The sequence below is a fragment of the Calonectris borealis genome, chromosome 1 (assembly GCF_964195595.1).
Source record: "Calonectris borealis chromosome 1, bCalBor7.hap1.2, whole genome shotgun sequence".
Classification (NCBI taxonomy): domain Eukaryota; kingdom Metazoa; phylum Chordata; class Aves; order Procellariiformes; family Procellariidae; genus Calonectris; species Calonectris borealis.
In genome coordinates, this window is record NC_134312.1 from 209327502 (window position 1) to 209388449 (window position 60948).

Genomic DNA, 60948 nt, shown 5'->3' on the forward strand with positions numbered 1-60948 from the left:
CAAGATAGTTCCCTTCCTGATGAAGAGTGGAGATATTTCCCTTAGGTATTTTGGGAACCATTCTTTTTTCTTCCTTGGAGAGCTGACATTTTATTGAATTATGTGTGAACTCCTTCACAGATCAGCTCTACCCACCACTGACATCTGGGTTAAATTTATTAAGCTTTTAGCCTGAGTTGTGTTTCTCAACCTTGGGAATTGTTTCTCTTTTGGATGTGACTCTTCAGCTTGAGGTGTCTGCATTCCTGGAGACTACAGACTTCTAAATGGTCTGCAAAAGCAAGCCAGTTCTCAGTTAGCTTGGTTGGTTTTGTAGGGCTCCATGATTTTGTTGGAAAATGTTTTAGAGTTTTGAGGTTCTTTCGTGAGAAAAAGACAGAAAACCCACTGACATGCTTTAAATTACATTAGACATTATTATTATTGTCAATTTTAATTAATTTTAGTTATTTAATCACTTTAAATCATCGGCTTATTAAATGTAGCTGCTGTACTGCTAGGTGTTTGCATTAAAGATGTTTTTGTGAAATGAAGCTAACAAACTTCTTATTATCTGAACTGCTTTCTCCAAGGAAAGTAGTGATTTAGGAATATGGAGGAAGTCGAAAACACCATGTGAAACAGACCCTTAGTTTGGAGAGATGTAGAGACCACTCTCAGAACTAACTAGTCCATGGCCTATAGAGTTACTGATCACTTTCCAAATCTCCACGGCCCACTACAACACAGCAGTGTAAATTGGAGGTGCTTTTTGGTGTCAGTCTTTCATTATTGATGTTGCAAAACTACATTAATGTTGCTAATTAATGAAAGTCATTCTTTCATCATTAATGTTGCAAAGCTTTAAAATCCTAAACATTTCCATTGATTTTTGCATGTCAACTGACTTAGCTTGATTCCTTGCTAGATCCCCCGCAGAAAATCCTCCTCATTCTGGGGGTGAGCAGCCCCTCTGAATCAGCCAGGGAGAGGCAACAGGGAGAGCTGCCCACGCCTCTGCACACAGTATGATTCAGATCTGTGTGGGAGTGTCTCTAAATGCTGTGTAAAAGGCTCTTGCCTCCATCCCGATGACATAATACAGGGTTTTAACTTACCTACTGTGGATGTGCTGTATTCGTTTCCAAACAAATAGTGAACAGACTGCGGATGCTATAAATATCCTATGTAGTTACTTAATAAACCCAAATGGCTGTGGATAAAAAGGACCTTTCTGAATTAGTGAGTAAAAAATAATTGGTCAAAGCTTTTTTGCAGACCTCAATTACAACTGCACAGTATGTCAGAAAACATTTAATTACCTTCCAGAGGGCTCTGTAATTCTGCTTATAATGACTGCACCTCCCTATTACTCCTGTGTAAAAATTACTCCTCTGATGAGTTTTTGTTTTGGTTTTGTTGCTGTTTTTGATTAAAGGAAACAAACAACTCTGGGGGGTCTTGCTGCCTGTCCATCAGTCCCTCTTGCCCACTAGAAAATTTGCTGTTGTTTGGGCTTAACTCCTTGTTTTCAGGGCTGGGCGTGGTGCTGACACTTTGGTGGGATCAGATCTGACATCAGCTGAAGTAACTAGTGATAGGGTTCAGTTCTAAAGTAAGACATCAGAATGAAAATTTTCATATATGATCCAAGTGTCTAAGCTCACATCTGTGAGAGATCCACTCATAAACCTCACGAAGCACTGAAACCAAATCAGATGACCAGCCACAATGGGTCTGATTGACCAACTTACGCAAAGGTGTTTTAAATGATCTGAAATGCCCAAAGGTTTCTCCAGAAATGTACACACTTCCCACAGGTCCTTTGTCATACATGCCTTGGAATATAATCTCAGATATCTCATGTTATTCAAAACAACATTAAATACCTATTTTTAAGCCACTGGGTGATATCTTGGTCATCTACTGTAGGGTGAGCTGGTGTACAGATTCCTCTGTGTAATAAGACATTGGACACCCAGATCACATGCAGATATCTACATAAAACCCCCTAAACCGAGATGTCTTAAGACTGATATCTTATCCTTTCCATAGAGAGTAATAATTTTGCTTCAGGCCCTTGTAGCTAGAAAGGCTATGAAACCAGGATGAGAAGCAAATCAGGTTATACATGGGTTTAGCTCATTTCAGTTGGACTTGTCCATCAGCACATAAGTCGCTGAAAAATACCAGGAGTCTTACTTTGAATAATCACCCTAACTGTTGTCTGACGATGTATCTCATAGTGAGTGTGTGTGGTGACAGAGGCTGTGCCGTACAGGGGTTGATTTCCAAGTCTTGTGGTATTGGAACAGGTTGACTTCAATGCTGAGCTCTTGGGAGTCACCCTTTAGGCTTCACAGGGGCTTGTAGAGAGGATTTCTCTCCCAGGTGGTGTGAGTGCAGGCCTCCTCTAGAAAGGATTTTTATGGAACTAATTGCAAAGGGCAGGAGAGCATGGCCTATAGCAAACTGCACCTATGTCTGACAGAAATGAAGGAACCTATGAGCGACTAAGTAGGTGCTTTGGTAAGTATGGGTTCAGCTCTCTTTCCTGATGATAGTAAATAGTACTTTAATCTGAAATGAAACCCAGTCACCTTCATGAAACTGATACATCATTTAGCCTGTGAAATACCCTCAGTTCAAGATTAAAAATGAGTATATATGTCCATGAGTTCAAAAACTGAAAATTAGGATGAAAAAAAGGAAGAAACAGGTTTGATCCTACTGGATTGGTAGTGTTTATTTATTATGAATTTCTACCAACATGATTCTAGAATTATCTATTTCCCTGGAGTTTCTACTCATCTATGGAGGAAGTCTGGACCTGATGTTTCATATCAGGAGCTTGTTAAGATGAAGGAGAGTAGGTGAACCAAAATCAAGCTAAAACCAGTGAACCTACTCACTGCACCTTGAAGACTGTCTAGAAACTCATCACGCATCTTACAAATGTGGCCTTGTGGCAACCAGGAGGTGCCACCAGGAAATCTATAGGATTCTACATGCCTTGGTGTGCTTGGTGGCTTAATATGCCCGACAGGTGGGTTAATCCACGAGCAAAAAGACATTAATGTGCTGTCTGATGGACGTTCATATGACAGCCTTATGCATAGGAATCAGGCAAATCTATTGTGCTCATGGATGCTCCAGAATCCAGTCTTTTGTATGAAGTGTGTGTAGTAAGTATAAGGATTGTGCCCCTGTAGCTGAGCCCTGAATATAGGGAGAAATGCAGAGTGTAGCTAGATCTTCCATACATCTCCTACCGTTTGTTTCTGTTTCAGGAAAAGAGAGATGAAATTTTGTGGATGCACTGATTGAAGTAAAATAGGAAGGAAATAACGGAAGGAATTGGCAGCTGATTTTTTTTTATATTGTCTTTGAGCACCTGAATATTTTTACTTGATTCTACTCTGGTCAAAAGACCTCCTTTGCATTTTACCATGACAGGATGAAATCCCAGGATGGTTTTGCTTGCCCTTTATTTACTTAGCACATATACTTGCAGCAGATCAGTTGCCATATAGTAGCCATGTATGATTAATGCTACCCTACTGAAAAATGAAATCTGTAGTGTGGAGACTCCCTCCTACATCAAAAGGCAGCATCACTGTATTACCAGTACCATTGGCAGTTTGGACTTACCTGGGTCTAGAAACTGTACACGTCTTGCATAAATACATCAACTATACTGATAGATTGCTATTATTTATACAGCATGGGACAAAGCTTCTACCTTGTTTTGTGGCTGCATGGGGGATTTAAATGGTCTTTTCCAAGTGCCTTTCATAAACACTAAATGCAACCTGAGAATGACTGACCTCTAGTCAGTTAACAACTCAGCTGCGACCACAAGTATATTTTCTTCTGCTGAAACCCTTGTATTCCTCTTTTCTCTATGTAACTATACAGACTTCTTTCTGTATAATATAAAGGAAATGTCATTCCAATGTGAAAACCTTCATTGTGAAGTCTGGAAATCATGCAGCAGTTTGGAAGTTTGAAGTTTAGAAAATAACACATTAACATTTAAATGAAGTGTAAAAATAATAGACTGCTGCTGAAGTTCAAAGTTGAGGATGTAAATTTTTTACAAAGGGCACTTGCATCATCTTCAAAGAATGAATCATGGGTTTTTGAAACTCATAAGGTAAATCTTGCAGCCTATGCCAATCCAGTAAATACAAATGAAAAGGTCTATGATGAAGAATTACAGGGGCTCCATAACAAGCTATGCAATAGTTACCTGGAATGAGGGCATCTGAAAAAGGTTTCTTAGGCTTAGTTTACTCATTCTTTCAAAATAAACTAGTTTAACACTTGGTTGGCCAGAGGATCCTCAGTCAAATCTGAAGCATTTGTCTCTGCATGAAGCGATAGCCGTTATCCTTCCAGCTGCTAATATCTCTGAAGAACCATAGGAAATGATTCAGCCCTCATTGCTGTCAGATCTCATACAGCAGAGAAGAAATATGAACATTAAAAATAATATTTTATCCTACTTTCCTAAACAGGACTTCGGTGCCGGTTTCTTTTTTTCCTGATGCTTCACACTGCAGATGATGAGGTCTATCAGCATGTCTAAAGGCAAAAGAAGCCATAAGTATGAAGTGATAAAGAACCTGCTTGCCAAATGTTTTCTTTTAAGAGATTTTAAAAAATAATTTTTCTTAATTTTTAAATACTATGTGTTACCCAATTAGCACTATGAAGAAACTGCTTAAATGCAACAGACAAGTGAGCTGTCAGCCACTTGGAAACAAAGAACGTGTTAACTACTTATGGCCTGATGAAAGAAGATTATGCTAACCCTCCAAAAGCACACACACCTTTTATAATACAGAACTCCTAAAGAAATAACTAATTTTTTAATACAAAAAGCCCTATAAAATTTAAGGCACATATTGTTAATACCTACACTGTTTTTTGAAATATAAATAGGCAGTGATGTTTGGGGGAAGAATAAAAGAAACTTCGTTTTTTACCTTTATGAAATGAGCACATGAGGGAGAATTGGTCAGGCTGAAAAGGGCACAGGACAAAAGTCTTGTTGTAACAAAGCTGTGGTCTTCTGCAGTGGAGTGGGGGGGACACAGAACTAAATGCACCAGTAGCACATCAAATTCTTTCAAATAACACCATTTTTGATTCATAGGTTTCAGTTTGATCCATGCAATTTTTTTTTTTTTTGCATAGGAAAAATTAAGATGGTGGAAGAAGCTTTCAACAAGCAAATGTATCTTGAAAAATAGCTAGAGAATGAGATGGAACATAAAACTCCAGGATCTGTATACTTTTCCCCCCAAAGAAATAGTACTTGAGGCTGTCCAGTTCCTTGCATGTAATGCATTTGAAATATGGTCTCTATATATGGGGCATTGTCATATTGTGTTTGTTTTTTTTTAAATTGTTCTCCACACAAACGAATCTGGGAAAAAACCCATATGCAGAATGTGCTTTAATACGGACGGCCTGAATGTCATATCAGTTTATGATACACACCAGAGAGAGCTATTAGAGCCATTGTATTCACTTTTTGTATCCCAGCTGAAAGCTGGGCATTGTAACCAATGGCCCAAAAGTATCCAGATCAATCACTGTGGTAGTTTTTGATATTTCATATCTGTTAATTATATAAAATACTCTAAAATACTAAATGTCTGCTTGAAATTTAGCAGCAGAACAGGCTTTCATGGTGTTGCAGTGACATCTAATTTAAGATTAGTGTTACTTCTGAGCAAAGGGAAAAAATCTTTTAATGCGCTATGTTTAACAACGTAATGTTGCTTGAAATTCCCATTTCCTGCTGTGCTATTGTGTAAAGTGCTGGATTAAGACTAATTAACCCTTGCAGGAATCTAGTCCTATGAAGACAAAATTTGCATTGATTTCCAATGACATAGCAATTAAAGCATGACAAAAAGGCTTCAGTTGATTAAAGACTAAATTAGGGCTTACTATTTGAAAAGCATTGGGATCACTAGCTCTTGGCTTTATGAATTATCAATACATAAACTAAGGAAAGTGGGAGTGGTGAATACATTACAACATGGAAAATCTATCTTGTATTTTTAAAATTATATGTATTGCATATGAATATTTCTGGTTCCTTACCTTTTAAACAAAGTGAATGATAAAGGAAATAAATAGAAAAAAGTTTTGCAGCAGTCACTCTGGCTAAGATCAACTTTTGACAAAGATGCTTTACATTAAGAGACACACAACTGCTTGAACCAGGCTGATGAAATGGGCTTTCAGTGAAGTTCTGCTTGAGAGTAATGAAAAGTGCAGGATATGATAATAACATTTTCAATGTCAAAAATACCTTTTAGAAGTCCCTATATTCAGTCCCTACTGAAATATGAAAGGAAAAAACTCCAAAGCCTGATCTTTCTTTTTGATTGACTGATTCCTTCACAGAAAGATTTACTTCTCAACACACTCTAGCATTTGATCAAAATGTCATTGTCAAGGAATATTAGATGACTTACCAATACAATATCTCTCCTACTGGGTTATGCATTCAGTTTGGATCATCAAGAATATCCTGTGCCACCTAACCTTTCTCACTATAGGAAGTCATACAAAATAGCTCCTACTTCTCCCAGTGGCAATGTCAGGCTGCTGCAAATGGAATGGAAAGGCTTCTTCAGACTCTGGAGCACAGAGATTGGAACTGAATCTGTGCAATAATCTCCTTCACATGGTACATAGTCCAGAAGGGAGCAAGGTGAAGGGCAACAAGGAAGGTCTCTATAAATACGTTGGTATTAAAAGGAAGGGTAAGGGGCATGGGGGCCCATTTGTCATTGGGGCTGGGAACGTAGTGAGAAGTTACAAGGAAAAGACTGAGGTACTCAATGCTGGTTTTTGTCTCAGTTTTCAATGGTAAGGCTTGTCTTCCGGCACCTGCTTGTCCCTGAGCCTTCTAGCAGGATGTCTGGGAGTAAACCAGTATCCACAGTAGAGGAAGAAAGAGTTAGGGATCACTTAAGCCTCTTGTGCATTCACAAGTCCATGGGACCAGACGGGATGCATCTAAGGGTGTTGGTAATGACATTGTGATGCCACACTGCATCATTTTTGAAATGTCATGGCAACTGGCGACGCTTCTTATAACTGGAAAAAGGTAAATGTCACACCATCTTTGAGAAGGGCAAGGCGGCGGATCCAGGGGACTACAGGCTGGTCAGTGTCATCTCAGTCACCAGGAAGGTGATGGGGCAAATCCACTCAGAAGTCATTTCTAAACTCATTGTCCTGGTTTCGGCTGGGATAGGGTTAAATTTCTTCCTAGTGCTGTGTTTTGGATTTAGTACGAGAAGAATGTTGATAACACACCGATGTTTTCAGTTGTTGCTAAGTGCCCTCCTAGTCCAAGGACAGCTCCCGTGCCTACTGACTGAGCTAGGTACACAAGATGGGAGGGAGCATAATCAGGACAGCCAGCCCAGCTGGCCAATGGGGTATTCCATACCATGTGACATCATGCTCAGTATATGAACGGTAGGCGTGATCCAGGAAGTGCCGATAGCTACTTGGTTATCGGTCAGCGCGGGTGGTGAGCAATTGCATTGTGCATCACTCATTTTGTATATTCTATCATTATTTATTATCATTATTTTCCCTTTTCTGTTCTATTAAACTGTCTTCATCTCAACCCACGAGTTTTTCTCACTCTTACCCTTCCGATTCTCTCCCCATCCCGCTGGGGGGGCGGGGGGAGTGAGCGAGCGGCTGCGTGGTATTTGACTGCCTGCCAGGTTAAACCACGACACTCATGAAAGACAAGAAGGTGATTGAGAGCAGCCAGCACAGCTTTACCAGGTGGAAATCATGCCTGACCATCCTCATTGCTTTCTACGATGAGGGGACTGGTGCTGTGGCCATGGGAGGGCAGTGGATGTTGTACACCTTGATTTTAGCAAGGCCTTTGACACAATCTCCCATAATCTCCTTATCACTGAATTTGTAAGATAAGGACTGTATAAGTGGACAAAAAGATGGGTAGAGAATTAGCTCAACTGGTGGACCTGAAGAGCTGTGATCAATGGTGCAAAGTCCAGGTAATGGTCAGTAACTAATGGGGTCCCTCAGGGGTAAATAATGGGACCAATGCTGCTTAAAGTCTTTAGTAACAACCCAGGTGATGCACAGAGTGCATCCTTAGCAAGTTTGTGGACAACACCAAATTGCAGAAAACAGTGAATCTCTTGAAGGGCAGGACTGCTACTCAGAGGGACCTGGACAGGCTGAAGAAATGGGTTGCAAGGAACATCATGAAGTTCAGTAAGAGCAAGGTATTGCATGTAGGATAGAATAACATCATGTAACACTACAGGCTGTGGCCCAACCATCTAGGAAGCAGCTTTGCAGAAAAGGACATGAAGGTCTTGTGGACAAGAAGTTGACTGCAAGACAGCAACAGGTGCTTGCAGTAGAGGGCTGCATTAGGAAAAGAGTTACCAGCAGGTCAAGGGAAGTGATCCTTCCACTTTATTCGGTGCTTTTAAGATCACATCTGGAGTACTGTGTTCTGTTCTGGGCTCCGCAGTGCAAGATAGGTATTGATATACTGGAGTGAGTCCAGTAGAGGCCACCAAGCTGGTCAAGGGCCTGGAGCACAGGCTGTATGAGGAAAGGCTGAGAAAGCTGGATTTGTTCAGCTTGGAGAAGAGAAGCTGAAGGGCAGACCTTACTGCTGTCTACAACTACCTGATCAGAGGACGATAGAGCTAGAGTCTTCTTAAAGGTGCATAGTGATAGGATGGGAGGCAATGGGTGCAAGTTGCAATATGGGATCTTCCAAATAGACATTAGGGGAAAAAATATACCATGAGGGTGATCAAATATTGGTGTAGGATGTCCAGAGAGGTTAGTCGTTGGAGGTATTCAAAGTTGACTGAGCATGGTCCTGAACAACCTGATCTATTTAAATCTGTTTTGAGCAGGGGATTGGACAAGATGACCTCTTGAGGTCCCTCCCAACCCAAGCTATGATTCTGGGATTCTGACAGTATTACTGAGATTGTGAGAGAAAATTTACAACTATTCATATACTGATTACCACACAGATGTGAACATTTCAAGACAGAGGCAGTCTTTATTTTAAAATCTCTTAAAAATGGTTGTGAGGTTCTTCTCTTTTTTTCTTCCTTTGTTCAGGAACCAGAAAAAGTACTGACATTGAAAGTAACAGGCTGTGAAAGAGGTTGTTCTTGCTGGAAAAGCTTTTTTGTCAGTTGTAGAGACAGCTTAAGGCTCCTCAGACATGTAAGCAAATTGTTCTTAAGGCTGGGGAAACAAGGCTGGACCAAGCTGCTTCTGGCATGAAAAAGGGAGCAGAATGAGAAAGAGGTACAAATGCAATGCAATGAAGAGCCAAAAAATAGAGCCCTGGAAATTTGCTGTCAGCAGAGGATGAGAAGGAGGAGACAGTGAGGATCTGCTAGAGGAACATTCCTATTAGGAATAGCTGTGGTCTTATCCTTCCATAAACCATTCTGGTCAGCAGCAGCTGCAGCAAAAATTTGGATTTCCAGAGTCCTTCCTGGGCCTGGCATATTCATGTACTTCTTTTGTGTTCACAGTAATCAGGTAAGCTCTGTTTTGTGGACAAAATAGGAAGCACTGAAATTCTCCATGTCTGGAGATCATTGTGCAATCTTCCACGTTTTGCTCTCATGTCATTCTATGTGTGTCTTCAGTGTCTTATGGGGACTGCTGAAAGTTAGGAATTGCAAAGTGCATGTTTCTACAAGAGTATCTTCTGCCTTGGAACAGGATAATATTTTTTTTTTTTTAAATTTGCAAAGCCTTTTGGATTTTTTTCCCAGGATGAAATGGTTACGTTTACACTAAACACATGCAAACAGGTGGTCCACCACAAGGTTTCTTTGTGAAGCAATTTGAAATTATGGTAACATGGCTTGCTTTCAGAGGATTTTGTTGTTGTTGTTGTTGCTGCTGCTGCTGCTGTTGTTGTTGTTAGTTTTGTTCTTTTTCCTTTTCTAAGGACAAAATCCCACTGTTCATTAGTTTATAATTAAAAAAACACAGCTGGCATCAATGGACCTCACTTGTCACTGCCTATAATTTCAGTTGACATGCATTTAGTTGATTTTATCACTTGACTGCAGGTAGAAGGGAATCTCAGTAAGTTTACAGAAGAGTAAAATTAGTTGGTCTGTATTTCAGACATAAAATATGATTTTAAAAATGCTTTACCATGGCCAGCTCTTCTTTATTCTCCCAAAGAATGATTCTTGATACAGCGATTTCAAGTCTTCATCTGCAGCTATTGGACTATTTGGAGTTTTGCCTGCACTTGTTCTGTGAGTGGACACCAACCATAGGACCTTCCCAGCTGTCCCCAGGGACTAAAGCCCTCAGGGCTGAACACAAGAGTCTCTACCGTTAGTGAATGTGACAGTCCCACCTCTGTGACCAGGTCCAATGGGAGACACAGTGGGTCACGTTCTTCGTGGTTTCAACCTCCAACTGCAGTTGATAAGTTCAGAGTATCCGGGTTTTGACAATGCATTTAATGTGGTTCTTACCCCAGAGTAAATTTATACCACAAAAATATTTCTAAAAATACAGATTTGAAAAATGTTTTTAGTCATTTTTTTCTTACTACAGCTTGAGGTGTTACTAACAAGAGAATGAACAGGAATCAGTTATGTGTTCTACAACTGACATCCATAGTGGTCTCTTTGCATGCTCATTATAACTTGAGGCAAAATATTGATTTATTATTATATACCAGGTGTGCAACATCCAGTTAAAATAGCAACATATCAATAGATGACTGAAAATAAATTGTCTTCCACATTTTCCATTGAATCTGTAAATGCCTTTGAATGCAAGAAATTGTTCAGATGACCAAAATTGTGTTATATACATATTAGGAAATATATACAATCTTCCGTAGATATTTATTCATTGTGAAATTCCCAGACTTGTGCAGTTCTTTAAAAATACAATTGAGAAATAAAAGTAATCATCTTTTATCTAAATGTGTTCTTAAAGGAAGAAGTGGAGAGACAGAAGTGCATTTCTGCCCCTGAGAATGAGCCAGGTAGAATTATTCTATTCAGCCAATAATTTGGTGTGAAAGCCTGATCTCACTGAAGTCAACAGTAATAGGATTGAATCCTTAGTTTTAATTCTTCCTTGAGAGTGAAATTTTCACTTGCACGGAGAGACAGGATAAGGCTAATGCATCGCTTCAGTCTCATTTAGACTTTACCACACCTCCGCTTCCCCCTTTACTGAAATAGAATTTACAAGTGGTCTTCACCCATCTGCATAAGGGTAAGCTTTTTTCTAACCAGAGTTCTATTGTATGAACAGTTCTAGAATACATTTATTTCTTTTAATAAACAGAAAACAGAACACTTTTTAATCAAGATAACATTAAATGCTTGAAAACACTCAAAATTTTCTGGAAACAGACTTTGTCCCTGAGGCCCTAGTTTTACCTTCACTAGTTACCTTGTGCAGAACACAGGGTCTACCTGACTTTCTTAAAGTGTCTATATCTGATATGCTGGTATAAGTACTTTTATATACTTTTATAATGGAAATAATAATTTCCTCACAGATGCATAAATCTGTACAGACCTTATATGCTCTTCCTGAGTATACTTTCCAAATCATGTTATAACCATATCACCTATCTTGATGATTAGCTACATTTTAAATTGCACTTATAATTTTTTCTTCAAATGTAAGTTGAGGAAAAATGGATTTTGAATTGTAATAAGAGAGGGGGAAAATTCATTTAAGGCTTTTGATGTAGGTAGATGGATACATTACTGTAAGGAAAAATAAAATATTGCTACATAAAGAGGTTTCACCATACAAGAGTTGCATTTAGTTATCTAAATTAATATAAATTTTATGAATTTGACTGATTTCCATGTCAACTCAAATGCAATGTTTTGTAATAATACATGGTATAAAAACTCACTTTAACAGACATGAGTTATTGTCCGTACATCAGGACTCAAGAAGTAACAGTACCTGGCACACTAAATAGCTCCATTGGCTTTGCAGACAGCATGCAGAACAGGATCCCATTCAGGAAATGTTGTGGTGGTAGAACACACACCTAATAATTTAGCACTGTTCCAAAAATTTTCCATCATTTGTGAGGAAGGATCAAATTTTGGAACACTTCTTTCTTTGAACAATGCATTACTGTGTTCAAGTATTATGTTCAGCTCTGGGGTCCCCAGCATAATAAAGTCATGGACCTGCTCAAGCGGGTCGAGAGGAGGGCCACAAAGATGATCAGGGGGCTGGAGCACCTCTACGAGGACAGGCTGAGGAAATTGGAGTTGTTCAGCCTGGAGAAGAGAAGGCACTGGGGAGACCTTATAGCAGCCTTCCAGTACTTAAAGGGGGCCTACAGGAAAGGTGGGGAGGGATTCTTTACCAGGGAGTGTAGTGATAGCACAAGGGGTAACGATTTTAAACTGAAAGAGGGTAGATTTAGATTAGATATTAGGAAGAAATTCTTTACTGTGAGGGTGGTGAGACACGGGAACAGGTTTCCCAGAGAAGCTGTGGATGTCATCTCCTTGGAAGTGTTCAAGGCTAAGTTGGATGGGGCTTTGAGCAACTTGGTCTAGTGGAAGGTGTCCCTGCCCATGGCAAGGGGGTTGGAACTAAATGGTCTTTAAGGTCCCTTCGAACCCAAACCATTCTATGATTCTATGTGTCTATTCTATTACTCATGTGAACTTCATTTAGGATAATTGAGGAGGTACCAGAACAAGGATTCTTAAAAGTGATCTTTAAATTTTAATTTGTAAAATGACTTCATAAAAATTTCAAATCTTCTTCCCATGAATACGCAGAATGATAGCTGCTCACTTTTATGGTCAAGCAAGTGGTAAAAATTTTTAGACTTGTTTTATGGAGCTAAAACAATAGCAGAAATTTGATCCTAATTCTGGACTCTATTCTGATTCGTGTCAGCAAGTGATAAACCAAAGTCAATCAATTTACTTCAAATACTAGTTCATCTACAAGTCAGGCAACAAATTTTGACTTTCAAGTCACAATTTTGAGTGCTCACAGAAGTCAGAAAAAGCAGGATTGCCAATGAAGCAAACCTGATGTCCTTTCCTGCAAGTTCCCCAGGCTCTTGAAACTCCTTATTCACTCTGGGGGAAGTTTTGCATGTAGACATACATGTATATTAGTTCTGTGTTCAGTACCTTGGCATGGAAGTCATGAGGAAAGACAATACATATCAAAACATACAGAACATGTTCCAGGTAGAACCTACATATTAATGATTGCTACCTTTAGCTACAATATTTTTATTATCTGCCACCAGGTTAAATTTGTCCCATCTCTTTCTTACCCCTATTCACAAAGTTTTCAGCTTTCATCAGGCTACTACTCTATGAGTCCTGGGGTACTGAACTTCAAAGATTATCAGAAATTATCTGAAGAACATGAAAGAAGCTAGAAGAATCATCACATTTGTTACTTTGCTGTACTTTATATAGACTTCTGGCAAGCAAATAAAACATTTAAAATATTGTGGTTCTTTGATGTTTTTTCTATAAGTATAGCAATATAAGGGTGATGTTTAACATGTCTTTATGGTTTCAGGAGCAGTATATTGGTTGTACAAATTAACATTACCACAGAAATATTTTTCATAATAGCCAGGTCAGGAAACTCAAACTGGAATTTAATAGCAACCTGAATTCCTCCTTTTCCTATTTTAATACCTGACCTGGATTTACCTCTCCCCTGAACAGCACTACTAAGAGCAACGTGCATTTCAGGTCTAATGATAAATAACTTCATTGACTCTGCGTTTGCACACAGATACTTAATCTGACTTAGACATAATGCAAACCTCATTGTGTAAATTACTATGATGGTGTGGGGTATAACCTAGATTGTAATCTGATCTGTACGGTCACTGTTACAATGTGTTACCTGAAAAAGAAGAAATCCAGTTTGAATTTGAGCTGAGTTTGAACAGAAAATGGAAAATCATCCTTTTATTTTATGAACTGTGTGAATACGAACTGTAGGTACACTAATTATGGGATTGAGATCACTTATCTTTGCCTGAAATGTGTCTACATGAGCTGCCTGATCTCCGTTACAGTCAATGAAGATACAGTCAGCAAGTTCTGTCAATCAGTTCCCCTGGCCAATAAAGATGCCTGTTTCAAGATAAAATTAATCATTTCCTACAACTCCATGGATAACAGCGGGAATTTAGAAAATAAATTGTGTGCAAACACCTACACTGGAGACATCCCAAATTAGGCAAGATAAATCCCAGTCTAGCTATCCAAAGTGAAATGTTTGAACTAGTAATCAAAGCTCCTTCTAAAGTCAATGAAAGGAGACAAGCACCTCCACAAACCAATTAATCTCATCCTTGGATGTGTGTTTAAAACAGATGGAAGGAAACATATCTCCACTACAGGGAACCTTGAAGGTTAGCTTAGATTAGACACCAACAGTGGATTTTGTTCAAGATTAGATGTAAACATGTGAGGCAAGTATCTCAGCTACCATTATAGTCAAAAGGGCTTCTTCTTTTGGTCTGGTGTCATTTGAGATGATCTAGGATATCCTGCCTGGTGTCCAGTTGCCACTCCAGACGATCACAGGTCATATGCCATAATTTCCAGCCTGTTGCAAATGTGTAAGGTGTGCAAAAGTGTATCAAATGATATTGGATGTATATATTTAGGTAAATGAATGGAGCACAATGAAAATTCAATCCTCTCTAGAGGAAGAATATTGCACAAAGTAAATGTGTAAGAAATCAACCATTTCTATTATGTCATTTACCACAAAATCAACCACAGAAGCTGAACAAAGTAAATACACTATTCCTAATCTCAGTGTATGTAAGCATGAAAAACCTGGAAAGGCTCTAATGTTAATATTTGCTTTTACACAAACATTCTTCTCCCCAATTTACAAGTTTGAATCAAAGATACTATTACTGCCACCAGTACATGCACAGAAATGTGGTTTGGCTTATGTGTGGAAAACAGAGTATCTGCTTCACCCTCTTTGTTCAGATACAGGAGGGAGGAAAATATGTCTCTGCAGCCTTGATGAGCTGCTGTGCCCATAGAGTACCATCACCACATGTTCCAAGAAATGAATCCTGACCTTGTATAAAGAATGCAAAACTGCCACTGAAGTAAAAAAATGCCTCATTCATATGTCTGGGAGCAGAATTCACCTCTCAGAACTAAGACAATTGTTTCAATTGTTTCAATTGATAACTTGTATAAATCATGAATTGAGAGCAATGTGCTTTATCAAGAAGACAGTATTCCAGTCACAAAGTGCCATCCAAATGGAAAGGCCCCAAAAGTAAGCAAGAATGACCAGAACATTACAACTATATTCTTGGCGTTCTCCATGAAAGACTCTTACACATGAAAGACTACTACACATTTACAAGGTATCGGTTTTCATTTGGTCATTGTTGTTTAAAGCACGAGAAGGCTTGCTCTTCTGACCATCAGTTCCTCCTTTGGATGTGTCCTGGAAGAAAAGCCTTGGCATCCACAGTGACATTAAAATTCGTTTGTATTCATTACGAAAATTCTGGTTAAGAAGTCCATATATTATTGCATTAAGGCAGCTGTTGAAATAGGCCATGAAGTAGCTTATAATGAATAACCATTCAGGAACTTTTGGTGCCATTTCCGTAGGATCAATGGCTACAGCCAGACCAATGAAGTTTAGAGGTGCCCAGCAAAAGGCAAAAATCACAAAAACCACAAACATGGTAAGAAAGTTTCTGAAGTCACTTGGCTTCAGTCTTGGCTTTGTTTCTGACTTGGCTCTTCTTCTAACTTGAAGCACTAAAACCCAAATTCGAAGGTAGCAGAAGCTCACAATGGTGATAGGGACAATAAAGTGAATTACCACAACAGCTATCGTATAGTAGGAGCTTGCAGTCTGAACAAATGTGCATGAATAGATGCGTGGATCATACTTTAAAGAGCCAACAAAAAAATTTGGCACAGTTGCAATTACTGTTAATACCCAGACTAAGGAGACGTACAGCATTGTGTTCCAACAGCTGTACACTTTGTCATAGGCAAAACTATGACATATATAGCAATATCGGTTTATTGCAATTGCAGTGATGTTGAAAATAGAGCCTATTACACTTAGTCCCATCACAAAGCCACTCACTTTACAGTGCATTTCACCCAAAGTCCATCCATTGTGGAAAATAGCTAAGAGCACCAGTGGGTATGGATACAAGGCCACCACCAGATCAGCCAGAGCCAGGTTCACCACAAATGCATTACCTGGGGAAAAAGAAAATACATAGACGTGAGTCTGAAAGCAAGCATAGTTGTGAACAAGAAGAAAATATGATTATTATTCTGCAATGCTAAAATATTGATGAAGTCAGCAAACAGCTGGTATATAGGACCAATAGATCTATACGGGAAATAATTTTACAATTCAACTTAGAACACCGTGGAAATACCTGCAGCAACATGACGTTTCAAATCCATTGGTGATTTGATTATACCCTCCTTTCTATTTTGATCTTCAATAAAATAAACATCAGCGAGCCATTACATAAGCATGCGTTTAGTTGTTTCAGTGTAGGTAACTCCACGGCTAGATCAAATAAGGTGAAAAAGAAAAAAAGTCTAAATTGTGCCAGGTAGGCAGGCTATTATGCCTTTCTAACCTATCACTGGAATACAACAGGCTCAACAGGTATCAAGGAAAAAGATATGCAAGGACTAGGTCTGTAGGGCTTAAAAGGATGTGTTGGTTTATGTCTAAATTGTTACACAATATCTTGTAGTATAGATACTTTCTGCATGAATGGCCTACCCATACTGCAGTTATTTTCCCATTGGATTGACTAAGAAAGAGTGAAATGCCTTCACCACCCTCTGTAGAAAGGCATATTTAATTATACAAAGGAAAAATGCATGAATGCAAAAGAAAGTATCCTTTTCTGCTGATGATGGTTAAAAAAGTTTTAGTGATATGGTTGAGACTTATTTTCTCTCTTTAAACAGTGTCCTTTTCATCAGTTTGAAATTTCTGGACATTGTATCTAAGGATATTTTAATAAAATGCTGAGATAGTAAACCATATTCCTGAAAAATTAGATTGTTATCATGGTAAGTAGTGCCTTCCTTGCTTTTCAAGAAAAATATGAAATCATTCTCTAGGAACTCCCTAGGAGACAGCAAATAGAGGTACCAACTTTAGATTCTTCGCATTTAGGTAGCATAAAACACATTTCTGGTTTGCATACTCACTTTTTTGCTTTAAGTCCTTCACAGTGTGAACAGATGTGCAAAAGACCCAAGTAACTTTTAAAATTGTGTGTAGAACATAATTGTTTTTTGAAAAGAGCAACTAGATGCTCAATCCTACAAATTCTGAACTTTCTAGCCCTCATCTAGGAAAACAGTTCTCCATTTAATTTTAAGCACGGAAATAACGCTGTGGATAAGGATGTCGTTAGCTGGGAGCCAGAAAAACCAACCACCCTCTAGGATTAAATTGTTTGCTCCACCTGCTCTGTATCTGTAGCTTGCTTAACCTGAATTAAGGAATGGGGAGCTCTCTTTCTCCCAGTGTGTCCCAGAGTGGTGTACAACTTATTTTACATGGTTCCTTGTTACACATTTAGCAGCCTGTCTCACACTCTCTTTATACATCAAAGGCCACACAAGTGTTATCATAGCTACTGTTCACTGTAAGGCAATTCCATGCTATTCCACGCTAGCACTGTTGTTTTCTGTGTCTTCCCAAGTCACAGTCACTCCCTGCTTTAGTGTTGAGGGGGTCTATTTGAGTATGTTGTTGGACCTGCACAAGGAGACATTTCCTGCTGGCTTTGTATGTGCTGTACTGAATACAATTCAGTAATGTCATGCTGTTGTGAAAAAGGCAAACATAATTTTCAGATGCACAACCAGAACTTTTTGAAAACTCATAAGGTAATTTTTCTACCTTACTCAGGATTGCTAAGGCATTAGAAAAATGTCTCCAGTTTGGGGCTTCTCACTTCAAGAAAGAAGTAAACTCTAATTAGAGCTAATCTAGAGCAAAGCAGATATCCACTAGTTTTACGATCTGTGAGGAAAGGTTGAACAAACTAGGGAGAGGATTGAGGGGGACATGACAACCTCAAAGAGGTGAAGCAGGAAGGATATAACCCATTCCCACGACTGTGGTGAACACAAACAAGCTTCAGTCACAACAAGGAAGTTTCAGGTTAGACATTGAGAAAAACATTTTGATGGCAAGAAGAAGGAAGTGCTGGAACATCTCGCTTTGAGTCTGTCTTTGGAGGTTGAAGAAAAAGTTAAATAAATATTTGTCAGTACTGGCCTAGATACAGCTGATCCCTGTTTTGAACATAGGAAGGATGAGATGACTTTGAAGGCCAAAAGCCATATGATAAATAGCATAAAAGACAAGACTAACAAAGGAGCATGGTCATCTTTATCAGAATGCATTTACGTTATGGCAACAAGAATTTCTCTTATGTTTTTTCATCACTGTATCTGACATTAGAAGATAAAGAAGTCAGGAGAAAGAAAGAAAAAGAAACTTTTTTCTGTTTTAGAATGCCTTTTGGAGAAAGATAGAGCTTAGTCCAGGATGTGTGTTAAGATTAATCTAATCTCTAAAGCCTCCCAGCATCAGCTTATACCTAAAATGTAATTGTTCAGTTAAAATCAAGTGGACATTCAGCTCTTTCAATCATATTTGGAAATTTACTGTAAAGTACACGTGTGTCCTGGTTTCGTCTGGGATAGAGTTAAACAACAATATGGCAAGAGAATTTCAAAATTGTGTGTGTAATTTAGGACTTCTTGAAAATTCCAGCTGCAATGAATAAGGATAGTTAGCAATGAACTTGTCAAAAACATAATATACCACTTTACAACATAGAAGAAAAATGGTGCAATATCTATAAAGGCCTCAAGTGCTTTGTCACTTATATGTCTGTTTACAGGGTCTGGTGTTCACACTGTGCACTGCAAAGTAAGGTTTTTTTCTTTCTATTTGGCTGACTGAGGGATGATGTTTAATATTATATTACTGCAATGAATAATCTACAAAAGTAGAGAGAAACTCTTCTAATTCATGAAAAATACATAATCAACATTTTGAGAAATCAGAGATCTCAGATGTCTTCTAAGTGCTTGGAGAAAGTAAATGTTCCTTGATACACCTAAGACACAGCATTTGAAGTAGCTATAATTACATTGATAAGATAATCAAAGAGGTAACTTTTCGCTATCAGTAACAAAATAGAAACCACAGAATGCTTGTCTAGTTGGAATTATTGTAATTATTTCCATAATTTACCCAATGGACTTTGTTTCTAGAATTCAGCCAGAAAATTATATTCATTTATAAGAAACATATTTGCTCACTGGAATGGAAAGACTCCTTATTACAAGCAGTAGCTACTAAAAGCCAAATACCTAGCCAGGGTCTCAAAAACATACACATGTGAACTGTTTTAAACATTGATAGTTGGATGCATAGAAAAGAAAATAAGTTCTCATATTGACTTTGGGTACAACGGAACTAGATCAGTATTTCATGAAGCATTCTTGCATATTGGTTTGTTACCCCAATTAACAGGAAAAAGGGAACTTTCACACCCTCTTGCAATCTTGATATGACATAATATTGTAGGAATTTAATCACAGAACAAACTTTTTGTTAAGGTCAGGACTTTTAAGGGCTAAGAATCTGCCTTCTGAAAAGACAATTGAGTTCTAATGTCTCTACGGAACCCAGAAGCAATTGCTTCCACCAATCACCAATCATTTTTTAAAGGTTATGCTGCTTCTTTTGGTTTCAAACTGGCTAAAATGATTAATTATATACCATGGTGTTTTATTTTTTATTGGATGGTGTTTTGGTTGTTACACATTTGTTTAACAAGTTGTTATGCGTTGCATACAGATACCATCCTCTTAGCTCTATTTCCCCCTGGCTACAGTTATGTTCGTCCTTGTGTACTCTTCTTCTGCATCCATTCTCTTGCCTTCTTTAGCACCCAAAAGCCTAGCTTCAAGAAAGGAAAATTGTTTCTATGAAGCCTGTTGTGCAGACTGTTGCATTTTTCTCTGCCCCCTCTTCTCCTACTGTCAAACTTGAGTCGTTGTGTAGCAACAAATGTAAGGAGTAGGGACAGACAAGGCAGAAAGTGAATAAGTATGACTATAATGTATTGGCAGATTTTTTTAAATACCAAGGATTGATGACTCAGGATAGTTATTTTATTCTTCCATTTCCATAGCCGAACCTTAAGGGAAAACTCAGAGTCACTCTTGCAGATTTCTTACTTCATTATGTCTTCAGTTGGAATGTAAGTGGGAAAGCTCTTTGTTTGGGCTTAAGGCTTAAAAACCCCTCTAATAATCAGTACTATGTTTATAATTAAATAGATTTTTACACTGGCTGAGAATGATAAGAACTAAAGTTTTTCTACAATATCACTCTGACAACCACTTGTAGTTATTTACCTGTACTAAAGGAAGAGGAGCAAGATCTTGACTTTAATGAAGTAAATGAGAGTCCTATCATTCTATAAAATGAAGCCAATCATTCCTCTGCGGAGTTCACAGTAATAGACATCCTCAAGAAGAAGTTGAACTGACAGACTAGGCATTTCTCTAGTGCTAGCTCACTCTTCAGCCACCTTTTTTATTCCTCTGCCAGACTCCTGTAACCCCTGTACTAAAAATGAAATTAAAAAGGAGAGTCCTGGAAGGCTTCCAATAGCTTTCTTGTTGTGGTTGATGCATAAAGACAGAATCTGGGCTCAATTTCTAGACAGCCTTATAGTCAAACACACAAGATAATCACTTCAGGGATGCACGGTGCATGGTGTCATCCATTCTGTAAATTATTTTTATAAAAGCACTAAGCGTACAAAATGCTTTTTTGCTCTAGTTTTTAAAATGTTCACAAAATATGCAAGGTGAGTCTAATCTTTTAGTTCTTTCCTGTAAGTCATTAAAGGAAAAAAGAGTTTTACAGTCTCGATCATAATTCCAACTTTCTGCAAGTGATATGCTGCTTGCACACAAAATCCTTCCTCAGCTGTGACATCACCTCTCTCTAATAAAGGTAACCTTGATCCTGATACTGGGCTTCATATGGAAGTTGCTGGTGGCTTATAATTTTTGTTTCTGACTACCAGCAATTTGTGGAAACAAAATGTTATTTTTATCGTTTTAATCTTAATGTTATTGCCTTTCATTATATTATGTTATATTTTATTTTATTATATTATATTATATTACATTACATTACATTATATTATATTGGTGTAAATTATCTACCTTTTAGGCCTCTTTAATGACTGCTGAAGTTAATGGGAGAATTGCATAGACTTAAAGGAGACATTAATCAGATATAAGAAAATAAAGACCTCTTATTAACAAGAATGTGAAATACTGAAAGCATTTGGTCCATATAACAAGAAAAACAACAACAATGAAAAAAAAGAAACACTTGAATTATATTTGGATGTAAAAGAACAAAAATTAAAGCCTAACTTTGATTCATAGGAACTTCATAGTTCCTACAAGTTTTAAAAGAACAGATCTTACCTTCAGACAAAGACAAATAGCAGTGCATTAATCCCAAGGCATGTTAGCCAGGATTCACTACTGCAAGTGGCTTATTGGATCTATTGAGTCTAAACCAAGACGGAGATTGAAGAGGCATATATAACAGCTTGAAGAAAGCAATCAGTCCTTCAGTCAAGAAGGCTGTCCCTCTTTAATCTGCCATTGTCTATAATTACTGATTAGTAATAGAAACTATGCAGCTCTGATGAAGTATTGTCTTGAACTTTCTTGTCCAACATCACCTTTTGAGAACCAGGCCTAAATATAATTTCCAGGCTCCAGACCCTACCGAATCCTCATTAGAGTGAGTCTCAAGGTCTAGACCAGATAAAACAGGAGCATATTCAACTAACAGCAAATTGGTATAAAATTGACTTCACGTTTCTATGTCTCCACTCCTGGTTGTGTAAGAATAACCCTGAAACTGAAACTGAGGCCCTATTTGCCCAGTCAAACCATTTAAGCGCAGATTCTTCTAAGGGCCAGCCTGAGTGCAAACCTGAGCAAGGTATGAGTGGTTTTTCAGATCAGAGTTCAGGATTTTGGCAAAACAGATGATTATTGTGATGGAGCTGTGTAGCTGGTCCCACTCCTGGAGTTTCTTCATTCTGTGTATGTCCATGTACACATGGTTACTTACTATTTCTTCAGCTGATTGTCTTTCCCAAAATTTCAGTTAGTTTTTGGCATATATTATGAAAGAATTACATAAGAAGATAGAAGGTTATGCTTTCAGAGCCAGGAAACTGGTGGTGCTTTCAGGTGGTGGCTTTTAAATGGAAACCCTGGCCTCTTTATTGCTGGTTCTTGGTGCTACCAGTGACACCTACCTTTTCTGACCCATCATATTTTCCACTGGGTTTCAGTTCCTATAATTCTTGCAGCTCATTTCAGGCTTGGTTGTGGGGGTTGTTCTTAAGGTTCGCTCTTTAAAGTGGAAAGAAAAACATGACTCTGGAGGGACTGAAGAACTGGCACCAGGTAGGCAGGCAGAGCTAAGGACTGGGTAGGTTTTTGTTTCTCTTTCCAGAGTGGCTCATCGTACTTGGCTCAAATGGTGTGCAGGGAGACGTTAGCTACTCCTGGAGAAAGGCTGAGGCATCTTATTTCCTCACTACTAATTTTTGTCTCTACTTTTGGCTTCTTTGATTAGTAATTTTTTACAGTATTTAAGCTCTTCTAGTTCTTGATTTTTTGTTTAAATAGGTAACTTTTAAATCTGTTTATAATCACCTGTGTCAACTCTTTTTTTTCTCACAATCCATCAGAAAAAATAAAACATGCTAGCCTAATTCAGATGAAACTCCATTCATGTCAGCAGGAATGAAGCCACCAGAAGTGGACACCGGCAGCAAGTGGAGCAGAGAATTAAGTCTTTCACACACTGACATTTGAATTCCCTGTGACACTACAAGCCAAGACCTAGGGTAATCTTTGATTTACCAAGACATGCTAATCTAGTATAATGTTCAAGAGTGTGTTACTAACAGAAGGTTTAACATAATGTTTCAAGCAAGTGCCAGATGGGTTTTTGTTTTCTTTGAATATGACAGTTTAAAAGTGGTATACGTTCCTTTGTAGTTATGTTTCATGATTTCAGATATTAGTGGGATATACTGCAGGCATTGATGTAATGGAAATATATTTTCACTAGAACCACAGTATTTTAGAGACTCTAGCAAAAAATATAACATAGACAATGAATCAAGGCTAGTCTTTGATCTACGGAACATTCAGTAGAATGTTCTAGCTAGTAGAAGAATGTTCTAGCCAGTAGAAGAATGTTCTAGCCAGTAGAAGAGCTAGACCTATTAAGCAAAGCTAGTGGGATTCAAAGCAAAAGAAGGAGGTGGTTGCTGTAACAGGTATTAAACCTGTGGAACTCCTTAACAGATCTTGCAGATGCAAAACATACTAGGTTCAGGACATCCTCTGGGATGGAAGGAATCACAAGTTGAGAGAATACAGGAGAAGTATCATGGATGATTGCTCTTTTCTCTTTTTTTTTTTTCCTGAGTGCCTGCTTGTGTCTGCCTATGCCTCCAATTAAAGACAGAGCATGAGGCTAGCTATGCCCTTGGTCTGTACCATTACAACTGCTTTTATGATGAGGACACTAGGTTTCAGTGACACCATTCAGAAGCACAGCTCCTTCTCGGGCTCTCCTGTTGTGCTGATCTGAGTGATACGATGCGACATTCTCATTCAGGTCCTTGCCAGTCTCTCCTCTACACAACCAGCCCGTTTTTGTTGATGAAATGTTTGAGAAGGCAATAACCTTGTTCTATATGTCTAGCTACCCCTATACCACTGCCCTCACACTGAAGTCAGGATCTTGCCGTCTAGTCTAGGATGGTGAAAGGCCGCTGTTGTTGCTGAGGGCATGTCTCTATCTAGGGTACTATTGCTTTTCATGCAGGGAAAGAAGCCAAGACATTTACTCTGAGTGCTTACTACTGCGGGCGCCACTGATGGCCCAGCTTCAAAACCCCCAGTTGCTGAGCACAATCACTGAATAACAACAAAACCAGACTGTTTTTTCACTAATTCATGAAAGAAGTTGTGTTTCCTGTATCTGTCAGTACGTATCAGCTTAATTTTCTTCACTTGAAGTAATCACAGCTGTTGATTGCTTCAACCAAGGAAGAATAGGAAACCTACACGAACAACTGCAAGTATGAAAACTCATTTACTGCTGACAAAGGGGCTAATATGAAAAGCTGTAAAACACAACAGGTGCAATCTAGTCAGGTCATATAAATAGCTAGACAATGTATTACTGTTAATAACATTTTTTTTCAGTCTCCCAACGCTATATTGCATTTCACAGAAAAAAGTGAAATATGTAGCTTTTTGTAGGATGTTATTTTGGAAAAAAAAAAAAAAGAAATACTAAAACTTGGCTCAGATCAACTGTAAAAGACTGGAGTACGGAAGCAAACAAGGTAAGGACATTTCATTGATGAAAACTCTGGACAAAACTTAATTGTGTCCTGGCAGATATTAATTTATATTGTGTGAAAAGCTAGCTCATCTTATATTACCTTCACTATTACCTTCTGTTACCTTCATCTTTGCTACTGTCTTTAGCCTGAATTTGTGTCAAAGGAAATTATGTTGGTTTTTTTTTCTCTCTTACAGCAACAAAACAGCGTTCAGGTCCTTAGAATAACTTATCTTCCACCTTCTTTTAGAAAGGAGGATAGGAAATTGAAGAATGAAAATTATTTTGTGCAAAAAAACCCCATGTTTTGTTTTGTTAAGCTGGTTGGTTTGTGTTTTGTTTTTTTAATATTCACTGGCAGATTAATTGAATTAAAAACCAAAAAACAAAAAAAAACCCAAAAAAACACCCCAACCCAGAACATAAAATAATTCTATTTTGAAATATAAGGTTCAAGATATTACAGAAGATATTCAAAATATCCAGCAGATATATGAAGTGAATGAAATTAGGATTATTGCAGACTATGGGACATACTCAGCACCAGTCAGCCGAGAGATTTGGTTAGCTATGATAAGGTGCATCTTGGAGCTTTGCCTGGCAGATCCATTTAAATAGAACAGAGCATTACTGGTCCTAACAGGCCAGTAGAAATGTTGGGATCTCCTCTTACGGAAATGAAGACATGCAAGTGGTAATTTCCACAGTGATTTACTCAACTGCTCTGCGGGGCTCCAGATGAAGGACTCGCAGCATGTGACAGCTGCACAACCAGAAACAAGTACATGCAAAGCATGTACATGCAAACTAGTTACAGCTGCAAAAAGAAATCAAATCTAAGCCCATTATTGCTGCTATGTACTTTTAGGAGTTCCTATGTTCAACTCCCAGACACAGTGGGGGATCCTAAGACAGTCTTGGAATTCTATAAAATGGGATCTGATACACTGCAGTAAATACAGTACATGGGAACATCTAATATGGGGAACACCTAGGCTGACAAGTTGCCAATGCTTCTGACATTCTCTGGAGTCCCTTCATTATGATCTTCTTTTCCCTTCTCTTGTTTCCTATTTCGTGAAGGAAGAAAATAGATGATACGTGATGAAAATGGCCATTATAACCTTTCAGTGAGGAAAAGTCTTACCCTTTTTGTTCTGAGCTTTTGGAAGGCCTCATCACTGTACATGCATAGGGAGATGAATGTCTTCAGAAGCTGTTGTCAGTCTACACCATCTGCTTCTTTTGGAAACAAGGTCTTAAAGCAAAGTACACTGTCATGATTTGTCTTATAATGATACTCATAGGTTTGTAAACAGCATGTAAACAGATGAGTAAATAAAATGCTTTTATAGAAAGTGATTTTGTGTTCTCTTTTAAAGTGTTGGCTGGTTTGTGTTTCAACTCAATACAGACAAAGTGTGTAAAGATCGTTTCTGGAATTAAGGTCTTTTCTGAGAGCCAGTAAAAGCCTTGCAAAATGACTAGACAAAAACTGTTCTGGCTGGGCCTGTGAGTCATGATATTGGTGAGATAGTTAAAGGAAGGGTGATAGGCAAAGACATAACCACAGAATCATTTATGTTGGAATGGATCTCTGGAGATCATCTAGTCCAAGCCTCCTGTTCAGAGAGGTGTCAACTACAGCAGGTTGTTCAGGGCCACCTCCAGTAAGGTTTTGACTATATCCAGCCATGGACACTCAACAGCCTCTCTGGGTGACCTGTTCTAGTAAGGTATACAGGATATACAGGATATTTACTGTTTTCACTATGGAATAGGGGGAAGATGCTTTTGATTTTGCACCAGATGAGGGCTCTACTTGATCTACTAAATAGCAGAGGGTATCTAAGATTGTACCTGCTACTATGTAAGTAGAGAAAAGACGTGGTCATTAACAGCGAGCTAGAGTTGCTTGGTCAGAAGAACAGGTCCCAGTGCAGATTAGAGTAAGTGGGGCTTTGTTTTGTTTATGCTTGTGTCTTCAGATTCCTTGTGGCAGCAGAATCTGAACAGTCTCTGAATGGACATAATGGTCTGAGCCAAACAAAGAATCTGGACCAACAAATGTTACAGACCTGGGGGACAGAGGGTGGAGTGTGGTGACGGCTGCACAGAAAGAGAGAAAAGGCACCAGATGCTAGCAAAAATATTTTTGGAAACCAATTCCCACTGGCTTTAGCAAGGCCAGAATTTCCCTCCTTATCTAGATACTCAAATACTAGGTTCAGCTTACCCAGGTTGCAGAATCCTTTCCTACATCCTACTTTGACGATCTTTGAGCACCATGAACTGCAACTAGCCATTCAGACTAACTCCTTGTGGGAGTCCTAGCTGTGACCCCAGTGAACGACTTGGTGGCCTGTGGTCCAGAAACAGCAGTGGGTGACTTCTGTCTCCGTGAAGTACCGAGTCACACCTCTTTTACTGGGTGAATACACCTGCAAACTGGGACAAACCAATGTCATTTTTACTAAATCAAGCTCAAATGGAAGTCACTTGTGTATATATCACATGAGAACGTTGTGTTTGAAGGTCATGTACTTCACTATTTTTTTAGCTCTACATAAGCAGACCAGGTATTCTTGCTTCATATTTAACCAGGAAGCTGACTATACAGCAAGTTTTACAATCTTTATGGTCCTAGACTACCAGCTGTTTCATAAGAGTGACTAAAGAAGATTATGTTGTTTTGAGATTGCCTAACTAAAGGCACAATTACAGGATATCAAATTAGTTAATTTTTGCTCAACTTTGAAGCAACAAATGTCCAACGCTGAAATTAGACTCTGGATTGTGTAGTTAATGTTTCATACCTGGGACTATCATCATAGGTAAAACCTTTTAAACTGTTTCAGCCCGCTTATCAGTAGATCATTTTTTTCTAGGCAAATCACTATGGTTAAACCATCTTTTTACCAGGTCTCCTTTGACATCTGACGAAAGTTTTACACATTTTACTTCTAATGACTGCAAAAGAAAGCGTAAATAAAGGAAGGAATATCTTGCTTAACATGAAAACTGATTCAGAAAACAATCTGTTGTCCATAGGCTCTAACCCCACCTTTGAATCTAATAGCAAGTATTTTTGCAGTCACTTTAGAGGTCTCACACATAAGCTTTTTGTCCTTAAGTAGAACTGCTCTACATTTCCACAGCACAACAGTCACTTTATATCATTATATTTTATGCCAGTAAATTACCTGGAATATGCCATGTACTACCTGACTTTTGGCAAGGGACTTCAAATTGTACATTTTCTTTCTATCGTGACCTCTAACATAAGAAGACAAAGGCATATAAGGATACCAGTCCCCTATTAATCAAATAATTGTTGCATTGTCTAAGAACTAGGCCTTTCCATTTAACAGAAAGTTCTTTAAATATAGCATTTTCTGTCAGGTGACTGTGCTGATGTACTTAAAAGTGTGAGAAGGTGTGCTGCTTTGTTTTCTCTTTTGGAAAATGATTTTTATGTTTCAGTTAAGGGTTGAACCTACTGATGCAGAAGATTTGTGAGAGTTTACCTCCCAGTTGCTTTCAGTGTCACTGTATGCTGCAAGTACAGAGTTCTGCCAACACAAACCATTCTCTTCCTATTACTTATCAAAAGGCAATCCCTTGCTTGTCAGATGACATGCAACCAAAGGCACTATTACTACTCCAAACATATCTCCATCTTCACTTTCTTTTCCTCTTTGGTCTTTTCCAAACTTGAGCAATAAAGGAATGGAAAAATAGTGGCAGTAAGCAATAAAAGATCACATTAAAGGCACAGGCAGTTTATCATCTTTAAACATATGTGCATTGAAAAAAAAAGCAAGCTTTTCAGAAATCAGGGATCTCAGAAGTCAGGATGAGTCAAAGCCTACCTATGAGTTGGTAAGCCTGTGCTGTTAATAGAGTTATGCCAATTATGTCAAATGAAAATCTTCCCACCAGTACTTAGGTTAAAATACAAGTTTTTTACAGCAAATTATGATGTCATGCTGGAGCCTTACAGAATCACCATATCACAGACTCTTTTAGGTTGGACTCATCTAGTCCAACCCTCCTACTCAAGCAGGGTCAGTGAGAGCAGGTTGCCCAGGACTGTGTCCAGTTGGGTTTTCAGTATCTTCAGAGATGGAGACTCCACAACCTCTCTGGGCAACCTGTTCCAGCGTTTAACCACCCACACAGTGAAAAAAGTTTTCTTGTGTTCACGTGGAATTTCATGGGTTTTAATTTGTACCCATTACCTCTTGTCTTCTCTGTGGACACTACTGAGAAGAGTCTGGCTGCGTCTTCTTCACTCCCTCCCACCAGGTATTTATACACATTGATAAGATCCCCCTGAGCTTTCTCTTCTCCACGCTGAACTGTCACAGCTCTCTCAACCTTTCCTCATATGGGAGATGCTCCAAGCCCCTAATCACACATTAGTGGCTCTGTAGTAGACTTCACTCCAGTAAGTCCGTATCTTTCTTGCACTGGGGAGCCCAGAAGTGGACACAGCACTCCAGGTGTGGCCTTATCAGTGCTGAGGGGAAGGATCACCTTCCTTGGCTTGCTGGAAACGCTTTGATGCAACCCAGCAGGCTTTTAGCCTTCTTTGCTGCAAGAGTGCATTGCTAGCTCATGATCAGCTTGTTGTCCACCAGGACCCCCAGGTCCTTTTCTGCCAAGCTGTTTTCCAGCTGGGTGTCCCCCAGCATATACTGGTGCCTGGGGTTGTTACTCCCCAGGTACAGGACTTCGCACTTCCCTTTGGTGAACTTCATAAGGTTCCCGTCAGCCCATTTCTCCAGCCTGTTCCCGTCCCTCTGAATGGCAGCATGTCCCTCTGGCTTATTAGCCACTCCTCTCAGTTTTGTATTATCTGTGAACTTGCTGAGCATACACTCTGTCACATCATCCGGGTCATTAATGAAGAAGTTAAACAGTATTGGTCCCAGTACTGACTGCTGAGGCATACTGCGAGCGGCTTGCCCTCCTGCTGGACTTTGTGCCACTGATCGCAACCCCCCAGGACCAGTCATTCCGCCAGTTTTCAATCTACCTCACTGTCCACTTATCTAACGCCTACTTTGTCAGCTAGTCTATGAGGACGTTATGGGAGACAGTGTCAAAAGCTTTACTAAAGTCAAGGTAAACAATATCCCATGCTCTCCCTCATCCACCAAGCTAATCATGGCATTGTAGAAGGCTATGAGATTGGTTAAGCATGATTTTCCATTTGTAAATCCGTGCTGATTACTACCAATCACCTTCTTCTCCTTCATGTTTTTGGGAATGGTTTTCAGGATTAGTTACTCTGTCAACTGTTCATTACCTTATTAATGAATCAGAGTGCTTCTTATAGCATCCTGCAATTTTATTGACTGCTTGTCTTCCAACCATTAATTAAGTCAAACTTTGCTTAGGTTATGACATAATTAATCTAAAAAGCAATAGCCAAGAATGAGACACTAATTGGAAACATGTTACATATTCTCATAGGCTGAGGTTACCCACAGGCCTGTAATCCTGTCTTGAAAATAAATTATACATGAAATTTCTGGAAGCGTTGTGGAAGGCATTTCAACTCTTCAAATAAGTTATTTTGGCCTCAGTGGTACTGGCAGTGTTTGGGGATAAATGAAGGAATACATAGCTGCATCTCTTATGGTTTCCAAAGTACTTATCTCTCAGTCCCTTGCAGATGATTTCTATTTACATTTAATGAATGAGGCACAGGGGATCTGAAAGACCATAGCATTTTACTCAGAACAGAATGCATGATCAGCTTTAGCGAGCTTTGAATAGTGTAGTTAGCTGGTTTAGTGTAGTTACCAGTTAGTTACTTGGTTTAGTGTAGCTACCAGTGAAGTTAACGGCTTTATCTGGTAGTTAGCCACACTTTAATAGTGTAGTTATCTGGTTCCTGTAGGAAAGCTTCGGGAAAGATCATATCTTTGCTTCAGAATGTACAGAAGTATTCCTTGTGTAAAGCGATTCACATCCGCTTTTTGTGGATTCTAACTCTGCAGGTAATGGAATTAAGCAATTTTGCATATAGGTGTAAAGTGGGGGCTGTTTCTGAACAGCTTGATGCCCAGTGAGTTCGTTGGCTTTTGAACACTTTGGGATATCTGTTATTTTCCTTTCATGCTTACATAGAAGTAATGGCGTGCTGACTATTTCTGCATATCTCTGTATTCAGTACAGTGGGTAACACCCACCGTTCTTAGCAGCTCTTGGACACATGAACGATGCAATCCTCAAGCCTGAACTCAGAATTGTTAACAGCCTCAATGAATGAGGCTAAAAATACCCTCAGCAATGAGTGGCTTCACTTCAGAGCAGTGCAGTAGCAGTTACTGTGTAGTTTACTACATCAGAGGGGGTTTGCTGAGGTGCTTATAAGAAAATAGAGGAATTAACTTTTACCTGAGAGGCTAAAAAGGACGGCCCTCTATCTTTAAAGGACAACATGGAAGAAAGTACAAAGGTGTGTTAAAGTTGCATGCTGTCTTGAGTTTGCAGACCAGAAGGTTTGCCTGAGTGAAGATGGATATTCCAGCTAAGGTGTGTGTGAAACTTTTCCTCTGTAACAATCCAAAGATTACACCCTGTGCATTCCAGTGAGTAATGCTTGATTTCAAATGAGTTTACTGGAATGCTCAGTCTCTTTAATGTAGATTCCCAAGAGTCTTAAGAACCGTAAGTTGTAGTTCACAGAAAGAAGGGATGGGACAGCTCCCAGTTGGCACGTAGTGACTACGCCACCTGCATGTCTTTACTTGTATTGAAGTGAAGCAGCATGTTTTAATATAACATCCTTTCACTTGTCAATAGAAAAGCTGAATAGAGTTATTTACTTCTAAGAACATCTTTAAAAAGCCCTAAAGACTACAACACTTGTGAACTTCACCATGGGCAGGATCTGCACAGAACGAGTAGCTTGAATAGACACAGTTTTTATAAACTATGCAGATAATATTCAGTAAGTAGATTATTTTTACCTGAATGAAAAGTAGGAAATAAAAATACCTAGACTGATTAGATTACACATATTCATAGGTGATAGCCATCTGACATAAGGTCCTTTTGCTATTTGAACTCAAATGAAATGCTGTGTATACTGAGGTAATTGGGAAAACTGCACTGGCTTTAGTATGAGAGGACACTGAGAATTTCAGGCAGGATTTGAGCAAAACTTAGAGACATGAGAATGTCCTTTATAGGTCCCTGTCTTTTTTGCAGCGATATATTTTACAATTCAATGCTAGTTCTGAACTTATAGTTAGTTAACATAAATATATTTACAAGGCTGAGGTATTAAGCAGATATTTTTTCTGTTAGTCAGACTGCTAGCTCCAGTGGCTGTATGTGGTATTTTCTGACAACAATTGTTGCCCTCGTTGTGCAAATATGGCAATCTAAACCAACAGATGAACAGATGTTGTTCTGTAGCAGAAAGATGACAATGTTTGTGGTAGTGTCATGTAATATTATTGTAATCTTCATACAGGTATTTAAACATTGAATATGATCCAAGTCCATAAAAAGCAGCTGAAAAAATTAGTAACTTTGTGAGAAGAGTTATGTTTTTTTCTTCAGACATAATTTAAGCAGCATTTATTAAAGTCTAATCAAATATCTCTATAATTAATAAATAGTTTAAAAAAACCCACTCAGATTGATTTTTAGGAAGATGAAAATTACCATAGCATTTCTTCCTTTCTGCAAAGGAAAAAAATTGTTTTGCTTTATCAGCTCAGGATATGTTTCCATATGTACTCTTGGGAACAAGGCAATGTACTTGACCGTCTACATCAAGGTACCAACATGTGCTTGTAAAGGATAACTTATAAGAAGCTAAAATCTGGAGCATATCTGAAGATACTGGTACTCAGAATAGGTCTGAATTGGAGTAGGAGTAAAATTTATCCCTAGGGACAGAGAACAGGTTATCATCGATTTAATGAGATGAGTGTAGTCTCCTGTAACATCCTCAACAGAATGGTTCAAGTCACCTAGTGAATTTATATCTGCTAAGAACAGTTGAAAAAAATAGTCTTGTAAAATGAGCTGTCCTGGCTCTCTGTGAGTAGATTCGGTCTCTTAGCTCTTTGGCTGATTGTGTTAAAGAGCACCATGAAACCTTGAATTGCTTCTGCTGGTCCATCCAAGAACAGAGCTTTACTGCAGAGACGTCATGCCTCATGCAGTCAGTGAGTCCTGCAAAGGAAACGCCAGTCCAGAGTCCAGGAGATAGCTGACAGCAAAGGGAGTGCTGCTAAGACACATTGGAATTGCCATGCTACAGCTGCCAAGAGGTCCTTCAAATTACCTGTCTCTGAGGGTATATTTGCATTGGTTATTTCAGGGAGATGAAAAGAAATGTGTTCGTACTCTGAGTTGAAAGAAAAAAAGCTGTGTGACTGTGTTAGTCTTGGACCTATGAAGAGCCTGGGTATGGTGTTGCCGGCAAAGCATCACACTAATCCTTCGGTTTTCCTTTTGCTCAGAACATGGGTAGAGTGGACTTGTGCCAGATGAAATATGCAATGTGAATATACCCTTAGATTCTTCCATTACAGGTTCAAGAAAAGCCTTATATTTCTCCAGTTCAACTAAATGCTTGTCATTCTATTTACTCTAAAGATAAGCAGACCAATAGCTCCATTTACCAAGTTGAATAGAATTTAGCATTTTATTCTAAAATAAAAGTGTCTTGGAGCTGATCTTGGTGATATACTTCTTATTCACTTATCAATAAATTGATCACTTCCTCTACAGGAGAAAAGAAAATTGTAATTTAGAGCTATCATACAATAAAGTATTGTCAGGTGCTTCAAAGGAGGATACAAAGTGCCCTATAGCTGTAGAATAACCTGCCCCAGATTACATTTTACCCTAATCCTTAGTTGCTAGAATTTGGTTTACACCTGCCACTAACACATTCCATACTTCCTCCAATTTTTGGTAGCATTAGCCATTATGACTTTGAACACTCAAACTATTCACAGAATAGCCAGTAGTTTTTTAAATTTACCAAATTCTTGACTTCCACAGTTTACTTAGAGTTTGAGAAAGTGACACTTCCATTTTAGTATTCTCCATCTCCAGATTATGCTGAACATGTCCTTGGTCTTGTGTCATGATTCTCTAAAAGATGAAAAAAAGATTATTATAAAGTCCATCTTCTCTAAGGCTATCCATTATTTTATATACAGTGTCATACAAAGCCATCTCCTATTGCTTTTGAAGAAACTGTTTATCTCCTCAGGATTCCCTGTGATGCAGACTGATACCGAAGTTATTTTTCTCGTTTATGATGTTTCTGTACTCCTAAATGTTTCTTTCAATCCTCTTAGGCCGATAATTTCCTTACAAACTTTCTACTTCCAAAATATTTTAAAATTCTATGTTCTTTAGATTTCTTCTCAACTAGAACATTCTTAGGTCTCTGTTTTTCACTTTTTCCAAATTTACTTGCAAGGTTTACTTCCTTTCACTGAAGGATACTTCCTTTGTTAAAGTAATTTTCCTAATTTGCAAATGAACAATACTGGCTTTTCACTTTGCTCTTCTACTTTTGGAATAATTAACAGGTTAAAAAAGTTCAAAGTTATTATTTTATAAGTAACTTCGAAGATTTATTTTCTCAGCTGGTTACTGCCTGAACCAAGTCTCACAGAAAAGAGGATGCAATTGGTGCTGAACTTATTCTGTTTCCTCTCCAAGAAGAAAATAGAAGTTTAATTAGAAGTATGTGATAAGTCATGGGCACATGACTGAATAATTTTAGAAGTGATGTAGAAAAACTTGGAGTATTGATTATTTGGAGGTATTCTCTGAGAAGAGGTTTCATATCTTCGTAGACAGACTTCACCTAAGCATATGGGATACCAGCTTGCAATCCAAGCTGGCAGAAAGAATAAAAAGAACTTGAGAGATGGAAAGAGAGCCTGGGAAGAAATCATATCGTTTCTTCATTTAACACCCAGGGCAGGGGGAATTTTGGCTTCAGGAAGGTGGTGGCAACAAATATAGAAAATAGGAGCTCAAAGACTGAGCAGTTTAACTGGAGTGGTAATAAAAAAAGCAGCAGAGTTAGTAAAAGAATGCCAGGAACCTATGCCAGGAACAAAATAGAGGATCCAAAAACAGTGAGAAATTAAATTCAAACTTTATGGAAATAATTCTGTTAGAATGGAATTGCACCAATAATCAGAGAAGAGAAATATTAACTGAAAGGTGTATAGTCTGCATAAAAAAAAAAAAAAAAGAAAAGAAAAGAAGAGAGAGAGGATGATAACCTGGTAAAAGCCAAAATTACATTGAGGAAGAGCTGTAAAGACAAGGGAAGGATGCAGAAACCTGCGGTAGGATGAGATCACCTCTGTTTTAGTAGGAAAATACTAATGGAAACAATTTAATGGTGGGACACTGCAGTTCCTCATATGTAAAGTAGATAATAAACATACTAATGGCTGTCGAGTTCTGGACATACACCCAGTAGATTTCTTCAATACAGAGTCTATTTGCCAACATACCCTGGCCTTTGTTTTGATAAAGAACAAAGACATCCCTGAAAAGCCTGTCATAGAAAATCAGGTTGTATTGAAAGCAAGTCAGATTATTTTGTTTAAATGAAATGGAAGGATAAACAAAACAGACATAACTAAGAAGGGGTTTTGAACATTTTGATAAACAAAAGAAGGTAATTAGGAAAGTGAAGTCAGCTGTACGGAGGAGCTTAGGGACTTGAATGTGGAGGAAGCTTGGATTTCTTCATATTAAAGATACAAAAATATTCTCTGGAACTTGCATCTAAAAGCAGGAAAAAATATAAGAAAAAGTTCCAGATCTAGCTGGAGGAAAAGCTGTCTCTGCAAGGATACCAGGGGCAAGAAATGAGGCTAGAAAGAACAGGAAAACATATGTCCACCAAAGAAAACTGTTAGGGAGAGCAAAAATGGACAAAGTGGGAACTGACAAAAACCTAAACTTAATCGGCTTTGCAAAGACTTCTAAAACGAATAAAATGCCCTTTCACCACGTTGACAAAAGCAAAAAGGGAAGAGGAGTTGCTGGGGAAAGGGAAATCTGAAAATCAACTTAAAACAGCTGCTAGGCTGAAGAAAGATTTTGCTGCAGTTTTTAACAAGGACAGTAACAGTGGGCTTGGGGACAAGACAGGCTGGCAAGTGAGGAATTAACATATCTAACAATAAAGCAAAAATGTCAGACAGGTTGAATACACTTGATAGCAGGAATTTTTTAACATCTGTTATCTCAGAGACGGTGTCATAGGTTCTGAAAGGACAGAGAGCTATGTGTGGGACCTGTAAAAAGGGGCTGAATGTGTTCTCTGGTCCTCACTGCTAGTAGAGAAATGCTGATTTCGCTCAGGCTGTGGCACAGAGCTTGGCTCCCACACGCATCCCGACGAGCAGTTTTGCCATGACTCACCTGCATCTGTGCTGCTCCCCCACTTTAGTACCCATTTCTTTTTACCCATTTAATTTAGTACCCGTTTCATCCTCCCTTGCTATGGTGCTGGCACAACTGCTGTTTCTTTTTGCAGGAATGGTGCTAGCAATAAGTCAGAAAAACAATTAGTCAGGAGTAATCAGAAAACTAAAACAGTGTTAGCCACCCCTGGAAGATCCATTTGTCCACCATAGAGTATGTGCTAACATGGCACTTGTATTTAGGGTGTTGAATCAACTGCAAAGGAAGAATGAATCAAGAAATCTTCAGGTTTCTAAATCTTGTCTTAATTGTAGGCAAAGCTGCAGAAACAAATTTGGAAGGAAAGGAAAATTAAAGATGCAGGTAAAGACAAACGGAATAAAATTCAGTGTGAGCTTATACAAAGTGGCTGTACCAACTAATGTGATCATCTTTATTTAATAAAAGCTGGACTTAGACTTTCTGTACCTGGGAGGTTACTCTACACTGACCTAGCCTTGGAAGCACAAATGCTCGGGTACCACACACAGTCTGTGGCTACCACTGCCTGCATGGTGATGAAAGAAAATTGTCGGACCAGAGGAAGATAACCTACATTGAACTAATTTTGTCTGATTCAGAAGTATTATGTCACAAAACACAAAGCGAACTAATGAAAATTTGTGATAATACAAAGCTGAGATCCCACATTGATAGAGGGAAATGTCAACATGGGTTTTTTTTTTGAGGACTAAAAGAGGAGAAAGTGGATAGAATGTAATAATATGAAGTATGAGGTCAGGTACTGAAGGAATAATAATTGTGTGGACTGAAAAGACAGAAGAAAAGGAAGAGCTGCATTAGCAAGTGACTGCATCAAGAAGAGTCATCTACATAATGCTATCACATAAAAGGAAAATGTGTCTCCAAGGCATATCGAGTCCATTCTGTCCATCCAGGGAAGGACAGAACAGAATAGAATGTTAATATTATTTTCTTGATGGTATTGGTGGTACTTCACCTGCATTACTGTGAACAGTTCAGTTTTCTCCTGTTCAAGAAAGATTAATTCAGCTGGGATAGGCCTAAAACAATCAGGGAAATGAAAAGCCTGGTTAATTGGAGGAAACTAAAAGCGTCTGGCTTGTTTACCATGGAAAATGATAATGAGAGTTAAATATGTGTTTATTCTCCTTTAATATGGAACAAGAGTTCTCACCAGGTAGAGAAATGATCCATCCAAGCTAAATGACAATTACAGTTTTACGAATAAAAATATCCACTATAATTAGCAACTAATAAGCACAAAGTTAAAAAAAAATGTTTGAACCATAGTATTATTACAAAGAGGTAGAAGAGCTTTATTTTAAGTGTTGGGTTCAATGAACTTTTGTGAATGTTGAAGTCATATTCCCATGAATTTCTTAGTATTGGGCACCTTCAAGGCTAGAGATCCTGAATGTGAGAGAGAATGTGAAGGCCAAACACACACAACCCCAGGGCTAAGAAGTCCACGGATCCAGGGCTCAAGAAGTCAGGAGTACAACAGTTCTGCTAAGCATGGTCCTAGCTGAAACCATAAAGAGTGGGATCTCATGCTCTGCTCATCAAAATATCTTCTCAGCATCACTGCTGATATTAAAAGACAATTTCACCAAGCACTTTAAGGACCCAGGAAGCATATTGAACATTTCAGTTGTATTGGTTTTTTTTTTTTATGTCAGTCTTATTTGGATCAATATGGTCTCTTGGAGGACAGGTGGCGAGGAGGAGGAAAATGTGCAAATTTAAAAATGGAACTTGACAAGTTACTAGAAGAATTATTACATGATGACTTCTGACTTCATATGTTGATTTCTTCTCACCTAAATATAGGTGACTACATTGAGATAGTTCCTCTTGATTCTCTTTGGTTTTAGTGGAGAGAAATAAAACACTTTTATGGGCTGAATCATGTCATCCTAATGTAGATGTCAAAAATCAGTTAGATTAATGATGCCCTAAAAATGCTTATTTTTCTCCATTGATTATAAAAAGGAGCCCAAGAGACAAGTTCAGAAACAGGTATCTCCATTGTAGTCTTCTAAGAGATGAATTCCACCCCAGGAGAAAACTGTCCTCTATCCCAGTGGGCAGGAATATTAATAGGGGAGGAATAAAGGAGGGAAAGAGAACTGGTGTGGCCAAAGTAATGAAGAGTAACTGAAAACAGCATATAACAATGGAAAAAATGTACCTTAGCTATATTAGAGAGATGTGGAGTGAAGGCTACGGAAAGGGAAATAGCACGGAAAAAAGAGTACAAGACTTAGTTATATTGCTGAACATTTTTATTTAGTAGACAGGTGAGTACCAAAATTAAAATTCTATGTGCAGGAATGTTTTATTTTGTATGGCTGTACATATGAGAAGTATTGTCCATCTCTACAGCCACACACACACTAGATAGAACTAAACATGCAAATACACCCATGTTCTTACAGGTAGAAAATATATGAATTTTGATTTAATTTGTGTTGCAACAGCACCTTGCCATTCAAATGGAAATCAGGGTCTCATCGTGCTGTGTTAGCTGTTATACATAGAAAGGAAAATAGTGGAGAGAGTCAAGAGGGTTGACACAATGCATTAAAAATATCACTTTCTGCTAATGTATTCTTTGGCACTGCACCAAGGTTAATATTAAGCTTTCTGCCAGAAGTCAAAGGATCCCAAGTCCTCACTACTCTTTGAAATGATACTGAGTTAATGTGCCTAATTCTTGTCTCTCACTGATTTTATGCTGGCTTTAAGGCCAATGAAATACAAATGGTTTGCTTTATCTCCCTCTTGTGGGAGATGCCTTACCAGTTCCTACCTTCTGAAGTGCTTCCTACCAGGTTCTTAACCCAGCCCATAATGTTCTGGTTATAGCTATGGCTATACAAATGTATCCTGAAATTCTTAAAAGCATCTAGTGGTTTTGATTGACTTGATGCACCTTCAGGATACTTGACCATCCATCAGTGGTTGTTGAGCACATGTAAATTTTAGCACTTCAAAAGTTTAGCACTTTAAAAGCTGCCTTCAACTGGGTGTGCTTAATTTAAGACACCCAAAATCAATAATCACTTTTGAAAATTCAGAACACATTTGACACTTCAAATAGAAAGACTGGCTAATTTATTTTATTATTTCCACATACAAAGTTTTATTTAATTTTGCAGTGTGTTGGACAAAGTTACTCCCCTTCCAAATTAGAAATGATAAAAGCAAATTAAATTGCTTTCAGAGATCAGAAGTTGCTCAGCCTCTCACAGAAAGACTGGGTGCAGTTATGTAAGAAGACAAGCATGTTGATTCATTCCAATTATGCTATGCATTACTTGGAAGAGCCTTCACAAATTTTCCCTCTCCCCTCAAAAAAACCAAATTTAAACGTGGGAAAGAGGCTTCTGTATGCTATGAAACAAACCTTCTGTTGTAAGGCTGGCAAAATTCCCACTGTTTAAGGAGTGAATGAGCAATCTCTAAAAGCACAAATGCTACCCATGCTCCATTTCTCTCCTGCTGAACATAATATTTACCAGCATAAAGGCTAATGGGTCATTTTATTTCACTCCATTTTTGTGCCTCATATTATATAATAGCGTTAAAATAGATTTGCTTTTGATCATGATTTAATTTTAAGGGGAGTGATGCATAATTACATTGTTTGCAATTATCAGATTTCTCTGTAAAGCCTAGGACAGAATACTGTTGATAAATCCTGGAAATATGCTAAAGCCCTGTCTTGCTTTCTGAAGGGAACATTACTATTTGTACTAGAGAAGTGGGCAGAGCTGCTTAAGTTATTCCTTATACACCTGTGGCTTATTTGAAGTCCCAAACTCTCATTCCTATCCAAGAAAATCTCTCATTAGCTACTTCAAAGAGAATTGAGTGTTGATGGTGCTATAGCTCTTCCTTTTTTCTTCGGTCATCTGGATCCGCTGTCTCTTGTCACAACCATTCCACCAGCTTCATCTTGCCTCTCTCTGACATCCCTCATTTCAAGTCTAACTCCTTTCATGCCATTTTCCCTCACCATTTCACTTTTTACCACATCTGCTCCCTTTGTGAGTAGGAACATGTTGTTTCTGGTTTGCTCAGAAAGGAAAACCTGTAAGTCCACCTGCTTGTCCATCTTATTTCCTTGTTGGAGGCTAAGGGCTCCCAAGCACTGCCTTAGCTCTCCGCCATCTCCCCATTCCCTCCATCACTCCACCTACATCAGTTTGCAGTTCTCTTCTACTCTGCTCCCTCCTTAAAAAATTTTTCTCTTAAAAGACCTCTGTGGACATTTACCAAACTATCCTCTTTCAGCTTCATGGAATCATAGACTGGTTTGGGTTGGAAGGGACCTTAAAGATCATCTAGTTCTAACCCCCCTCCATGGGCAGGGACACCTTCCACTAGACCAGGTTGCTCAAAGCCCCATCCAACCAGGCCTTGAACACTTCCAGGGATGGGGCATCCACAACTTTTCTGGGTTCCAGTGCCTCACCACCCTCATAGTGGGGCTTTTTACCCTGAAGAGCCATGCCTCCATGACGGAATACTAAGAACTGGTAATTTAAAAGGTATTTAACTTTATGAAGATTATGCAGAAGGAATTCCTTGCTATTCTTCATGGTACTTATCAAAGATGAAGAGATCTTCGGGACGGGGTCAGTGACATCACATTAAGGGTGATCCTAGAAGGAGATCAATTAGTAGGTATTTGAATTAGATAAGAAGACCACGTCTTATTTCAACAGTCTTAGGACGCCATAGAGCACTTCGATCAGTATCTTGAAACTTATTCTTCCAGGCATCACTCTCTTCCAGTCCAAACCCCCCCTCTGCTGTCGTTTGAACGAAGGAAACTGTTCAGAAGAGAGCCCCTCTCGGGCTCCCCCCTCGGCCGGGATTTGATGCCTCGGGCCGGCCGCGCTCTCCAGCGAGAGTCTGTTCCCTGGGCGCTCGCCTCCGCGGGGCCCAGGCGCGAATCCCTCTGGCACCGCGCCTTCCCCCGGCGCCGAGGGGGCCGGCAGGGCGCTGGTGACTCACTGGGCTCCAGAGGGAGCGGGGGGCTCCCTGCCCCGCCGCGGCGATGCGCCCAGCTCCGCTCCGCTCGGCCGGAGCAGCGCCCGCCCGCTCGCACCCGGCCCGGCGCGGCTCGACGCGCCCGTGGAACGGAGAGCTCCGGCTCCCGGAGCTGCTGGCTACCGGGGGTGCCGCCCTCCCCGGCTCGGCACCGGTACGGCTCTGCTAGTCTCGGTAGCGGCTTGGCTCCCTTGAACGTACAGCCCAAGTGCAAGCCAAAGGACGGCGCCCGCTGCCCCGAGCAGCCTCCTCCCCATTCCTTCCCTTGCTCACCCAAACCACGCTTTCGACGTCCTCAAGTTTGACGCTGCTCCGTGGGGTGTGATCGCTCAGCCCCTCGTAAATGGGACCCGCCGGCATCCCTCGTATACAGTTGTAAGTGTAATGATTAGGGAGAGGAAGTCTCATGCCCTCTATAAAATGCTTCTGTTCCTAAGCATTATTTAATTTAAAACAAGGGCAAATGAGCGCCTATTTCCAGTTAGCAGGAGCTCTAGTCACTACACGTGAAACACGATAGCGCTCGGGCAGCGACACCCATTAAAGAAATCCCCACAAACAAACAAAAACCACCCGGGAGAAACAAGTCAGCAGGTCTGTCTCCTTCTCCTTGGTGAGGAGCACCCCGCTGCCTCTTAGGTGTGAAGCAGGAGCGACATGACACAGAGCCCGTTGGCTCTGAGAGCGCAGGGGACGCTGTGCCCCTGACTTCCCTCAGCTCTCAGCAAAGTTTTGTTACCCCGACCTGCGAGCGCATCGCAAAGCGGTGGCATTCAAGACCCGAAGAAGCGAGCAGTATCAGGAACTGCTCGGTGCTATGAGAACTTTAGTAGATACACCGCTATTCCCGGGGCAGCACTTTATACTGCACCGATACCCAACAGCCAGCCGAGTGCAGGTATGCGAGGAGCAGCAGCCTAACTGCGCATCAGGTAAGAAGCGGCAGCCTGCAGCCGGCTGCATCAACAGGGTGGGGGGAGAAAGTATCCGCATGCAGTGGGAGATAAGGGAATCAGATCAGAAGTTGGCCGGGAGGCGAACCCAAGAAGTTGGTGCTAACTACAGAGGTTTGTAGTTTGAGACACGTGTCACTAGCCCAGCGAAGATGAGAAGAGAAAGCAAATAAGTTTATCAAATAAAACACGCAGAGCCACATTTTAGCACACACAAAGAAAAACTATAGACACGATTCAAGAAAAACACCCCACTTTATTTGCTGCTTTCTGGTTGAAGGATGTTCGGTGAGGAGACAAGAAGAAAGACGATTTCGTGAGACTATTGTGAACTCCGATGAAGACTCCGGAGCGTGGGCTGAGCCGCTTTCCCACACATGCACAGCACCTCATCTTCAGAAGTACTCTTAAGCAAGTTTTAAAGTTCCTTCTTTCTTCCCCTGACCGGTTTGGGCACGCTCTTTGTCTCCGGTATTTTAATCGGATGGCACTGATTCCCCTCATCAGTAGCTCCGTAGAGACTACACAATGCCTCATTAAGAGCCACTTAATGACCCGCATTCCCCCCTTAAGGGCTAGGGCAGGCTAGAGCACAGGCTAAGGGGAGCGCAGGGGCAGTGTGCTAGGAAGGACTGCCACAGGACTGAGCCTTTGGGGGTCCCTGCAGGCATCGTAGGGCAAGCACCGATAAAGCCTTTAGCAGCTGGCCCGCCCGGGCTCCGCAAGCAGGCTGGCCTCCTCAGGGCAGCTAGAAGCGGGGACCAGGGTGCCCGTGGGGCTCTGGGCGCTCGTTACTGCTCGCCGCCGCCGGGGCGGGTGCCGGGGCTAGAGCCCTTACCTGAGTTCCTGAGCTTGCGGTTCTTGAAGACGGAGACGATGACCAGCAGGTTGCCCAAGATGTCCACCACGGTGGTGAAGATCAGCACGCTGGAGAGCACCGTCACCACCCAGGCGGGCCGCGGGGCACCCGCCGCCTCCCGATCCGCCAAGCCGAAGCGGCCTCGCCCGCCCGGGTCGCAGCAGTTCCTCAGGGAGCCATTCTCCAGCATCGTTGATGCCCAGCGCCCTGCGCCGCGCTCCGGCCGCCTCCTTGCGTTGACGGGCCGCTGCCCCGGCAGCGCCTCGGCGACGCCGCCGACTGGCCGCGCGGGAGGGCGGGAAGGCTTTTAACGGCCGCGCCGGGCGCGCTACGCCCCCCGCTCCCCGGCGGAGCCGCCGGGGCGGGGCTGGGGCGGGGCTAGCGCCCCCCGAGGCGGTACGGGACAGCCCGGGGGCGGGCACCTCGCCTGGGCCCCGGCCCCGCCCCGGCTCGCGGGGGCTGTTGAGGGAGCGGGGCGGTGGCGGTTGGAGCGAGCGGCGCGAGCGGCGGGGTGAGGGGGTCCCCGGCCGGCGGGAGGGCGGCTCTCGGTGCTGGGGGGCGGGAGGCGGCTGCGGCGGCGGCAGGGAGGTGCCGGGGCAGGGGCAGGGCCCGCGGGCAGCGGAGGCGGCCGCGCTTGGTCATCCCCGGTGACAGCTTGCGTGGCTGGAGAGCCCGGGAGAGCCGCGGGGACAGGCGAGGGCGGCGAAGGGCCGGGCGGGGGCGCGCGGCGGCGAAGCGCCTCTCCCTCAGCGCTTCTCCAGCAGCAGCCCCCGCCCCGCCTGGCTGCAGGCAGCTTCCCGCCGCCGGGCTCAGCCGGAAACCTCCACCTTCCGCGGGGAAACGTGGGTGGTGGTTTGTTTTGTGTTTTTGTGGTTTTTTTTTTCTTTTTGTGGGTGGTTTTGTTTGTTTTGGTTTGTTTTGATTTGGGTTTTTTTTGTTCCCCCCCCCCCCGCGAGGCTGGGTCCCTGTGTTCCCGGCAGTGCAAGGCCAGGGAACCCCCTTCCCCTCACCGCCTCCAGACGCTCGGTGCGCCCAGACGGGTTTTTCTGATGCATTCCTTCCTTTAGTCTGGGCTACAAAGCCAAGAAGGTTTTACACTTACATTGCCGTGGCCTTGTGCTTCGCGTTTGAACAACACAGTCTGTCAGATCAAGACTAAGGACAACGTCCGCAGAGAGATAACTGCAAAAGTCACGGACAGGACGTGCTCCAAACCAATGTCAACTCTCAGAAAATGTGTGCATTTCAGAGGTTTTTCCTTTCAGGCTGCAGGAGTAGATAGTAGGGCATCAATCTGAAATTAAGTCTGCAACATATAGTTTCATTTGGGATCCCAAAGTGACAGATGCTATATGCTCATTTGCATTAAATAAATAAGATGCACGCAACAAGGGAGGACAGACCCTGCATGTCTCCGTGCCTGGCTTCCAGCATGCCTGGCATAGTTACCAGGTGTCACTGGCAGTGTGTCAATGGGTTCACATAGCATGTGCTGACAGTTAGGGCTGCTCACAGTAGACATACCTCGGAAGGGTTTTGTGTCCTACTTTGCATTGTTTTCAGGCCAAACAGGCCACACTGGATTGTTGTCCAGCTTCCAGGTTTTGCCCCACTTTTGAGAATGATGCAGGAGCTACACCTGCAGAAGAGATTACTGCGTAGCTGTATTCTTCCTCTTTGTGTCTGCTCAGCACGGAGGAAGGTACGCCCCATAGTTTTTCAAGAATTAGATCTTGAGATAGCCTGCCTTTTTGAGTTAATTTGGGAAAATGGGGCAAGTTTCTGTCCTTTCTAACAGCACATAATTTATTACGGCACACTGCTTCTTTGAAACTTACCTCTACACAAATGTGCACTGGTGTAATCAAAATACTACAAATTATTGTGTGGACTTCTTTTTCCAAATTAGAAATAGTTTGTTGTTCAATTTAAATGTATTCCTAATCAATTTTAGATCTACTAAAGTAGTCCTGGTTGGAGCAAACATAAAAGTGTGCATGTGGATTTTTGCACCAGTCTTATTTACACTGATTTAAAAAAAAATAATCATACCTCAGATGCTTTCTGTTTAATGTAGGCAATATGAAAAGGAATCATGATCCTTTTCAGATTACAGATAGAGTTATCACGGCTTCATGGCTTGAACCAAAGGACTGTCTTCTGAGAATTATCACTCCTGAATAGTTATTTTGCAGTTCTGCCATAGGAAAGTAATAATTGTGCACTTGACAGAACAGGCTCATTCTTGATGGAAGCAAAAGTTTACCTGACTTTTCTTTTTCTTTCTCCAGAAGTTTAAAAGGAAGTTTATCCAAGGAAATGCCTATTTTCTGTATTCACCAGTGCAAAGAAGGATTTTTCCACAGTGAATAATAATCTACTTTTAAGAAGAGCTTTTGCATTACAGTGTCTTCCTTTATCTACCTCTGTTCCAGTTTCCCTTTTCAGAAAGTTGGTATCCTCATTGCCCGTTATCTATGTACTACTCTGATCTTACTGACTTATTATGGAAAACTTACAGATATTATCATTTATTTTCATGTCTTGGGCTCTTTCGGGACGTCTTTCCAGAGTCTGTATAAGTGCTTTTAGGAGAAATGTACCATTTTGTTGTCTGTTATTACTACAGGATTTATGTTCAACTGTGTGTCAAAAGCTTAAACTGTCCCTGAGCATAAGTGTGACTTTTCAAGGTAGGCTTTGCTCCTGGCATTCTCCAGGTTTGCAGTTCATCCACACAAAAGGAACGCTATATATTTTCCCTGGCACACACAATTGTTATGTATCATCACTCATTTTGTTTTATAGCTCGCCAAAGTGTGCCATGTGATTTAGACAAAAATTAGAAAGCTATGGCCTGACCTTGGCCTGAAGTATGAGCCTGCTACAAAATGTGAAATAAAATAAGTGTTGCTGGCTTTGTAACAAAAGTCTGTCTTTTGTGGCTGCACTGGCATTTGACAGTAGGAAAACAAGTAGGTAGGAATCAAAATGGTAGCCTTTCTGCCTCAGCAGAACCTGTAAAGAGCAGGTTCATCATCTGATCTGAATTCCCACTCTCTTCATTTGTATCAGTAACATAGGTCTGAATTATTATTTAGAGTTATCTATAAACGGATAAGTTATAAATGTTAATCTTACTTGCTTTTTAAAATGATTGATTAAACTGCATTAAACGATCTATGGATGTTCTTACTCAGCTTTTTAGTAGCCTTATTTCAAATTAACTAAATTCTCTTTGAAAGTGAAATGCCGGCTTAAGCCTATTGATTGTTATGGTTAAAATGAAATAATTGTTGCAGAAAGCACTCCATCTCAAAGAAAGGGGTATATTCTTCACAGTTGGTTTGTTAAGACCTTTATATTTTTAAGTTTTGGGAATTTTTTTTCTAATTCTATGTCTAGGAAAAGTAACTGTTCTGTGTTTCTTTTTGAAAGCAACCTAAGTTTTCTAAAGCAAACTATATTTGTGTTGCAGGATAAGACCAGGAATTGCCTGGATGGTGGAACAATCAAATACTCCGTGTATTGCTCTGCTGCTGGAGGTTGTACTCTCTTGTCTGACTTTTTTTTTTCTTTTCATTCTGAAGACAAATGGCTGCTTCCTAGAGATACATTAATGCACTTTGTTTTCTGTGTTTTGTTGATTTGATTTTCTGAAGGGACTTATCTTTAATTGGTCACGGAAGTCAAAACTTTTCATAAGCATGAATGAAATTTCAGGACAAGGTTCCTATTGGTGAAATCTCTTGAATTTTGGGTATTCCAGTAGAATGGAAGAAGAAATTATGTCTCTTCTATGTTTGTTATGTCAGCACACATTTCTACAAGAAGCACAAATTTCTACAACACCAAAGGGCACTTAGAGCTAAAATGCACAATCTCCAAATAATGTTCCTACTTTTTAACTGTCTCAGTTTGAGTTGACTGTTTTCACACTGTACACCATGGCAGAGGCTGGAGTTTGGACTTCTATATTGCTTCCATTTCTATCCAATTTTGATTTTTTTTAAATAGTTCTCTATATATTTTTGAGTCAACTTGAGCCCAACCACTGTTTAAATGAAAGCCTGTTTGCCTCTTCACTGCTGTCATGAGCCTGTACAGAGAAGTTGTATTTCCTTTAATAAAGAGTCTGTCTTTTCTGTAAGAGCAGAAGATTCACTTAGTAACACTTTCTGGTCAAAAGCCTTAGTGGGGGAAGGGTTATTTTGTTGTCCATAGTTTTCCAACCCTTTTTTCCTGCTGGAAATTGCCCATAAAATGAGACCTGTCATCTCATTCTCAAGAATTTATTGGTATTTTAGTCTCATTGAATGTCCATGGCACATAACAGGATCCTTTTGCTGTGAATTGTCAATAAAATAAGTCACCTGGTTTTGAAACTTTAATCTAAATAGATTGGGCAAAACAAAGATGGGGAGCGGGAAGGGATTTAGGTTGGGTACATCTCAACCTGAGACAGAGGTCTACTTCCAAAGGACTGTGTCCGTTCGTTGTACTGTCATCATTGGATAGGTGTGGAAGGTAGATGGAATAGATAACCTTGTCTTTCTGCCAAAACTGAAGAGGGTCTTTGATGACTAGCTTAGACCAGATGCTTCAGTATTAGGTGATTAAAGGTGACTCTTGCTTGGTGAAGATTACTCCAAGGAGTCATAGCAGGGCTAAAACTAAACCTCCATCTCCTGATTCGGATTCAGTGTCAACATTTCAAATCCATCCTATCTCTAAACATGTTCACCTATTCCACCTTCCCTATTCTTTAGTGTAAGTAGATATAAGTATACACGTACTTTGTATACTATATATATACATACACTTTCTGTATATACTTGTATACAAGCTACTGTTGCTATTCCACTCCTAGGACTGTTCTGCCCATTTCTGTCATGGTTTTCTAACATATAAGCACTGGGCCGGAATGGAAGAAACTGATTTTCATTCGTGACCCAAACTAATATTTGAACTTGCATTTTTCAGGGGTGAAAGGCTAATTCCATAATCCCGCATAATGCTTTGACTAATCCTTTTAAGATGGAAAACAGAGCCAGAAGAAAATAATTGGTTTATATTGTTAAAGGGAGCTACCAAAATCCCTTGTTCATGTCGCATTCAGGCGCTGTTATCTCTGTCCTTCAGCTTGTTTTTGCAAGCAGCTGCTAGTTTTGTCACAGCCAGATGGGCTGGGAAGAGCGCGTTGCACTGGCCATCAGGAGGTTCTGAAGTCCTAGTGGTGACTGTCCCACGGGTTTGCCATAGCGCTGGGGCTGACTAACTTCATTTCTTTATCTCTTTTGTCACATTAAAATGAGGCTAAGGAAACTGTTATGTAATTCTTGGGGGGGAATTGGGAGTTAATTACTTAATAATTTAAAAGATATTTAATTTTGCTATGCAGCTTATTGTCTTTTGTTTGAGTTAATGCAAATCTGCCATGGATGGCCTAAGCTGCATAAAAACCAGGCTGTAGTTCTCTGCCAATATCAGCAGTAACAGATGGTCTACTTGCCAGGGCTGACCATGAGTTCAATATGAGCTGAAATTTGAAACCAAGGAATAATTGGGTTTGGTGAATCAAACAAATTAAATAAATAAATAAATTCACAAATTGAATACAACCTTTTTATAAAGGGATCAAGTTTCATTCTTCACCACCAGTTTCCACCAGTGTTGTCCCAAAGACAGTATGAACTGTGCTGTCTTGAGCTCTTGTCACAGTGTCAAGGTATCAGCTGAGGTATGAGATATCACCTGAGATCAGTCAGGTGGCTGACACAGTATGCACAAGACCCGGAGTTACAACTGCCTTTTTCTCAAAGGAGTGGAAGTCTGGCTCTTTCTCTTCCAGCCAGCTCCTGATTTTCACAAAACCTCTAGAAGTATAATAACCTCAAAGCTTGAGGCCGTGACTCAAATCTCGTGGAATTTAGCAAAAGTTGCAAAATTGTTGGGAGGGGGAAACAAAAGGACAGATGTATTAATAGAAGGCCTGATCATCTTAAGTCCCATTTCCATAGGAAGTTTAGGTTACAGCGTTCCTGTACTTAGGGCACTTCCATCTAGACTACTTGGTGCTGTATCCACTTGGTTTTTGTATGCCAGGAAAATAAGGACTGGGACTGGAGCTGGAACATGATGGACTCATGGGAATAAAAAGCAAGTCAGACTTGGTGATCGCTTGATTAGAATAGGTGATTTTCGGACAACCACCATCACACCGACCAAATAATGTGCTTAGCTGGATTTCGTTTTCTGCTGTTACCTATGATTCAGAGGCAACAGTCTGGCCCTTTCACTCTGGCAACTAACAAGAGTACCAGTGAGTCAACAGTGGTTGGTGGTGTGGTGCCATTCAGTTGCAATGTAAGACGGATGGATCATGTCTCTCAGGATTGGGAGACAGAACAATAGATCGTTGTGTAAATTGGAACTTATTGTCTGGATTCATTGCCTTGCCTGAATAACAAAAGCTGACCCACTGAAGTATCTGCCACCCCAGGTATAGCTGCTGTTTGGGGGTAATGCATTTAGAGCCATGTATCTCTCTTCAGTGACAGTCAACATAAAGTCTAAACACCACTTCAGTTACTGTAATAGTGTTTCAGAGAGAAACATTATTGTAGTACCTGAAGTGGTGTAGTGCTCTCATGATGGTCTTCATTCCAGGTGAGTTTTATCTATTAAAGTCTTTGAGGTAAACTGTGGTTTTATGGGTATTAAATCATTCACTGCTCTAGAGTCTTCTACTTAATGTTAAAATTAAATATGTAGTTTAGGATTTTAGTGTGTCAGTTTCAGAAAGGGTTCAAAAGAATCTCCAATTACTTTTTCATCTAGAGTGCAGTAATAATCATGCTTTTCTTCTGGCAGTCTCCTAGCACAAAGGACAAAATCATATTAGAGGACAAAGTCATATTTATGGTAAATGTTAACTATTCATGCATTGACTGGAATTCATTAACTGGACAAAATGCCTGGAGGTATATTTGTGGAAGTGGTTCAGAATTGTTTTTTCACTCAGTATGATTATCAACTCAAACAATAAGAAATGAAATACTGGCAGACTTGGTATTGCTTACATGCAGGATATGACTGAAAGCAGAACATCAAATGAAGAATTCAGGAAGCAATTTGGAACATGCTGTGGCACTATGTTTAAAACTAACAAAAAGGGAAAACGTCAGTGTGTAGCTTTATGAAGTGAAGCTTGGCTGGAAGTAGGTGAGGGCTGCATGGGTTACAGGGCAATGGTACGGGACATGGATGAAAATTAGGAAAGGAAGAGATGACAAAACTGGCCTTTTTTTCTAGTTTTGAATTTTAATTAGTACATTACTGAAAACAGGATACTTGAGAAATGCACTAATATGAAGGAGTTAATAGGTTTAGAGTATCATAAGGGTATAGGCAATTAGAACCGTTAGACATTTAAGGTTTCACAGAAGGGAATAAAACCAAAAACAATTCCAATTTTAAAAGTTAAGGTCTTTAAAGTAGCATATAAACAGGAATAGAATATAAATAGTCTTTTTCAGTCAAGGATCTTAGAGGGGCCACATTCAAAAAACCAGTAGGCCACTGAGATATGCAAATTGACAATAAGCGATTATTTTGGCAGGAGAAGCCTAATAGTCATTTCCCCCATTGCTGGCGTGGTCTAAACTTGATTCACTTGTGGAACAAGTCTGTGCATTACAGATAATAAGTGGTCATCCAAAACTGTCATAGGGTAACACAAAAAGGGTTGAATTCAGATTTTATCAACCTTAATTTTGCTATTTGTCTGACACTTTCTTCACTTGCAACCTTAAGCTGCAATTTTCTGGAATTTTTTATATCTGTCATTCACGATTTATTGACCTTCGTGTGGGTTGCCACTGATAGTGAACGTTATATATTTAAATCTTCTCTACAGCTCTCTTCCCTTCCAATTAATGAGATAATGACTAGTCACAATTGTCATTCTCTTTGTTTTCATCAGCATTAAATCCGTTTGAGGCTATTGAGTTTCATGTCTGCTTGTTTTCAGCAGAAGACTGGAGGTGCGAGATGCTCAGGAATCTGGGTTTCATTCTAGAGTTGGGAAAGGATTTGTTTTTATGGTTCTGACCTTTCAACCTATTTCTCCCGTAGTTGTTCCCTTCTGCTCTATCTTACCCTGTTCCTCCGTATCTGCTCCCTTCTGCTGTATCATGCCTTGTTCCTACTCCAATCTCTTTTCTTCCCCCTCCTTACATTGTTCCTATTTGCTTTCTCAGACAGTCCTTGTCTCCCCTTTGGGATCTCTCTCTGAGATCCCAGTACCTCCCTTTCCTCATGTGCAGGGAGTCTCCAAGCCTAGCAAAGCCCAGTTGTCCTTTCACTACCATGAAAGTTTTGTCTTACCCTTTTCCCTACTTACACGGCTTCCCAATCTCACCACCCTTTTCCTGCAGTTCAATATCAATGTCTTTCATTTTCTTTCTCCCTTGCTGCTGATCCCTCTTTCTCTCCCCAGGTACCTGTACCTCAAAGTATCTTGTTGTACTGCTTCATTCATTTTTCATTTATGAAACTCTGGCCTAGGCTTCTAGAGCAGGCTGGCCCTTCGTCGTGGTTTAACCCCAGCTGGCAACTAAGCACCACACAGCCGCTCGTTCACTCCCCCCTGCAGTGGGATGGGGGAGAGAATCGGAAGAGTAAAAGTGAGAACACTTATGGGTTGAGATAAGAACAGTTTAATAATTGAAATAAAATAGAACAATAATAATAATAATAATAATAATAATAATAATAATAATAATAATAATAATAATAATAATAATAATGTTATGAAAAGGAAGATAACAAAAAGAGAGAGAAATAAAACCCAAGAAAGACAAGTGATGCAAATGAAAAACAATTGCTCATCACCAACCGACCGATGCACAGTCTGTCACTGAGCATCGGGCCCCTGACCAGCTTTCCCCTAGTTTATATACTGAGCATGGCATCATATGGTATGGAATATCCCATTGGCCAGTTTGGGTCAGCTGTCCTGGCTGTGCCCCCTCCCAGCTTCTTGTGTATCTCCAGCCTTCTCAGTCGGTAGAGCATGAGGAGCAGAAAAGGCCTTGACTCTGTGTAAGCACTGCTCAGCAATAACAAAAACATCTCTATATTATCAACACTGCTTTCAGCACAAATGCAAAACAGAGCCCCATACAAGCTACTATGAACAAAATTAACTCTAGCCCAGCCAAAACCAGCACACTCGTGTACTTAATCTTGCCTGGCAGATTGTCCTAACCTACCTTTTACGTTCACTATGTCCTGCTTATGACTTGCATTGGATTGATTTTTGTCCTCTCCACACTAAGTGAAGAAAACCTCCTCTGTGCCTTAAGAGTGTTAGCATGGTTGGAGGCCAATGACCACATAGGAGTCTTTTTGCTCTCGTTTCCAGTCATAAACCCAGTCCAGTCGCTCTCAGGACAGCCATTTCAGGGGAGACCTTTGGAAGAGCCTGTAGCCTTCTATTGAACCATGAACAGTCAGGTCAGTGTGAGTGGTAAGGAGGGGATGAAACACACTCAACCACTCTGTTGAGGTGGCATTTGCAATAGTCACAGAGGGGAGAGAGCAGAATCTCTGCAAGTTTTGGGGGATTCACATTTTAGTCAACATTAGAGCTTGAGAAAAGCTCATACATATTCAAGGAGAATAGGAGCTACAGAGAAGGTTGTCCTGTAACTTTGGGGATAGCATGAAAATAGCCTAATATTTGGGTCTGAGCAGCTCAGTTTCATAGGATGCGTCAGCAGCTCTTTATGGTGTAAGGACATGGTGGAGTTCAGTTAATGGATGTCTTCTTGAGGGTCTATAGCAGAAGGGTAGGTAAGCCTTGAGTTCACCTATTGCATCTTCTGGGAAGAGGAGGTAGAAAGTGAATAGCAGCTCCAGGACATTCTCTCCCAAGCAATATTTCCCTATCCATAGTGTCTGTGATCTGCAGGCTTATATCCATATGTGTTTTTATGTCTGCCTGCTCTGTCATCTTAAAGCTCTTTTTTTTTTTTTTGCCACCCTTTGGAACAAACTGGACCTCTTTTTTCAGCCAGTTTTTTAGTAACTATGATTACCCTTTCTTGGCTTTACAGCCCATCTGTCCCTATATTTGTAGTAGAGAGTTTCTCCATTCCTGAATTTCTGTCTCAATCTTTGAAGAAGCTTTCATAATTTCACAGGGATTTTCTTAATTTTCATATTCTTTGTCCTAAAGCTAGCCAGAGTTCAGGGATGGTAAACATCAAGCTTGTCATAGCCAATGCTGGTGCTGTAACTGTAAGAGTAACTACCAAGCCACCTTTGCTCCACAGCAGCTGATCATGGACCAAACATAAAAACTTTTCCATCTTGGGGTTTTCTTTTTTTCCCTTTTCCCCACCAGCATAATTTTAGAAAGCTGTTTTAAAGGCTTCCTCAGAGACCTTTGAAATGACAAGCACTTTCCTATCTTTTCGCCTGTGTTTGAATCGTGATGGCTCATGCTGTTATGTAAGTTTGCTGTTTCAGGCTTCCATTTATGATTGTGGAGGCTGCATTGTTTCAGAGGCCGTGGGACCAAGTAAGTGAAGCTGGAGGAGGGTAGCCTAATGGGTCTAGCAGAATGGCAGCATTTATACTGCTTTGTGCAGTCCTAATCAAAACTGTGTTCTGAAACACGACAAAGCAGTGAAGAAAAAATCTAATTGGAGAGGATAAGATATACTGTAAGATATCTCTTATTCACCAAAATAGGTGAATTCCAGTCTTCTATAAGACTGGAAAGGCTTCAAAAGAAAGGAAAAAGTGGTCCTGCACTGCTGTGTCATAGGACTTTCCTGGTTTTGTAACTCCTGCAGAAATACTGGAAGTTCACTACACCATTACGGCTATGTTGCAATGTGGTTTTGGCACTTAGGGAGTAATAGTGCCTATGACCCTTAACCTGCACTTTGCTGGTGCTACTTGTACTATCTCGTGTCAGTAAATTTAAAGCTGAATTGTTAAGAGCTTTACTTGTTTGGAAGAAAATCAATTGTTAGACTGAAATAAAGTATGTGTGTCTAAAATTTATGTTTGCAGCAGCAAAGCCTTTCTGAAATTCATGTTTATATAAAACAAAGGTTTTACTGAAACAAAGATCCCACTAATAGTTTTTAATATTAAGACCCTAAACCATTGTACGTGAGGTCAGTCTTGATCACGATTGAGGCAGAAAGCTGTAATCCTCCGAAGTGTAATGCCTGCCTTGCCCTGCTGTTTGCTGTCTCCCTTCTGTAGAGACTGTTCAGAAAATTCCATCTTGTTCCATAGTCATTCATTGATGCAGAGCTCTAATCTCAGAAGAAATATCATTATATATTCCTAAAATTACCTGATCAGCTCCTTGATAAAAATTTAAGTTTTTCCACCAAATTGCTACCGATTGCATATTCTACACATATGTAGTGTTTTGATGTCTCCATAGTTGGGAAACCTCTGGTTTCTACCCTATGCTACTTTTTGCTTATCCCAGGTCCGTCAGTTTATTCACAGTTGTTTTAAAATGTCTTGGCTGTAGCACTACACAAACATGCAGTCTTTTAAAATACAACTGATACATCTCTGTATCTAACTGATTTACCTTTTCTTTTCAACACTCAAAATAGTAAGTTCCATAAATAGACAAAATCATATCCATGTGCATTTTTATATTACATACACACCTTTATGAGTTGGTGATCTATTAATCATATTAACTATTAAGAAAATAAGATATATCCATCATCACTGAGAGAAACAGGGTTTCTTCTGTTTGGAGATAGAGATACCTTTGATTTGGATGCAATTTTCCCAGTTACTTTCGCTTGTTCATGTTTTTCTCTTTTTTTATCTTCAGATAGGGCAATTGACCTGTAAAAGTATTATATCTATCCCTTTTCAGACATGATAATAAAATGAAATTAAAATAAAGTGAAACAAAGTCAAGCAACTTAATAATATTCATAGAGTTGGAATGGATTACTTTTCTGTTCTACCTCTGGAAGATAAAACAGAAAGGATCATTATTATTAGTTATCTGAGTTACTCCAGCTTAACTATCTCCCTCCATAGGATTTTCCAATGATGTTAAAGGCCTGATTAACTGCATTTTTGCTTTTTTATTTCATACAATTCATCAGCTAATATCCTCATACTATTGTTTATAAGTTCTCAATTCATGTTTATTATCCATTTATTATATATTATTTGTAACTGATAAGTTTGTTAGAGCTTACATTAGCAGTTCTTATTTATGCATAGATTTCTACCATCTTTCCTTTTTTTTTTAGTTGGTTTGGTTTGGTTTTTTTTCCATTTCCTTCTTTGTACTCTAAAAAAAATATTGGTTTTCAGATGTCACTTAAAATCATACATTATAGTGTTAACTTCAGTTTTTAACGGTTAGGTCTCTCTGAGTTCAATAAAATACCTGATACCTCTCTCTCCCTCTCTGCCTTCATAGGGTCACACCTAATCCACCATTCTTTCAACAGTTAGCTATTTACATCCTAGTAGCACTTTGTTGGTGTTTGTTTTCAAACTTGTCCTTTTTCTTTCTTTTTTTCTCCTGATTTTGTAGCCAGGAAACCCCCCTGCTATGTTTCTTTCATGCACATACTCGCATGCTTCACTGAATTTAGCAATACTATCTATGAGCTTCAACTGCTTGTTTTCATGTTAATTGTATTGCTTTTTTTTTTGGCTTGTTCTGCAGTTTTAAATGTTTTACCTCTTCTACCAGTTAGATATTCTTTTGTATATGGTTCTCTTTTTCTTCCAAAACTTTTCAGAATGCATGTTAGAGGAGCCTCAAAGCTGATGCTGCCTTTTCTCTTCTTGTTTTCTAATTCTGGGGTTCATAACATATTTGGGTCTCCTATTTATATGATGCTTCACTCTTATCCCTCTTTCTGAGGTCCGATTGCTGCAGATCATTGTTAGCAAATGTTAAAGCCCTGACTCATTCCTGTGTTTATTAACCTTTTGAGCCTTTTGTTCGTCTCTCAAAATTTTCCTTGCTTGTTGGAACCTCTGTGCTAATTCAACCGAAGAAATGGTTACCAGTCTGATTCAGCAGCTGCTGCTGCTCACATGAAGTTCCCGTACCACTATCCCAATGGTTGTCTCTCATTTAACCTCTCATCACTCCATAGAGGTATCCCTGTTTAAGACCACTGTCATTTTTGTTACTGCTTTAATCTGTCTGGGACTTCAGTTCCTTGTGATAGCAATTTGCTTTTACAGCTCTAGCCCTTTTACTACAGTCTTGATGATTAATAGAGCTATTGGTTTTCTCTGCATGGCCGTCTATATTGCACCACTGGTTCTGCAATAGTGCATAGTGTGGTGAGTAACTGTTCTTATCCAGATTCCCCAGCACAATTATTATTATCAGTCCCTAGTCTGGATGGGTCTGGATCTCTGTCTCTCCCCATCCTAGTGTTCCGGGTCTCCCAAAGAGCTGTAACAAACCCGCTACGACTTTGAAACTGTGCTTACAGGGCCACCGTGTGTTTCTCTCATCCTTTGTGGTCAGCCCCTGCAGGAGGATGGCAGGGAACAGCCTGGCTGATTCTAATGGAATATTCAAATTCTCTTTTGTATGCTCCTTCTCTAAAAAAAACCCAAACAACCCTTTAGCGCTTCATTCAGTTCTTGCATTTACTTCATCAGAGTAGCTTTCTTGATTGCATTGGGCACAGCCTGCTCCTGGTATTCAAGCTTTCTTTGTTATATTGATGGATGTGCTGGTACCTGGCAGTTTGTTTCCTGATCACTCCTTAGCTCCACCAGAAGGTGGGCCTTCTCCAGTTTGACCATGAGCCACGGGAGGGGGAGGGACAGGACTCCCAAGACTATCACTAGGAGGGAGAGGATACAGAGCCTACTTTTCTCTTTCCTTGCACTGATCTCCTCCAAGCAATACAGCAGAATGCAACTCAGATTGTTCCCATGCTTCTGAAGCATTTTCTATATACCTGGTCTTGCTGAGTACCTTCTTCCCCTGTGTTATTTCTTAGCACTGCCTTAGGGGTTACGCTATTCTGCCACTCCTTATTCTACCACCACACTTTCACCACTTACCCTGAGAAACAGTATTGAGGGGTCAAAGGTGTCAGTTCCTATAGCTTCTAAATTATTCCTCTCCCTAGATATTTTTCTTTAAGTTCCTATTATTTACTTTTGTCCATACCACTGCTGTGTCTCTTAACCAAGCTTTTAGTTTATTCCATACTGGCTTCCACAATTACAGACCCTAAAGTTGCAGACCCTTAGCCCTGGGGACAGGCCATCCACGACAGTTATTTTAAATGTGACCTAGTCATAACCTGGGGCTTGTCTGCCTTATTGTTCAGAAGACCTCAGATGAGCCTAACAACTTTTTCAACCCCACATTATCCCTCTGTGCCCTTATTTGGCTTATGCTCATCTAGGTAATACAATTATTTAATTTCTGATCTTCCATTTAAAGCTTGCATGGTGTAACAAATCCACTCAGCCTGCTAGCACTTCCCTCATTGGTTCCCAGATCCACCTTAAACTTATTTATCTGAGTTTTTTTTGCTTTCCTAAACCAGTTTTGCTGACCCACAAGGTTGCACTCCTTTAGCGATCAGTAATTGCCTACTGTGATTTATGTTTACAACCTGGGCCTTTGGTCCTGTCTTTCCTTCTTCTCTCTTTCTGCTCCCTCTCATTGAACATCCCAGGAGATTTACTTAGTCACCTTACACCAGTCGTATTTATAGGGCGAAGAAACAGCCTTCTATTTTGCACAGCCACATTCCCATCTAGGAATGCTAAATCTGGCACTTCCCAATTTGGCAAATTCTTCCTCATTTAAGCCTGTCTTTCTAAAATGGCTCCTCTGACCAGGGTCATTTGAGTGCACCTGAGCAGTTGCCACCAAGCACTTGGGGACTGGTGGCATCCTCACAATGAGGCTAATCACGTTCTAGTCAACAGCTACAGGAATGGTCTCAATCCTCGATGCAAGGAAGCATCTGCAACACTGAGGTGTACATAAGCTTCAGGCAGCCTTTCAGTCCTGCCTGCACATTGTCTCACAACCAGAAGAAGTAAATGCTGCTTTCTTGCACTGGTGCCCTCTCAAACACTTGGACTTTAGTTTTGCCTTGAAAAATACATCCCAAGAGAAATGGCCAGGCTGAGCGGCAGAAGGTGTGCAAAGAGGAGCTAGCATTTGATTTCACGGAAACGATGTAAATGTGAGCAAAGTGCCGCTTCTGTCTTTGGCAGGTTTCTGACCTGCTCCTTCCCTGTCGGTGAGGTCAGCAGTGGGCTGTCAGAGGGGATGTGTACGGGGGGAGAGATCGCCAAGTTTGGGGAGTGCAGCTGATTATAAATGGAATGCTTTCACATATTAATATTTATGCAGCATGCCCACAAATGGCAATGGAAGGTTAATTTTAGATTACTTTAAGTTGTATTTCAGTGGAATAGAAATCTGAAGAGGTGTTGTGAGACTTCAGTGGCACGACTGTTATGAAAAAGTGAGGGTTTTGTCTGATCAGTAGGCAAGGGAGTTTTATGATATTATATCTATAGGTTTTCATGAATGGCTGAAGGTACATGAATTCCTTCATCAGTTTCACAGCCTATTGCAGACAGATTTTAGTGAAACTGGTTGCTGTGTTATTAATTATTAAATGAGACCATGTTATCCCTAATGGTCTTGAACCATCACCAGAAATGGTATAACTTCGTTTTTGACCATGCTAATAATATTCTCACCTGTCTTGTGGCATGCTACAATTGCTCCAATGTTTTACTTTCTGACTACTCTCGAAGCAGCAAAACTTATTTTGGTAACATAATGGTAGGACATATACAGGTTGCAATACAGTTTTGATCTGTGTTCCTTTTTCAAATGCCATTATATCAAATCCATTAAGTGCTTACAATGGACAGGCTGAAAAAATGACTCTCTGTGCTACTTTTAGCTGGGATAAAGTTAATTTTCTTCATAGTAGCTAGTATGGGGCTATATTTTGGGTTTGTGCTGAAAACAGTGTTGATAACACAGGGATGTTTTCGTTACTGCTGAGCAGTGCTTACACACGGTCAAGGACTTTCCTGCTCCTCACCCCACCCCACCAGCGAGGAGGCTGGGGGTGCACAAGAGGCTGGGAGGGGACACAGCTGGGACAGCTGACCCCAACTGACCAAAGGGATATTCCATACCATATGATGTCATGCTCAGCAATAAAAGCTGGGGGAAGAAGGAGGAAGGCGGGGACGTTCGGAGTGATGGCGTTTGTCTTCCCAAGTAAGAGTTACACGTGATGGAGCCCTGCTTTCCTGGAGATGGCTGAACACCTGCCTGCCGATGGGAAGTAGGGAATGAATTCCTTGTTTTGCTTTGCTTGCGTGTGCAGCTTTTGCTTTCCCTATTAAACTGTCTTTATCTCAACCCACGAGTTTTCTCATTTTTACTCTTCCAGTTCTCTCCCCCATCCCACCGGGGGCAGTGAGCGAGCGGCTGCATGGGGCTTAGTTGCCGGCCGGGGTTAAACCACAACACTATCAGAGAAAAATAAAGAGGTGCCATATTTCTGTGTCTCAGTGACTCAGCAGCAGATCTGCTAAGCTGACAAAAATAAAACCTAATTTTTAGTCCTGTACACTCAATTTCAACTCTGATAGTCAACTGGGCTCTTGACTTCCCAATTATCACCATCACTAATAAAGAAAACTCTTTGAAATGAACACCACCATGCTGTGTTCCTTTAGTTACCTACAAAATTGCTCTGACAGCCTCCTATCTTCTCCAGGAAGATATTTCTGAATTGATTGTGAGACTGTGATTAGCAAGGACAAACCTTACCTTGATTTCCAGAACCCCTGTTGAATAAACAGGATTTGAAGTTAAAAAATCCCATAGTTTTTAAAATTTGGGACTAGGCAAATTGATATTAAAATCAGTGAAAAAGTACATACAGGACTGCAATCCTGTAATAAAATTGCAGATTTCTGTAATACTTCAGTTGGTTCAGCACCAATTCTAATCCAGAAAGGAAGTATTTAAGTTTGACTGTGTGACTGAATACCTTGACAACAGGCAAGTGGCAATCTTGGTAGTGATCTGAATCCCTCAGAGCAGAGACATGAGCTCCAATGAGCAATCCCTTCATTAGGCTGTTTAATGCTAAACTCCAAATCACATATCCTGGATTTCTCTCTCATATATATTTTAATAAGCTAAAAGGATGATTTGTTTTAAATAAGCTAATTACCTTTAGGCAAGGGATCAGTATTGTTAATGGCAGAATTCATGCAATTCCTCTACTTAATCAGACCCATTTTCACAGACCGATGCACCTACATGTAGTATGTTTAATAAGACACATTCCCCATCTACTAGCTGCAGAGATTAGACAGTAGCTGGATCAGAAGAAAAATGTTTTTCAATTCTTCTTTCTTCAGAAGCTTCTCTTCCTTTCCACAAAATGGTTAGGAGGCTGGACTCTGAAAGGCAATGATTTTTTTTTATTAAAGAAAAAAACGTTTGGAAAGGGTACTACAGGGTGGTAGTTTGCTACTGCTTGTGGATTCTTCTCTGGTTTTCATTTTTTGAACGTACAGCACAAAGATCACAAGGGTCTTGTAGGGCTTGTGTTGAATTCTCTTTGTGAACAGGCAAATAGCTCCCTTTGCTCTGAGCTCTCTTATTCTAATCTGCTAACCTGCATGTAGTCGTGATTCAGAAGGAATTGTTCTAACAGGGCATTCTCAAAACCTGGAATAATTTTTATTAAGTCATTAAGCATCACAAGCAGCACTTTTTCAAGATTTTATAATTTTTTCCTTATCTAATCAAAAAGAGAAAAAGGAAGAAGCTTTTAGTCAACCATAAGTTTAAGTGCATCATTACCAAACTTACCGGACGGGTTAAGCTTTTTGAAGATGGTGTACAGATTCCATTAGAGTGACTGTGAGAATATCCTACAGTGGTGGTTG

General features: G+C 40.1%; 1 protein-coding gene across 1 annotated transcript; it reads right to left on the minus strand.

Annotated features, from left to right (window-relative positions):
• Positions 1-15447: 15447 nt before the first annotated feature.
• Positions 15448-43129, minus strand: MTNR1B (melatonin receptor 1B). Its single transcript, XM_075140438.1, has 2 exons — positions 42919-43129; positions 15448-16316 (listed from the first exon to the last, which is right to left on the minus strand). Exons 1-2 carry the CDS (start codon positions 43127-43129, stop codon positions 15448-15450), a joined length of 1080 nt encoding a protein of 359 aa, XP_074996539.1.
• Between the last annotated feature and the right edge of the window lie 17819 nt (positions 43130-60948).

Excerpts from the sequence above, each read along its gene's own strand:
- MTNR1B (XM_075140438.1), bottom strand. The coding sequence starts at position 43,129 with ATGCTGGAGAATGGCTCCCTGAGGAACTGCTGCGACCCGGGCGGGCGA. Across the intron at positions 16,317-42,918 it reads CCGCAAGCTCAGGAACTCAG|GTAATGCATTTGTGGTGAAC; the intron begins GTAAGGGCTCTA and ends CTTTTTCCCCAG.